Source organism: Cornus florida, unplaced genomic scaffold (assembly GCF_030987335.1).
Source record: "Cornus florida cultivar Cherokee Brave unplaced genomic scaffold, ASM3098733v1 CherokeeBrave_3.0.0_Hap2_Chr11, whole genome shotgun sequence".
Taxonomy (NCBI): Eukaryota; Viridiplantae; Streptophyta; class Magnoliopsida; order Cornales; family Cornaceae; genus Cornus; species Cornus florida.
In genome coordinates, this window is record NW_026775581.1 from 106,573,938 (window position 1) to 106,646,026 (window position 72,089).

Consider the following 72,089-nt stretch of genomic DNA (forward strand, 5'->3'; position numbering starts at 1 on the left):
TATTTTAACTAATCCGTCCCTAATATGCCACCGTCCCATACCGGTGCGTACAACCCTCCAAATAGCATAGTTTACAAATAACACAATGTATTCAACAACCATTCTCCAAAATATGCATCATTATAATCTAAATACATATATATCAATATTAGGCATTCATTATAAAGCCTAACTATAACATTCCAATAATGTAAACTGCCAAAGTAATCTAAGCATTCACATTCCTCAACTTGTACATAAATCGATGCAGTTCCATAGCAGGGTGTATATAAATTTGGTCCAACATAAATATAGTTAAACATGGGTGTAACTAAGTCATGCCTCCACTGAAAGACTTAGAACCCAAGGTTCAATCCATTAAATTGATATAACAGGTTTATGCAACTTCCTTCTCCAAACAGTACTATAATTGTGCATATATGTACTGAATTAAGCATCAGACTATTCCAAACACACATACACATAATTGAATAATAACCTGCTTATAACAGAGCTGCCAACCATGCTTCAAAACCTAAGAACATGTAAAGAAATCAAATCTCTTCCAGACAGTGTTGTAGCAAATGAGATATATAATAGATTTAAGCTATCAGTCAATCCCAACCAAGCATACATGTATTTAAATAACATAATGTTCATAACTCAACTACAGATCATAATTCAAAACTTAAGACCATGCAAAGAAAACAAATTGCACATCAGTCTGCAACACAAGCCAGTTGCTCCCTTAACCACATTTAGACGTTTGATCAAACTAATGTTAATTCTGTCCTAGATTAAGAATGTAAGCTTGGTTCTTAATTATTTTATACATCATAAGCAGTGTATTACCTCACTCAACAGCCTTTAATCCATTCCAGAAACCCAGACTCAACCAAACAAAACATAATATTTCAGTTTTACGCACCTTTAAGAGAAAGAGAAGGCTCTAAGTTTCACAGAGCCTTCTCCACTTTAGGAGAGCCGGCTCCCCTTCCTTGGGAGCCGGCTCTAGATGGGTGGGAGCCGGCTCTCACCCCTAGAGAGCCGGCTCTAGTGTTTTGGGAGCAGGCTCCCTCTATTTTTGGAGCCTGCTCTCACCCCTAAGAGCCCTGGCTTGTTCTGCATCTGTCATCTTCGACTCCGGCGGTTACAGTCTTTAAAAATAGTTTTATTACAGATTTTAAAGTCCTATCCTCATCCTAGATAAATCACCAGACAGAGTTATACCCCTTTTAGTTGAATAACAGATCAAAGTTTGAAACAACGGCAACCATACAAAAGACTGAACTTGTAGTCGACTGAGAAACAGATCCAATTCCATCATGCTAGAAACTTATTTAACATGTTTAATTTCAGTTTTTAAGATCCCACTCACATCCCAGAGTAACCACAAGACAGAGTTATACAAACAAGAACGGAACTAAACATCAATTTGTAAAGCGTTGACAATAAGATTTTAAGCTGAACGTGTAAAACTATGAAAACAGCTTATATTCAATGATGTTTAATACTGTTACAACATGTATAAACGATGTCATTAAGTCTTACTTTAATTCCTGGAGTGTAACTAAGCATGCACAGAACACAAATTCCTGGGAAAGAGAATATCAGAAACTTGCCTTTGAATTTCAGATTTGAAATTCTAATTCACCGTCTCTGTAATATGTTTGGTTCCTAAACTGCAAGTCTGCTCCTCCAGTGCCTTGGTTCAACCCAAAAACACCTCTCCTTCCTCCTTCTTGGTCCAAACTTAATCCAGACCAAAACCTAGACCTCCTCTCTTTATCTTCCTCTGTGTCTCTCAATATCTCACTGTATCTTTGTTCTACAGAAAACCTACGTTTTGTTTTTGTATTGTTTTAAACCCTAATCCACTGTAATATACATATATATAGGTTTAGACATTAAACCCTAATCCATTTATAACCCGGCCCATATGTAAACCTAGGTTACAAATCAATGACGGCTGCCTATGAAAATCATAAACCCAATGAAAAGCTATATAACAGTCACGTTGAGAACATACTAAATCAACTATCACAAAATTAATCCAATTAAAATAATTAAATAAAACAATTAACTCAAACAAATTATTCAAGTAAATAATTAAAATAAATTTAAGTAAATCATTTATTTAAAAATAAATACACACTTAATCAATTAAACAACCAAAACATATAGCTCGCATATTAAAAATGCAATAAAACTCAAAATTATCAAAATTAAATTCACATTCTATCCTTTTGGAAACTAGGGGTATTACACAGAACATACTTATTTTGTGACCTGGTGGTAGGTAATGGGCCAACCACATCCATCCGCCATTGCGCGAAAGGCCATGGTTTGGCAATTACGTGCAAGTCCTCTAGTGGTTAGTGGATCAGGGGTCCGTATCGTTGGCACTTATCGCATCTTCTCGAAAATTCCTCCGCGCCCTGTGACATGTTCGGCCAAAAGTACCCTTGTGTCATTGCTTTGTGTGCTAGGGATCTCCCCCCTGAATGATTGCCATACACACCTTCATGAATGGTCCGCAATATTTGCTGAGCTTCTGATGGGGTTACACACTTTAGATAAGGTCCTAAATAAGACCTCATGTAAAACTGATCGTGTACCACGGCATATTTCGCAGCATTCGATCTGATCCTCCTTGCTTGGTCCCTTCGTTCAGGCAAAACACCATCTCGTATATATGCCATAATTGGATCTATCCAGCTTGGCTCATATGGTATGACGTTTACCTGCCATGAGTCCGAGCTTGACGACTCTTCCGAGATAGATGGCTGGCATAGCACACCAACTGGAATCACCCTTGCCAATGTCTCACCAAATGGTCGGCATCTTCATTGTGCTCCTGCGGCACTTGAGTGAACTTGATCTGATCGAAATTACTGGCCTCATGCATAACGGCTGAATGGTATACTTCCATAGTTTCATCTTTAGTACCATACTCCTCAGTCACTTGTCGAATGATCAGCTGTGAGTCACTGAAGGCGACTAAGTTTTTGACTTTTAGTTCCATGGCCAACCTTTAACCAGCCAATAGCGCTTCATACTCTGTTTTATTGTTAGTTGCCCTAAACTCAAGCTTGATTGCTTGGCTCAGTGTAGTGCCCTCTGGTGTTTGCAGTTTGACCCCGATTCCTACCCCCATTTGATTTGAGGAGCCATCAACGAAGAGCTTCCATGAAGATTCTTCCAAACATGCATCTGCTCTTCCACATCACACTCCAGTAAAAAATCAGCCACCGCTTGCCCTTTAATGGCCGTTAAGGGTTCATACGTGATAGCAAAAGAGCTTAACTCTATCGCCCACTTCATCATTCGTTCGGATAGATCGAGCTTATGCAGAATCACCCTTATGGGGAATGTGGTCAGAACGACTATTGGATGGGATTCAAAATAGTGCCTGAGCTTCCTTTTTGCGTTCACTAAGGACAAGATCACTCGTTCGGCCTTTGAATATCTTCTTTCTGGCTCGGCCAATGTTTTGCTTACATAAAAGACTGGGAACTGCTTACCCTCAGCACACCGGATCAGAACACCGCTGGTTGCAACGCTAGACATTCTGAAGTATAAGAAAAGTTTTTCACCTGGCTCTAGGGCATTCAAGATTGGTGGGTTCCGCATATATTCTTTCAGATTGGTCAGTGCCTGCCTCTGTTCATTCCTCCAGGACTGCTTTCCGTGACCTCTGATTATATCAAAGAATGGTTTACACCGATCAGATAACTTGGAAATAAATCGACTCAATGCCGCTATGCGTCCGGTAAGAGCCTGAACTTCCATAATAGTGCACGGTTCTGTATTTTTAAGCAGAGCTTCCGCTTAAGTTGGGCTGACCTCAATCCCTCTGTTGTTAACCACGTGGCCAAGGAACTGCCCTGATCCCACGCCGAACGAGCACTTTGTCGGATTTAATCTTATTCCATACCTTCTTAATACATTGAACACTTCTCGTAAATGCTTCAAATGTTGTCCCTTCTGCTTGCTCTTTATCACTATATCGTCGATGTAAGCCTCCACTGTTTTGCCCATTTGATCCTTAAAAATTTTGCTAACCAACCTTTGGTACTTAGCTTCAGCATTTTTCAATCCGAATGGCATGACCTTGTAACAATAGATCCCTCGTTCGGTGATAAAAGAAGTCTTTTCTTCATCGTTCGGATCCATAGGAATTTGATTATAGCCTGAATAAGCATCAAGAAAAGTTAACCGCTCATACCCTGTTGTAGCGCCCACCATTTGATCAATCTTCGGAAGTAGAAAGCTATCATTCGGGCAGGCCTTATTCAGATTGGTGAAGTCAATACAAACTTTCCATTTTCCATTCTTCTTCTGTACTACAACCACATTTGATAACCAGCTCGGGTATTGTACTTCTCGAATGAACCCAGCTTCTAACAATCGGTTTACCTCCCCAGCAATGATCTGGTTGCGTTCCGGGGTGAACCTCCTCTGTTTTTGCCTCACAAGCCTGACGTTCGGATCAACATTAAGGGAGTGACAAGAGACAGAAGGGTCGATCCCTGGCATGTCCGAATGGCTCCAAGCGAACACATCTTCATTTTGAGAAAGGAAATCAATTAATTGGGGTTTTTCCTCATCTGAAAGTCGCGATCCTACTTTTGTGGTTCGGTCTGGCCTCAAATGATCAATTTGAACTTCATCCAGAGGCTTTTCGGTCAGCATCGTGGGCTCCTCCTCCCTGCTCATGCCGAGGGGAGGTTCCTGTAATTGTTATTGCGCATCAACAGATCGGATGGGAGCATTTCTCTTCCCTGTGGCCTTCAGAGTCACTGAATAACATTCATTTACTGCAACTTGATCCCCATAGATATCAATCACCTTGCTTCCGTCTGGGCTTAGGCACCTCATCACTTGGTATAGGGTTGAGGGGACTCCCTGTACCCTATGGATCCATCCTCTCCTCATCAACAAATTGTAGGAGGATATATCTCCACCACCGCAAAACTTTTGACTAAGTCCCTCTCAGCTGCTCGGACCAGCAATTCCACTATGCCGATCAGTTCGACTTGTTTGCCATCAAACCCAAACAACGGATTTCCAGTAGATTTGAGCTCATCTGGCTTAATTTTAAGCCGATCAAAAGTGACTCTAGGCATGATATTCGCACTGCTACCCAGATCGATAAGCACTCTTGGTACCAAGCATTCTGCCACTGTCAAACTGACAACCAAGGGATCCTCATGCGGAATCTGAACTCGCATCAGGTCTGTCTTATCGAACCATATCTACAAGGCCGAGCTCTGTTGGTGCAGGGTGTTGACACTGCCTACTCGCCCCTTCATTTGTGCTTGGCGAAGGCGTGTTCGAAGCAATTCCTCAGATTCTGCGGTCTGCTCGGGTCGGTCATGGATAGCGTTGATAATCCGTACGGGCTGAGCGTTATGGTGGTTTGATTTTTGGTTTCTCTTGACCTGCTCAGCTGGACGATTTTGCTCTTGCGCCGGCCCTTGAACATACCCTGCAAACTCTCCCCTAGTGATCAACATCTCCACTTGTTTCCTTAAGTTCCTGCATTTATTAGTCTGATGACCAAAATCACTATGAAAAGCACAATGTTTGGATTGATCCCGTTGTTCAAGAGGTTGTCTAATTGGCAAGGAAGGGCGAAACTTATCTTTGTTCTCTTGGTATTGCCTTGCCAATGTAACTTTGAGTGGAGTAATCAGGTTATCTTCCCTAGGCCTCTTCTCTGTCTTCCAGGAGGTCTGACGTTGCGTAGGAACTTGCTTCTGCCATATTTTTGCTTTGGATTTCTCTTCCGTGGAGATGATAAATGTCTTCCTAGCATTAGCTGTTTCTTCCTCTTCCAAGCATACGAAACCATCAGCTCTCTCATTCAGCTCGTCCATTGTCCTTGGCGTGTTTACCACCAGACTGGTATGGAACGGTGTCCCTCGGGTCATAGCTAACTTGAACGCCTGAACTGCTGTGGAAGGATGGCACTCTATCACCATGTTCTTGGTTAGATTAAACCTAGTAAGGAAAGCTTGGAGACGCTCATCGTCATGCTGTTTCATGGTGAACAAGCTGGAGATATCTTTTGCCAGGCGCTAATTCCCATAGTATTGGCTTATGAACCGATCACACAAGCTACGGAAGCTATCCACTGAGCCCCTCGGCAGGTTCTTAAACCAATTGAGTGCCGGTCCAGCTAAGCTTGTAGGAAAACATTTGCACATCAAAGGATCATTCTCTGTGGTCAGTGCCATTTTCAACTGAATGTGATAGACATGATCAATCGGATCGGTCGTTCCGTCGAACAAAATGAAAACAGGCATGGAAAACTTCCTCGGGCTCAGAGCATTCAGGATCTCATCAGTGTACGGCGAATCAACCGTCCGTGCTGCTGAACGGAGGGCCTCATTCTCTCTTTCAAACCTTGTGACAACTCTTTGATCTGTAGATCTTCTTTCCGAACTCCTGTAATCATATATGGCCAGTGAAGGCCGATAAGGTGGATCGAACGACCTTTCCTCAGTGAACCACGGCGAATTAACCTTGTGACAATCAAACTCCATATCTTGTTCGCGATTGTGCCTTTCCTGATGCTGATTGAAAGCTGTATTTCCATCCCGCCTGATATACTCACGATGAGGATCGGGATGTACAGATCCTTCTCGATCCTCAGCTCAACGAGCGTTTGGCGGTAAATTCTCCATCCTAACCTCCTCACGGTGGAGATTGACGTGGTTATCTCCTTCTTGCTCACCTTGATGTGCGTCATCAGGTCGCACGCCTCTTTCACCCACCGGAGGCGGTTGCGGCACAACCAGAACCTCTCGACGTTCCATTCCAGCTCTCAACTCTGCATTTTCTTTTCTCAGTGCCTCGATCATGTTCATCAGTTCATCAAGCTTCATCTGTTGGTTACTCTCCACTGGATTCGAACTCTTTTCTCCGATCATCATTCTGGATCGTAGCAAAGTCATCAACCGCAAATTTCTGATCAGATCTGCGTTCTGCCAATGCTGACGCTCTAGATCTGGATTTTAGTGCAGCTTAATTCTGATCGTGATTAACACGATCTGAATTGCTCCGGCAACGAACTTGCCAAATTCTGCAATTTTAGCGACTCTTGACCGCACAATTCTCTAAAACAAGCACAAATCAGAACTGCGTAGATCGAACTCCAATTTCTCCGGTCACAATTTCACCAATCTTAATTCTGCCTTCAACGATCAGGCTTCGTCTTCAAGCGCTATATCACCAGATCAAATCAATCTAAGTGAATCATCAATGAATTCTCATCGTTTCCCACAGACGGCGCCATTAAAAATGCATGAATTTTCTCTCTCTAAATTAACAGAATTTCATTACACTTTAAAAATTTCCATCGTTCATTTCTCCTTTCTCCTTTCTATTTATAGACCATTTGCATTACTCTAGAACTAGGATCTTGGAAAAAGGAGTATTTTGGTTTTAGTAAAGTTTCCTTTATCAAGATGTAATTATAGTTAATGATACCCATAGAACTATGATAACTCACGATTGACGATATTAACCAATAAAATTGAGGGGCAGAGAAGGGACGCTCTGGCGAGGCAGGGAGTCGTGATCTTTTTGTACAGTTTCTAGTATTTGATTGATGTTTAATTTTTTTTACCACGTTAAATGGACTCCAAAATAGTCCATCTTCAAGTTGGTTTGTTTTCATTAATTAGAAAAGCTTACAAGAGGATATCAATATCATGCATTCTTGTCATTCCATGGGTAAGTAAAATTTTTTTTTCCCATTGGCAAGTCTTTTTTCTCACACTCGGGCTCCAACTTTTTTTATTTTTATTTTTTATTGAATGGGAGCACTTAAGGCCTCATTCTTTACTATTTCGGCAACACTGCCAGTGTTGCCTCATCTAAGGATAGAGAAGTTATACCATTGAGCTACGTACTTTTTAAAGATTGTGGTTTGCTGATTCTTCTAACTGAGTGTCTATGTAATTGTAGAACTTCGGCACTTCTTTTTACTAAAAGCAGACGTTAAATTTACAGATACTTGCCAATATGTTATTGCTATTGTTTTACCACCAAGGGCTGAAGAAAATAGGATTTGATACACATGTTGTGAACAAACTAATCATAGAGACTCGCACAACACTTTTTCCCATCGATCAAACACTTCTCCTGGATTAAGGCACGACAAACCTCAGGCTCTAAGACCCCTTTGCAATTCAAGTCTGGACACTAAGGAATTTGAGGACTGAGAGTAGGAGCTATATATGCTACATTACAAAGTACACCCAATCTCCGAAAAACTTATCTTCTAAAATTAAATGAATGCCCTTGCCTCCTACACCGTAATCTGGCCAGCTACAGACTCTGTCACAAACCCATACATTGGCTTTAAACAAACATGTCTGCCATAGACTGTAAAATTACAGTTCCAAGTGTTCTCTAGTGCATACCACTAGAGTATTTCAGAATGTTCAAAAGCGTCAGAATTCAAAACTACTAATATTTTGGCTTCATATTTTCTTTGTCTAATAAGAATATGACATTGAATCCTAAGATTTGACTTTCTTCAAAAAAATTAGCAAAGATTGTTCTGATTATGTAGATGATAGAAATAATTGATTGAAGTTGATCAAATTTTGAAAATTAAATGCGCGCACAAGCCATTGTAACATATGCTGAGTACAGTAAATATAAGCAAGAAGAGAAAGAACCATCACTTATAATCTCCAAATTGTATATATGATTCACAACATCGACTTTGAACAGAATCCATTAATAAACTGATCCCAAAATCTGATCTTTAACAGCAATTAAATGAGTGAAAAGGTAAAGATAGGAAACACACATACACACACACATTATATCATAGGATAAATTTACTTCTCTCTCTAGGCTGTTCTACATATGTGAGTTTCAGTCCATTTTGATCCATAACTGTAGCAAAATTGATATTTACACCTGTCAAAACCAATAAATTAAAGAATTACAATAATTTTTGCATTCGTAGTAATTTGTACATAAATTTAACATGGTCTATTTTAATGAACATGTCCAGTTTCAACATAGCAAAAACTAACCTGCAGGTAATGTGTAAACAACCATCAATCTTTTCGACATAGGACTTGCATTTGGGACATCTCCTCCATTTATGTTCCTTGGCAAGCTCCTTCAACACATTGTCTCCGTCCCTTTCTCTCTTACCCTTTTTCAACCTCTGGAACTCCCTGCACTCCATCCCGGCATGCCACGAAACCTTGCATTGCGCAGAACAGCCTCCTGCAATTCGGGCACTCAGATACAGTCACAACATCCCTGCCATCATCAACCAACATAGCTGAACAATCCTTGAAAGGACAGTAAAATTTTTGTGCCACGAGAATCATAGACTCGCACAGCGCATTTTCCCATCTATCAAACACTTCTCCCGTAACAATGGAACGACAAACCTGAGGGTCTAAAACCCCTTTGCAATTCAAGTGTGAACACTTGACCATACTAATATTTTCCTTTATCTTTGAAGCTATTTATTTGCGTATGCAGTCTGCACAAAATATATGTACACAAGTGTTGTTTCTGAACATCTCTCCTGCTGGTTTTGTATCCATGCAAATCAAACAGAAGCTTTGAGAATATTCACCAGTTTCACTTCTCTTTGATACCTTTTCCTTCTCCTTTTCCATCCAATTATTTTCCATTTCTGATTTCTCCCACTTCCTGGTTGAAATGATAGCTGAGGACATGAGAGCCTCTTCAAGCTGCAATTCCTCTGCATATGTTTCGTCCGAAATTGGGAAGATTTCTTCTTGTTGATAGACAGCTGAGGAGAAGTGGAAATCATCAAATTCGTCCTCTATCATGTCATAATGTAATTCTTCTGTATATAATTCATCCAAAATGGTGAAGAATTCTTGTTGGTGGTCATAGTCAGCTAAGTAAGGATCGTCAACGTAGGATATTAAAGCTTGATGATCCATCATCCATTTTTTTTCTTTTTTCTTTTTTTCTTGTTTTCTGGACTTACAGATTAAAAATCTGTAACAATGTCCTATGAGCTTTGCTAACCACATCACTTATCCTATTAGTCTAGGAAACAATTCTCATTTCTGATTTGTCTAAGAATCAAGAATTAGTTATCATTTGTGACTTATCTAGGTATAGAAACCTACCACCACATAACTTCTTTTACTTTTTAGAGATAATTATACTGACCTCCCCTCTTATTTGTCAAATAAGACTGACCTCCTGAAAGTTTATATACTGATAATACAAACCTCCCTTACTGTTAAACAACTAACAGTTTATGCTTAAGTTCGTTAGAAAAAACCAGTACAAAAACAATTTTACCCTTCTAATACCTGAAATGAAATTTTTAACCTCAATAATCACTTCAAATTTACAATACTATCCTTGACTTATAAACTCAAAAGGACAATGGTGCCCTCACATCAATAAACCCAGAACACCCAATGGGTCTAAACTGCAACCACGAAATTTATCGGTGAGACCAACGGCGGCTGGTTTACTGGCGAGAAAATTAGAGCAAGGAAAGATGGGTTTGAGTTGGCGAGTCAAAGTTCATGTACATTTCAGTTCGGAGCTTCGCTGGTAGGTTCGTTGACACTTGATGGTCTGAGTTGTCACCGGACCGAACTGGGTTGCTAAAACTCGGTGCAGAAGCTGTTGGCTGGGCTATCACTGGAGAAGCATGTACGTGAAACCCACTTCTAATCACTCAATAATAAAACAAAAAATGAGGAAAGAAATACGGAGAAAGTGAGTATTGCTTGTAGAAAGAGAAAAAAGAGAAAGAGAGCCGCAAAAAAGGAAAACTCAATATAAAAAAAATGCAAACCCAGTTTTAAAGTGGCCATTGTTCCCGCCAGCCTCGCCGTAGTCCTCGTTGTTCCGTTTCACTGCCAAGAACACCTTGCTCAGATGACCGAGAAGATGCAACTGCAGCAGGTGGTGCTAGCAGTCAGCTGCCGTCGGCCGTTGCTCCAGGTTGTATTCCAGACACATGTTCTGCAACTCTCTGAGAAAATTGGGCACACCCCACATGTCTTCACAAGCTAACCCACACCTCACATATCTACCTTCACCCCATGCAAACCCCTCCCCATCTCCGGCGTGTGCCTCCCACTCTTGCTGCCACCGCGGCCACCCCACCGCCACCTCCGTGTGGGTACAACTGTGGCGCATTCACCGCCTCATCAAACCCAGTCATGAACCACTTGTTTTCTCTCTCACTACTCATCATCACCTTGTCCCACCCCAAGGCCCTGTGCATGAACGAATGGTCATGCAATGCAACCAATGCCTTTGTCACGTGCCTCAGAGCCTCCACTAGTTGGTCACAATTAGTCAGCTTGAATTTGCACCCTCTAGGCTTGAACACCAATGCCAAATCGGTCTCTGATGACCGGACAATCACTTCTGCTTGTGGGATTCTACAGTCAAGAAGAAGAAAAAAAAAAAATCAAGCATGGTCGCCGGGGAGCTGTTGGGGACAGAAGAGAGAGAGAGAGAGTGGGCTTGTCCGCAGTGGCAAGGCCATGGGAAAGGAGAAGGAAACAAAAAATCTTAAAAAGGGTACTATTGGTATTTTATATTCATGATATTTTATATTTTTATAATAAATTAATAAGTAAGGGTAAATTAGTAATTTTACTCTTTCCATTAACACCATTCATTTACCGGGGGAGGTCAGTGTAATTTGGCAAACAAAAAGGAAAATCTGTGTAGGTTAACGAAACCTTATGGGAGGTCAGTGTAATTTACCCTACTTTTTATTCTACCGGCAAGTCACATGGTTTATTGGCCACGTGTTTGTTTACCTATCCTCTTGACTTAATATGATTTTATTTAACAGGAAAATATGACCCCAAAATCAAACAATACAATACAACCTTGGTGAACAAAATATATATATATATATATATATATATATATATATATATATAAAATAACTAACTAACAATAATTAAGCTAAGAGGATAAGTAAATAAGCACGTGGCCAATAAACCACGTGAGTACTTACCAGTAGGATAAAAAGTAAAAGAAGTTTTGTGGCGGTAGGTTTCTACACCTAGATAAGTCACAAATAATAACTAATTTCTGATTTCTAAACAAATCACAAATGAGAACCGATTCATAAACTAATAGAACAAATGTAAAGCCACAGTAGTTAACAAAGCCCATGTCGTTTTTATACACACACTAATTGTCGTGCTATTTAGAGGGTCGGTCCTTGTGTTTTTGAACTTTGAAAGGCCGGGCACAACTTACCACCAGCTTATTTGTAACACATGCATATTCCCTATGATCGAGCCTTTAATTAATGGGAAAATTACAGAAAAGTGAACTTTTGGAGTCTATTTACCTAGAGAATGATTCAAAATCAACACCTTTCAAAGTCAAGGACTTTGAACAAAGTTTGAAGTGGATATGAATTTGCACTGTTAATTTTCTTAAATGCCCCTCTTATTGTTCAATTAAAATTCCTTAACTACCCCTCCTTTTACAAGAGGGGTATTCATGTGTAGAAAACGTGATACCCAGTTGTACAAAAGTACTAATTGTTTGTACAAATGTAGTACTATATATTTCAACAGCCCGTTATCAAAAGGTTGTCAAAAGGGTGAGTAAATTTTTATCACCGGTTGTCATAGTACGACTCCTCCTAACTTTTACAATATATTACTTCCATTCCTTATTAATTGTCCATTTTTTATTTTATAACTTTTTGAAGGAACTTTGACTTTTTATAGAAGACAATTAATTTGGAACATGTAAAAATAAAAAAATAGACTACTAATAAGGGACGAAGGGAATAACAAGTTATCAAAATATTAGTTCTCTTATTGGTCACTGGTAGTAAAAATATTGTGCACAAAGTATGGTTCCAACGCATAAAAAAAAAATGGTATCAAGTTACACAAAAGTGATACATACGTGCGCAAATGTCATACCTCAACACATGGTCAGTGACAATGGATTATGACTTCTTCATGAGATACAACACCCATGTAACATAGTATATGATAGTTACTCTACAACACTATTAAATGCATAAATAAAAAATAAAATAAAAATATACAACACTATTAAATGTAGAAATAAAAATTGTTTCGTACAAAATTGGTACTCACATGTACTAAATTTGTACAAAAGGTACTTAGTGACACAAAAATAAGACTTCGTAGTGCAAATATGGTACCTTAAAAAATAAAGTTATAAGGAGGGATAGTTATAGAATTTTAGTTAAAAACTAAGAGACATTTAAGGAAATGAACAATGAAAATTCATATACTTAATTAATTACCAAAAGTCCATCTCTAAATAGATTCCCAAAAGTCCATTTTTTTGCAATTTCTCCTTAATTAATTACCCAAAACTGAATGGTTTCCTCCCTCGGGAAAAATGATAGACTCATCGTTATATGTTACGAATTGACTGTTGTGTCAATCTATTATTGGGCCATTTGTCCCAGCCTTTCCAGATTTTGGCTCTCTAAAAATGCCACATCAACTTTTTCAAGAGTCACGTCAGCAATTTCAAGAGTCACGTCAGTAACTTTTGCTCTCCAGAAACATGCATTCCATCAGGCTCTCCGAATTTTCGCTCTCCAAAAAAAATGATAATAATAAATTTAATTTAAAATTTTTTTCTAAACTTTTCCTAAACGGCTATATTCGTAACAGCTATATTTTTAACGGCTATATTTTCTCAACGGCAATATTTTTCAATCAAACAATATTTTTGCAAATTATTAAAAAATCTACAATTGATATTAAAACTTGAAACAATACATTATCCATTATGGATTATTAAAAAAAAACAAATTAAGCAAAATAATTAAAAATAACTTAAACAATACAATATCCTAAATTGGAATAAGAAAATAAATAGACCAAGGATTACAAAATCCTATGGGAACTTTGGGGCGGACCGTGAATTCAATGATACCAATATCTCATTTTGTCATGCAACAATTCAAGCTTTCCCTGCGTCTGTTAGTGCCGAATTTGGATTTGTTAACATGAGCTCCTTCTCTTCAAGTCTCTGTTTCTCTAGAATCTCTAGCTGTGTAGTCTTCTCTTTCGCCATTTTTCTTACCTCTCGTGCCACTTGGCCATCCTGCATTTTCTCCTAATGACTCTCAAAATAATTGGTGATATTATTAAATTTCGAAACAAATGAAGTTTACAATTCATTCGCTGAATTAATTTTTGCTCAACGCTGTTTCGCCGCTTTTATTCCTGCTGGTCTTTGTAGTTGTTGATATTATTCCACACCGGGTGAATCATTTTCCCCTATGTGTGGTGATTTTTTAGTTGAAGCTCCATCTGTCGTGGTTGCATGACTTGACGGAGTAGATGGTAAGAATTGCCCAACAGACTCATTAATGTCAAAGTCAAATCCAGTCCTCTTCTTCGGCTCCTTTTTATTTTTTCTTTTTCCTACTTGTTCGGCATAATGTGAATGCCATTTATTGTTATGCTTCAAGATTTTTCAGCAACTTTCTAACTTAAATTCACCACCTATTTGGATACGAAACAAGTTTTTAGCTACTATCATCTATACGAAACAATTAACAAAAAATTAAAAACCGACTATTTAAAATATTTATGAGTTATATTTAAATAATAAATAACTCACCATATCATCACTGCTGAAACCGCTGGGACGATTCATTTCCATGGTAGTCATGCAGCCAAAAAATTTGCTGATTTTTTGTTGGATCACCGACCAACGATTCATTAAACCTCCATCATTTCGCTCAGTTGGAACACCAATATGTTGTTTATATTGTTCCAGAATTCGCTCCCATAACTTCTTCTTACTTTGGTCTGCCCCCGTAATCGCATCAGAAGTAATGGACATCCACGTCCAACATAAAGCCTTATCTTTAGCCTTGGTCTAATTATTAGGTCAGATAGCCAGTTGTTTTGGCGAGGGTTTTGAGTTATTTGATTGTGGACCACTAGTACCACAATCATGATGAGAAGTTTGGGATGGTTGATGAGAAGAAAATTGAGAATCTCCTCCATAATAATTGATATTGTCTTCGAAAAATGGCAAAAACTCATCGTTTGATGGATTGAATTAGGTGTTATAATAAAATGAATGTCGATGATTCAGGGAATCGAAATGATTTTGAAAATAATAGTTAAGATTGAGAAAATTGAATAAGAAATAAGTTGAATGGTAGATAATAGATATGTGTTAGATGTGATGAGTGATGGTAGGAATTGGGATATTTATAAAGATTTTAAAATTTTTAATTATTATTATTTTTTTTGAATAAAGTTAAAAAATTTTGAAATTTTAAAATTATAGCCGTTAAGGCACTGTTTGTGTTAGCCAAACAGTGCCTTAACGGCCAAATACACTATTTGTAGTACACATTTAAAATTTAAAGCAAAAAAAATTATAAAAAAAAATCACCAAATTTTAAGGGGAAAAAAAAAAGTTTTTTAATTTATTTTTGGCCCAAAATTTTTTTTTTTTTGGACAAACAATGCCTAAACAATATTTTTTTTATTTAATGAATTTTATTTTATTTTTTCTCAAAAAAAAGAGCTCTAAATAACTTATTTTTAGGTTTTTTCTAAAAAAAAAAAATTCTGGAAGGCACTGTTCAATAACTGTGTACAACCGTTGAAGAATAAAACAAAAAAGGCCTAATATTTTGCATTAGGAAAAAAATAAATAATTAATTAATTACAGCGATGTCTTTGACTCTTGAAATTAACGCCTAGAGGAGAGATTCTATTAGCAAAAATCCTAGAACTCTATCCATTAGAGTCGGCAAAAAAACGAGCGAAGCATTTCCGCTTGAAAGATTGTGAAATAAAGATTGCAAGTGGTCCAGCCCCATTTGGCATAATCTTTGGCTGTTTCCTTCTTTCCAAATAATAATTCCATTACAATTCACGGACTAATTTTATTTGTTACAAAGGTGCAAGAAAATTATAAATGTGACAACACCCTATAATTAAGTATCTTACTTAACTCTAGATTCTCTCACAATTATGATAATGAAATTAACAGTTCCGTGAGACACCCAATTAATTTGGTGTTTGCACATATAACATTATTCACAATATAAAAATCCAATCAGCTTCGAAAATGGAACACATAAGTCTAGGGATGGCAAATGGGGCGGGGATCCCATTCCCCATCCCCATCCCCATCCCCGCTGAATATTTCAATCCCCATTCCCACTTAAAATTTCACCACCACCTCCATATCCGTCCCCACCCCCGACCTCTTATCCCCATCCCCAGGCCCGATTAACATATATTATTTTTTTTAAAAAGCATAATTTTTCTTATTTTCATATATATAATAAATCTAATTTAGAAATAAAATATTAAATGTAAGGGCATATTAGTAATTTAATACTTAATCAGGGTGGGTTTATCCCTGTCCCCGCCCCGAACGGGTTTTCAAACTTTACCCCCATCCTCATCCCTGTTTACATAAGAAGGTCGCCATCCCCGCTATAAACAGGGTGGGGCGGGGACCCGGCGGGGATGGGGAATTTGCCATCCCTACATAAGTCGACTTGGTTTGTACAACATAATACCACAAATAAAAAGCAAATCAACTATTGTTTAACAAAAAACCAAAAACATTCCGTGAGTAAAACAATTCACAAACCCTAGTGACGACTACGGCTGCAAGTTGGGCAGGTTCAATCTTGCCCACTTTCAATTCGAAGTTGGGTTGGATTAGATTGGCCCGATGTCAAAAAAGTTGAGCTCTGACAATAATTCAAACCTAAATGTATTCACGTCGGATAAGCTGACCCGTTCAACCTGTTATTTTTTTTATTTTTTTTTTCGTTTTCATTTTTTTCCCTTACTAACAAATATGCAAATTACATTTCTTTCTTTTTCGGGTTTGAACCATCAATTTTTACATAAATTTTTAATTCATTAATATATATATTTTTAATCTGATCAAACTATTAGTATTGTGACTGAAATATTCAATTATTAATTTTTGTGTCTTTTCAACTCTAATTTTATTTTTATTAATACAAAAAACTAAAACTTACCTTATTTTATTTTAAAAATAAAAATAAAAAACTTATTTTTATTTATTATTAAATAAATTTTTATTTTTAAATTATTCGACAATTCCTTGATACCTGGGTTTTATCTCTCTGCAATCACACACACAATGACCAATTAGGAAAGCTTGCTGAAAATGAGGTAGAAGCTCGACCACCACCATTTACCTGGAAGGTTGGACCCCTTATGGTGGTTGGAATGTCAAATTGGTGAGCAAAGTCATATCAGATACATATGTATCAAAGATTTGAAAGTTTGAAAAAAAAAAAAATTATATATATATATATATATATATATATATCAAGCTTCATGCGACCCAAAATAACGAACTTTTCAACTGATCAAAAGTCAATTACAAAAAATTACACTTTATTACTTTATCAGACTTAACTATAGTTAATTTACCATAATTAGCCACTATCTCTCTCCTTAATCTCTTCCATCGTCCCTGCAATCTCAATGGCTCAATCTTTTTTACACTTTGATTTTTTTATTTTTTTGCTCTCTTTATTCATTTTTCCCTTCATGGCCGCTCTCTTATTTATTTTTTATTTTTTTCGTCGACCTATTATTCCACACTTTGTGAATAAACTCTTCGTTTTTTTTTTTTTTTTGTTCAATGGCTACCAATTTTTTAAGATTCATGAATAAGCACAACCTCCAATAATGGAATCTCAAACAAAAAGCATATATTGCTTAATCCTGCCAAGAAAACAATTAAAGGTTTCTAAATTTGGATTTTCTAAAACTCCATAGCTCAATACTGAAACAGAAATAAAAAAAATTAATCTCCAAATTCTGGCAATTTATTAGCTCTAGATATAGAAGTACATGCATTTAATAGTTGTGACCTGGATCTGATTTTGGAGAATGAATATGGTAGTCATTTTATGACTGTAGTGATGAAGATGGTGGTTGTGATGATGTAGTAGATATGACGATAATGATTGAAATTACAAGGACGTTGGAAGAGATTAAGGAAAGAGAGATTGAATAAAGGTAAATTAACTATGATTAAGTCTGATAAGGTAATAAAGTGTAATTTTCCTAATCAACTTTTGATTTATTATTTTGAACCGCATGAATTCCTTCCTATATATATATATATATATATATATATATATAGTTTTTAAAAATTTTGGATTTTGATTTGAGTTTGGGTCAAGTCCAAACCCAATCCTAACATATTGGGGCTTTAAAAAAGTCCAACTCAATTTGAACCTAATTTGTGAATTTAAAAACTTGATGTACACACAAATTTTGTAAGCCTGCAATAGAAACAAAATATTGAGCAAATAATATAATTTTATTAATTTGAGAAATTGAGGTACAATTCTCTATAATATTCTTTACAAAAGAAAGAACTGGTCCTCGGATTAAATCTCCTTTTTTTGTTGGTTGGTTGGATCCAAGGGCTGTATGAACTTAATCTTGAATCACCGTGGAATTTGGATGACGAACGGCACGACTTTGGATGTGCTTATTGTTGATCACCGTGGAATTTGATGAAGACCGGCACGATTTGATGTGCTTGGTGTTCTTCGCTTTTGGGTTTGGTTGTTGGAGATGAGAGCTTTTGTATTTTTTTCTGAAATTCTGGATTTTTGAATTCTGAATTTGTGTACACCTTCTCCCTTTCTCCAGATCTCTATTTATAGGCTTCTTGGATTGATAGGATGATGACACGTGTCATCTCCTGATAAGAATAAAATTATAATTGAGCCGGGCCGGTTATATTATAATAATTATTCTTAAAAATAATTATTCTAAATATATTTTATTATAAATAATTATCTATTTATTTAACCATCTGGACTGGACTAATTAAATAATTTAAGTGGATCAAGTTTGGGCCATTTAAATAACTTAATTAAACATTAAGCCCATATTTAATGAGTCCATTTATCAAAACTAAAGCCTACTAAAATTTTAATGTCTACACTTGAGTCTCAAAAAAATTTAGACTGAATTTGGATTAGGTTGGCCTGCCCTGCCCAAATTAACCCCCTAGTGACGACAACGACAAGAATAGAAGACTCAGTGATTTATTGGCAGTCTATTACAAATAATGTGCACAAGTTATAATATTTTAAACTAAAATATCACTAATAAATTTATGTTCAATTACTAATCTATGCCCGCATGTTGTGCATCGGTCAATAAATTGAAAGATTAGTTTTGTTTTAAATTTTTTTATGTTTTTCATGTTTCTTGAAAATAGTAAATGACTGTTCCTAACACTACTCTTGTTTCATTCTGTCAAACGTTGCTTCCTGATTGGTTCTGTTGCGTGCATAAAGAGTAGTGCCTTCCTGTAGAAAAAATTTATTCTCCCTTGCACAAAAAGTGATAAAACAAAGCTCCTCTTGATAAGAGTGATTTATTCATTTAAGTAATAAATTAAAAATATTTATTAATGTATATAATGTTATAGATCATTGTACAAATATTGATCAGTGCTCATCAAAAATATGTCAAAGGGTATAAAAAAAACAGCACATCACCATCTTGATTGGATTTAAGTAGTGTATAGCATAAAAATAATAACAATAATAAAAAATAAAAAAAAAAAGATTTTGATCATTCCATAAATGTTGGGAGAGATAAATGTTACCCATCATTAAACAAATCTCACAATCTCCTCAGTTAACATCCTCAATAAGGATAGCATAATCTTCTCTTATCTTGGTTGACATCCCCCATGGTTTGAACTCCATTGTGATCCACACCCATAACAAAAGCACCAAACAAATTAAATTAAATTAAATTAAACAAGTAAGAATTATTATTGTGCACCAAAAAATAATAATAATAATAATAATTGACAAAACTAACCTGCAGGTAATGTGTAAACAGCCATCAACCTTTTCAACATAGAACATGCATTTGGGACATCTCCTCCATTTCTGTTTCTTGGCAAGCTCCATCAACACATTGTCTCCTTCCCTTTCTCTCTTCTCCTTTTTCAACCTCTGGAACTCCCTGCACTCCGTCTCGGCATGCCACGAAACCTTGCATTGCGCGCAGAACAGTCTCCTGCAATTCGGGCACTCAGATGCAGTCACAACCTCCCCACCATTATCAACCAACATAGCTGAACAATCCTTGAAAGGGCAGTAAAATTTATGTGCCGCGAGAATCATAGACTCGCACAATGCATCTCCCCATCTATCAAACACTTCAGCTGGAACCAAGGACCGGCAAAGCTCGGGCTCTAACACCCCTTTGCATTTCAAGCCTGGACACAAAACCATACTAATATTTTCCTGTATCTTTGATGCTTCGTGCTTGCCAATACAGTCTGTGCAAAAAGAATGGCGGCAACTTCTGTTTTCAAACATTTCTTTTGAATGTTTCGTATCCATGAAAATGGAACAGAAGCTATGTTGAGAAGATTCACCAGTTTCTGATCTTGTGGCAGTTTGCTTTTCTTTTTTGGTTGATTGATTTTGTGTTTCAAGTGTGTTGATTTTTGGTCTGTGAGAGATTGCTGATGACATTAGAACCTCTTGTAATGCCAATTCTTCTGCATATTTTTCATCTGAAATTGGGAAGATCTCTTCTTCGTCACACAGAACTGAAAAGTAAACATCATCAACATAGTGATTTTTTGATGATCCTTCCTCCATTTTCTGTTTCTCGATCAATAACCCATGGCCTACTACAATTATGAATTACGCTACTGTCCTATTGTACATGTTTGGCTGGTGGTGGTATTCAAAGGGTCGCTACTGTGGAGAAGGCAGAATTGAATCATATCCCTATAATCATGGGAAATCTCAAATTCATGAATTTTAGGGTTTTTGCTAGAATCCAACAAGGACTCTTGTTCCCAAAATCGTGAATTTGGTCAAAATAAATAAATAATTTTTAATAAATAGTGGATTAATAAATGGAATGGTCCAATTTACCATTTTCATTTATGATAAAGCAACTAAATCTTACCACCAAATAAAACCCGAATCTGATGTGGCCAAACCACATCGCTCACTCAATCCTTAGTTGGAAACTCCGATTATATTCATGTTGGTAATTGTAACTCATTAATTTTAGGCAACTGTTCATATTTGTTGTTCATTGTAACTTCTACTGTATATTTGGGGGCTCTTATTTAAAGAGCATACATGAGTGACAAATAAACTGTGTCTGCCTAATACATTTTAACAATTAAATACTCTATCATGCTACCACCGACTATATTTTTTATAGTTTTAAAGAGCATGTGTTTTATTGATTTTTTTTATTATTATTATATTTTTTATAGTTTTAGTGTTGAATATTTTTTATGGCACGTAGGGTTCTTTTGAATTCATAAAGGGCAGGTACCGACCTAGCAAAGTTCATTGAGGACGACTATCCCCATTTATTTATTAGTTTTTACATTATAACATATCATTTTTATTAAAATTTTAAAAAAATCTTCACTAAATTTTGAAAAGACGGCACTATGTATATTCTTGTCACACTGATATTTTTGAATTTTTCAAAAAAGTAGAGTAATATGTCCCTCTCTATTTCTCACTCTCTACGCTCAATAATTTGTACCGGATTGAATTTGTCTGTACATTTTGTTGATTGATTTGTTTGGTTTCGTGTATCATGATAAGTTGGACATATACTTCACAATAGTCCAAACAACAGGCTAAATCTTTACTTTTTCTTTTTATTTTTATTTTTTGTTGATGTGATCTTCTTTACATGCGGTTTATGGAATCAGTTATAATTGAGTAATTAGATGCTGGTTGTGGTTGAATTTTCTCTCATCGAACAAGTTACGTTTTAAAGATTGTGATTTGCTGATTATTCTATTTTTAAGCGTACGTTTAATTGCTGAACATGCACAAGTACAACAACACTCTGTACTCAAAGAAGATGTTTAATTTACATGCACTTTAGCCAATATGTCAACACTCTTGTTTTGATCTATCTACTCATTTTTTTCGTACCATTAAATATTTCTTTCTTTAAAAATGTAGCAATAACAATGAGCTTTAGACCCATCACGGTGGTTCCCACAGTGCTCTATTGAATGACAGAAAAGGCGTGTCAAAAAACATCTCAATTAATTATCTTTGATCACTATAGGGTCTGATATTTAGACCCATCACAGTGGTTCCCACAGTGCTCTATTGAATGGAGGATGTGTCAATTTTGAGTACTCAATAATTTCAGCAAATCTAATATATTTATTGCAGCGGGTACCATATCATATTCTATCTATTCTGGCTTTAATGGTGTAACAAATCAAAATTTTATTACATGCCATAAAGCCTATGATCCTAAAATAAAAAATAAAAATACATTGGGTTAAAATTTATCTTTATATCATGAGTAATTATATGTGTAACACAATTCCACATTTAGATCTCCAAAAACTCATTTGAAAAAAAATAATAATAATGAAAAATACAAAGATGGTATTAGCTATATGAGAATATTGCTGGATTGTTCTCACGAGAGAGTGGGTTGCGCCGCTGCCGAAATTCCTCCAGGAGGTCGAGAGTCTCACACCGGCCAGTTGTGTGCTGACCATGTCTAAAAGATTTCACAATTTTGTTGGTTGAAATTTCAATTTCTCTCATTTCATCCAGATAAATCTGCCTGTTCCTGCACTCTATGGTACAAAAACCTTGATCACCCCTGTATCCAAAAAAAGAAAAGGAAAATTAAATTTTAATTTCCCAAGAATTTTAAACCAAGAAAAAGAAATACAAATGTTTCAATTTTTCACTAGATAAATTTTCTGAATTGGCAACCAAACTTTCTTCAATATAGAGCATCATACTCAATGAAGCCTACATGTTTTGGCAGTACTATAATTAATTAGAGTAAATAGAAGTGTGTGTGTGTGTGTGTGTGTGTGTGTGTGTGTATGAAGAGATTACCTGTACATGTAGACATCTTTATCTGGGCTGAGACTCTTTCTGCATAGATGACATGATTTTAGAAAGCAAGAATATTGATCAAGAGAGTTGGGTGGGATTTGATTCAATTGAAAAGTGGGTTTGTTCAATTTTAAACTTGGTTTAATCACAACATTGTTGGATTTGTCCTGTGAGATCTGTATAAGAATTCTCAACCCATCAGCCACTGAGCTCTTGTATGAGCTTGCATGCCCTACACACTTGCTCACTGGAAGTACCATTGTTATGTTCTAGAGAGAGAGAGAGAGAAAGAGAGATAGATAGAGTTTGATAAAGAGATGAGGGTCGTGAAGTAAAGGAGTGATGGGTATTTAAAAGAGCTTGGTCCACTGTCCACGTTAGTGAGGTAACCATGGCAAGCATGGAAGAAGACATAATATTATAATGTATATGTATATATGTATACGACTATATGTATGTATATATAAATGCATGTTTGCCATTTGTTATTTTTTTATCCTGCACGTGCTCTGTTGTACTTTATTATATTTAATCCTCACCGTGTTTTCTTGTGAGGACTGACGGAGGAGCGACAATTGATCCGACAACCGCATTGAAACCCTTTTGAAACTTTATGTTATTGAGTGGGCCGTTAATGAGAAAAGCACAGTGATTTTTATTCACAACAATAGAAAACGTGAAAATTATGCCGACGTTGAATCCCAAAAAAGGAATTATGATGGACATTTGAAACTTCTACAAAACCCTCATGAATTACTGTTTTTTTTAATGTTAAGAGGAGTTTTTTTATTTATTTATTTTTTTTTTTAATTTCCGTTGACAAGGTGGGCCTCACTAACCCCCAAAACATTTTTTTAAATGGACGTGGTGGAGCGTGCTTCCATTGTTAGGCTTCGCGTCCGCTATTTTTTCCTCTTTTCATTGTGTGGTTTAAAATTTGTAACTTTCACGTTCGTGCTGTTGTATTTACTTTCACTTTTACTCTTATTTGATGTCTCTTAGAATAAAATTATTTTTTGTATTTGTAAAAATAAATAACACGTTATATTTAATTTTTCAACAAATTTATTTTGAAGTTTAACAATTGTTTTATAAGTTAGAATCACGAACACATGTACTGGAATACCAAATGTGTTAAAAAAAAATTTACATATTGTCATATTACAAAAAAGATCCAACCTCCTTTAGTGAGGTACAACATGGTATTATTATTGTTACACCATATTAACTCAACATTTTTTTCACCTTTTCAAAAGCAAAAGGAAACAATATAATAGTTAGCTTGATTTGTTACTTAAAAAATAATTTTTAAAAATAAAAAATTATTTTTTTATAAATTATAAACAATAAAATAAAAAATAGTTCTCTGGTAATAGAGACCCATCTTTAAGTGAATTTTCAAAAAATGGTACTGTCAACCAACCTAAAGATTTTGTACAATTTTTTACTTTTCCGATCCTAAAAAATACAAAAAACGGTATTTAGAAAACTAAACTAACCAAGCGGGCCATTGTATTTACCTCTGTATATACGCAGGGAATTTCAAATTTGTCATTGAATAAAATAATCTATTTCAAACAAAATATAAAATTAATAATGTTTTTTTGGCCTTTTCAACCAAACATGTTACCTTCTCATTGTGTGTTATTTTGTTTTTTTTTTACTTTTCAACCAAACCTATTGTTTAAACATTTAATGGTGGTCGAATTGAATATTTAAATAATAAATAATAAAAGGCTAAAAAAAACTTAATTAGATAGAGCTGTGCCACATCATCTCTTGATTTTCTCCAGCTGAGTACTTCCTATTTTAATTGTCATATTTCTCTCACATTTGCATTTCTAACGTTTTCGTAGGATGACAAATTTTGGTCCCTTAATCAATAAGATATTATCGAGATATTTTTTGTTGTTTTGGTAAGTTGATATTTTCGGGATATTTTATTTGTTCATTTTTTTGTTATGATAAGTGGATATTTTCGAGATATTTTATTTGTTCGATTCTCTTTTTCTTTGCTCTTCCAACCTGTTTATACGCAACTAGTTTGGTGTCACAGAGATCTCATTGAGTCGTTATATATGCTTAAAAAATAAAGATTAAAAAAAAAACCATTTTATTAACAATAGACTTTTAGTACGTTATGACAACAATACCAATAAAGAGAGATGGTTCATCTTTACAAAATTCAATTCCTTGTTTAGAATTCAAATCAACTAAAAAAAAAATATGACTTTAATCATATTATTTGGATTCCTTTTTCTTTTTTAATTTTAATTTTCTCTCTCTATTAACATTCAAAAAAAAATTTGGCTTCTTCCAAATATCACTAGGTTGGCTAATTGGTGTCATATGATTTAGTATTTATTAATTTTTGGCATGACATGTTATGGGAATAACCACCGTCTAAATTAAAGTGTCTATCACGTTTATGTGACGGTTACACAATAACAGCTAGTTCGTCGTTTGTTGGATGAATTAATTTTTATAAAATGTCTCATTCATCACGAATTAAGATTTAACTAGGTCCAATGCATTCTCGGAACAATGGGTTATCCTATCTATTCGGATGAATCTGACTTTGATAATAAGTGTAACGGGTTAGGTGTTTTGCGATCCAACTCAAAAACTTAAGCTGTTACGTGGAGATAATACCTAAACAGTTAACTCATTATATTTTTCATTCGGATCTAACATGGGATAAGATTTCTCTTATAACAATTATGCAACTTGCCAAAATTTATATTATATATTTATTTTTTATTTAAACACTTAAAAAAGAAATAAAAGTTGCATGGGATTTAAACCAAAGCCGGATATAAATTTTTTAATAGTTAAAGATAACAGCGTGATATGATTAAAGAAAACCAATGTGAAGATAAGGAGGAAGAGGGAAACTTCATTCCTTCGGCAAAGTGAACACCAAGAGAAGGGATAATAAGTTTGAGAATCTATAATCCCTCCAATTTTGAACGAAAGAGATGCTGGAAATCAAGTGTCACTTTTATACAAGTTTTATATTATAATATTATCCTTCATAAATTAAAATACTATAAATATTAACGGTATAATATTAAAAATAATTTAAAAAAATTTCCCCTCCTCTCATGGCAAATATAATAAGGTGTTGTTTGATAATTCAATTCAACATTTAATTCTAAACGAATTCAATACTTATTCAATTAAATGCATTTGATAACGCCATTTGAATATCATTGAAGGCGGTAAAGTTTTAAGTGATAGAGATATCACTTATCATTGAATCACGGAAAATTTTAAAAATATCTTTAAAAATATTAATTTTTTAATTATCACTTAAAAAATTTAGCATTTAAATACTTGATTTTTAATTTTATCAAACAGTACTTAAATTGTCAACTTATTCTCTTATCTTTTATTCAATCGAATAAAAAAGAAAAATTGACGCAATCTCTTATTTAGAATGTCTCATCCATCCATAGAAAGAAGCATAAAGTATACGAGAAAACCAACCGAATAAATCTTTCATTCCAGAAAGGGATGTATCTAATAATATGCTGATAAAACTTAATACCGACCTACAAGGGCCAGTGGGGGCATCCACCCCACTGGATTTATTTAACTATACTATTTTTTTTTTTTTTTGAATTTTGTTAAAATTTTAAAAATGTCCACTCTCTCTCTCGTTTTTTTTTCATTCATTTTCAAAAATACCTCATTATATATTCTTGTCCCCAATGATTTTTATAGGTCTAAAAAAAAGTAAAGTAATAAGCTCGCTCTCATTTCTTCACTTTCGAGAGTCCCACATTGACTCTATCTCTATCACTCACTCATTTTTTCAAGTATTTAAAGCCTGTCCACCAAACCACCCCCTATATTTTTGTAAATGTAATAAACGAAAATATTATTTATTTTAAGAATTATCTTTAATTTCTTTATTTTTTTAAATCTTCAACGAAGCCTCCCCTTAACAAAAAAAAAACTTGGTGCATCACTGTTTTTAGTCTAATAGTCTTGCATACTTAATTCAAAGCTTATAGAAGTCTCATCCAAATATGAATTTGAGTATTTTTATAGTTTCTTTCTTTCCAAATCATATAAAACACAACATGCCAAACAGCCAAAGTAATCTTGCAACAAGTTTATTGTTTTATTCATATGAACCATTTGTTCCAAAAGCAAATACTATAATTATGTGAGGTTTTCACGTACATTTTACATGCCCACATACATACATATATATATATATATATATATATATATATATATATATATATCACCACTGGATCACCACATACATGATACATGTGAGATTAATAGAGCTGAAATTGTTTAAGGTAGTCCACCACATAATGTTCCGCTTTCTTACAACCTCTTTGTTATTGGTTCCATGTCATGTGGCTTACCACGGCAGCGTGCGATTACGAGACAACCTCTATGATACGGGTTTGCTGGCTGAGGCATACATCCATGGGGATGCGATCTTCTGTCACACGGAACGTCATTCCTTTCGATGGCACCATAACCAATTTGTTCCCCACAGATCAAGAAATTAGATGACATCAGAATTAGCGATTCCAGGCCAAAAATTATCATCCACCCTTTGAATGTAGCCATCAATACAATCAATCAATAAATGGTCAAATTAATTTATGTGATAAAAAAGAATAATATATATTTTTTATATATATATTTGCAAAAATTAATTAATATATGTAAATATATATTGTAAGCTTCTTTCTTTAATTTGGTAAGGGTGGGTAGATGTTGTAATATATTTATAGGGAGAGTTTCTTCCTATAATTAAGACGTGCTTTTTCAACGTGAGGTTAGAATTAATTTACTTGTAGTTGGCATTTTAAGTTTAAGTTAAAATGAGATAGGTTGGAGAAACCAAAATCGTTTCAGTTGTTCTCCAAGTTATTGTTTAACTGTTTGTAAAGTCAAAATTTTCCTTAATTAATGAAACAAATAACTAATAATTAAGAAACAAAAAAAGTAGTTATTATTGCAATAGCTAACAAAATAATAATATTTATTTATTTGTTATAGTTTGATTCACACTATTGCACATATTCTTTAATAATATGCTAAGTTCTATATTTTCAAAGTGAAAAAGCAAATGGAGTAATTAATTGGGTGCATTTGGCCCTCTCCAAACTCTGTAATGAAAAGAATCTTGTACATTGAGTTACTCTTATTATTTTGGTTCATTAATATGTACAATATATATTTATATATATATATATATCACACGATTTGTGGGAGTGCCTCTATCAACTACGCTATTATCAATTACGCTATTGTAACGGGTCGGGTTCTACACTATTCGGCCCAACAACTTAAGTAATTGTTAGGTGAGACTAACATCCAATCAATATATACTCATTTCGATCACTTCCCATCGGGACTCACCCCAACTTTATTGTTCATTTATTTCATATTTGGGTAAAGTACAGTCACACCCCCTGAGATTTAACAAAAGGACACTCAGACACCCCTTTATATGAAAAATTGACCAAATTACCCTTTGACAATTTAGAAGACTTTTTAACTTTACAATTTAATAAATTTAACCAATTTACCCTCATGAATAATTTATACATAAAAATAAATAAATAAATAAAACTTTATATTTTTCACATTTTTTTTTTATTTACTTTATAAATGTCCCAACTTCTTAAAAATGTAAGCGTCTAAAATGATTTTTTGATTCAATACATATATTTTAAATAAATTATATTTTGTTATTACTTTTTTTCTTTTTCTTTTTTATTTTTAAATTAAGATGTTTAATTCTTTCATCTAAAAAAATTAAACCAATCTCTATTCCTTAAAAATAAAAAATATGGTGCCAGTATAACTTTATGCATCTTAAATTATATATCAAATATTATGCATTTCCTAATATAAAATAAAATAGGTACGAGTATAACTTTATACACCTTAACTTTATACATGCCTTTGTTTTTTTTTTCCCCTTTGTTTTATTATTTTTCTCCCTTTGTTTTATTATTATTTTTTTTCCCTTTTATGTTGGTAAATGCATAATATTTGATATATAATTTAAGATACATAAAGTTATACTACTACCATATTTTTTATTTTTAAGGAAAAGAGATTGGTTTAATGTTTTTAGCTTAAAGAATTAAGCATTTTAATTTAAAAAGAAAAAAGAAAAAGAAAAGATGTAATAACAAAATATAATTTATTTGAAATATATGTATTGGATCAAAAAATTATTTTAGACGTCTACATTTTTAAGAAGTTGGGATATTTATAAAATAAATAACCAAAAATATATATATATAAAAAAGTGAACAATATAAAGTTTTTTTTTTTTATGCATAAATTGTTCATGAAGGTAGATTGGTCCCATTTATTAAATTGTAAAGTTAAAAAAGTCTACTAAACGGTCAAAGGGTAATTTGGTCAATTTTTCATGTAAATGAGTATCTTTGTCCATTTTTGAACCTTCAGGGGGTGTTTTTGTCCAAAAAATAGGTAAGTTTCATTTGAGTGTCCTTTTGTCAAACCTCAAGAGGTGTGGCTGTACTTTACCCTTCATATTTTTATTTGAACACATGAGGTTTGACTAAATAAATTAATTACTCCAATAAATAAAAGAAAAAGAAGAAAAGTTACATTACATCTAAACCAAAACCAGATATAATTTTTTTACTAATTAAAGGTTATAATGTGATCATGATGATTAAAAAAGACTAGACTATCTACACCAGTCTTGTAATACCCCTAATTTCAAAAGGGATAAAAATGAAATTTAAATTTTATTTTTGTGCATTTTAAATTGATTTTGTATCTATATGCTTATGTGTCCAATTGTTTGTTTATTTTAATTCATTGTGTTATTTTTTAATCGTTTGTTTATTTTAATTAAGGGTGTAATTCTTTATTTGTTTGTTTATTTTAATTAATTGTGTTATTCTTTATTTAGTTTAATTAAAATTAAGTTAGTTTATTTAAGTTCAATTATAGTTTTGATAGCAATTCAAGTATAGGTGGGTGAGTATTGTAACCTAGGTTGCTCTATGGGCCGACTAGGATTTAATTAGGGTTTTACTCTAATTATATATGGACGGGGTTCTGTTCTAGCATATATATAGAGAATAGAGTGGTCTGTTAGGGTTAGCAAAACTCTTTGCACGTACCTATAAGTTAGAGAGAAAAACAGAAAGTTTAAAGAGAAGGGGATGAAGGTTTTGGCACAAGGGATTTGGGCTGGACCAAGGATGATGGTTGAGGGCTATTCGAGGGTTAGAACCGGAGTAGGAGAGTCCTTGACGGTAGTCGAGATCGCCGGAAAAAAACTTAGAAAGATGGCGACATGGTTTCATCCAAAATTGTAAAGGCGAGTTCTTTTCTTCCTCTTTCCCATGACCTGTGTTCTGTGCACCTAGATGTTCTCTGGGGTTTAATTCATCGTTAACTGAGAATACATGTTTATTATATCATATTTTGATAATCTATATGTGTTAAAATAACTCTGTTACAGTAATTGCAAATCTAGGTTCAGTGTTGGTTCTGTATGCCTATTAAAACTATTGAAAGTCCAATCTCTGTAATTGATTCCCACGAACTGTAAACAAACCATTGAGATGCTATTGGGTGTTATTAAGACTATTAGGATTTGTTTTAAAGCCAAATAGAAAGGCTGGTAGAGGTGGAAAGTGACCGGAAGCAAAGCAGAGAGTCGCAGGAATTGCAGAGGTTGGAGACGGCTCTTAGAAGGGGAGAGAGCCGGCTCCATGGAATGAGGGAGCCGGCTCCCTCATCTTTTCTAGGTAAAGAGCCGGCTCCATGAAGTAATGGAGCCGGCTCAAGGCTCTAAAAGAGCCTGCTCTTTCCATAATTTGAGCAGGCTCTCTTGGAATTTCATTTTTGATTTTTTTTTTTATTACGAATTACTTATTACTGTTGGAGGGTTGTGAGTCTGGGACTGAGTTGGAAGTAAACTGAGGTGTTTAACATGTCACTTGGGTGTTCTTAATGGTTCCCAGTGCGTGGTTTATACAGGTAGACAAGTAGAATGCATAATACGGAATTAAACCTATTTGCATGCGATTAACGGATGGAAAAGATTTAAATTACCTAATTCTAAATTAGTGATTTAATTAGTATAACATGAATTTAAAACTTGTTTTAAATGCATATTAGGGTCTTCTAGTGAACAGAGTTGGTCCTATGCATGTTTCAGATTTTGGTTGCTAAACTACTCTGTTATAAATCTGTAGTTTGCATTGTTTTGAACGGAATGGTATTGTAGGTTTAATTGGGGTAATATACACACGGTTAAGCAATTAACTGGATTTTGGCTTGGAGTTGGATTATGGTTTTGGAGGTGGTTGTTGGAATATTAAACTTTACATGGATTAACGCTTGGTTTTACGTTGCTGAAATACTAAATACTATTCTGCAATTATATGGATGGTTGGTTTTGGACTATAAATTACGTGCTTATTATTTATGCCTTGTAATTTACCTGGAATTATGTATTGGAACATAATTGCTGAATTCTTATACTTAATTCGGTCAATTATTTGGAATCATATATTGGATTATAATTGCTGAATTCTTATATTAAATTTGGCCAATTATTTGGAATTATGTATTGGATTTTAATTGCTGAATTCTCACATTAAAATTCTGTCAATTATCTGGGTTTGGTTTTGCATTGTAAATTACTTGCTTATCATTTGAATGTTGTAATTTACATGAATATGGAGAATTGTATGCACCGGTATGGGACGGTGGCATACTAGGTATGGTTTAGCTCAAAATGTTAATTCCTACCTTATGGATTTTAATTGGTGAACAGTTTTGTCTGTTCTATCAATTATATGGATTTTGTGGATTGTATGTACCGATATGGGACGGTGACATACTAGAGACAGACTGATTCAAAATACTCAGTCCTACCTATTTTGGGAAGAAGGGTACGAATTATAAAAATATAATTCTCCTTATATTTAAGTCTGTGCAGTTGAATAAACTGAACGACTTACTGGATCTCTTATATAAGTCTGTGCACTTAAAAAAAATTTAAGATACATAAAGTTATGTTAGTACCATATTTTTTATTTTTAAGGAAAAGAGATTGGTTTAATTTTTTTAGATTAAAAAATTAAGCATCTTAATTTAAAAATAAAAAAGAAAAAGAAAAGATGTAATAACAAAATATAATTTATTTGAAATATATGTATTGGATTAAAAAATTATTTTAGACGTCTACATTTTTAAGAAGTTGGGACATTTATAAAGTAAATAACCAAAAATATATATATATATATATATAAAAGTGAACAATATAAAGTTTTTTTTTTATGCATAAATTGTTCATAAGGGTAGATTGGTCCAATTTATTAAATTGTAAAGTTAAAAAAGTTTCATAAACGGTCAAATGGTAATTTGGTCAATTTTTCATATAAAGGGGTGTCTTTGTCCATTTTTGAACCTTCAGGGGGTATCTTTGTTCAAAAAATAGGTAAGTTTCATCTGAGTGTCCTTTTGTCAAACCTCAGGGGGTATGGCTGTACTTTACCCTTCATATTTTTATTTAAACACATGAAAAATAAATAAATTAATTACTCCAATAAATAAAAGAAAAAGAAGAAAAGTTACGTTACATCTAAACCAAAACCACATATAAATTTTTACTAATTAAAGGTTATAATGTGATCATGATGATTAAAAAAGACTAGACTATCTACATCAGTCTTTCCTGATTTTGGCTCTTTAAAAATGTCACTTTAGTTTTTTCAAGGATCACGTCAGCAATTTCAAGAGCCACGTCAACAGCTTTTACAATCTAAAAACATACACTCCATCAGCCTCTTCGAATTTTCGCTCTCCAAAAAATTAAAATTAAATTTTTTTTTTTTTAACTTTTCCTAAACGGCTATATTTCTAACAGCTATATTCCTGACGACTATATTTTTAACGGTTATATTTTTCATCTTATATAATGAATACTCATTTGCTCATCTGAAAAAAAATAGTGCCTAAACAATAATTAAAAAAGAAAAAAAACGTTTTTTAATTTATTTTTGGCCCAAATATTTTTTTTTTTGACAAAGAGTGCCTAAACAATATATTTTTTATTTAATGCATTTTATTTATAAAAAAAAAAAAAATGAGCTCAAAATAACCTATTTTTGGGTTTTTTCAGAAAACAAATAAATAAAATAAAAACAAGCTCTCAGAACGGTACCGTTTTGCAAAAGAAAAAAACCAAAAAAAAAATATCACAATCGCGGGCCGGCTAGTGGTATTCCTCGAGCCGGCCCTCGAGGCAAACTGGGCTCCACATTTTTAAGCTAGTCCGCTGCACTGCCAAAAGGCCTCTCTCGCCAAAATTGGGCTTTAACTAGTCCACTGCACATGGCCTTACGTCTTTTATGCTAATTCCATATAATATTAAAGTGTATAAATATGTAAAAACGTAACTTTATTTCTATAGATGTAATGTTTTCCTTAAGGGTCCGTTTGGTTAGACAGAAATGTATGATAGAAAGTGAAAGTGAAAGAAAGTGAAGTGAAAGAAAGGAAAATTAAGTTTCCAGCATGCATTTGGTTAGCAGGAAAAATTTTCATGAAAGTTGTGGGAAAATATTATTTTGCTAGTTTGGAAAGCATGAAAGAGAAAAGAAAATGATTTACTTACCAAAACTACCCTCATGATTTCAAATACTTAAAAATAAATTAATTTTGTGTTAGATGAATCATCTTTATACTTAATTATTTATATTAATTTTTAACAAATAAATAGTAAAATGATGGATTATTAATTATTATTATTATTATTTATATTCATATTTAAATTAGAACAAACTAAGGAGGACAGATTTTAGTTATTAAATTCTTTTTATTTTATGTTTTAAATAATAATTATTTATATTCATATGTAGAATGTAGTTCATTTATCATAACATACTCGTGTATTTTATTGAAATATTAAATATATCCTTTTTGCAAGCCTCTCGAAGAAACACTAAATGACAATACTCTAGAATAAAAATAGTCATGCAAAAGTAACATTTTATAATTAATGCATAATAATTTTTTGGTTCATGCACAATTTATCGGTCCACTCCCATATTTTATGACTATGAACCATGCAAATTTTTTTATACAAAAATCACATATGATTCGAGTATAAAACTCTATTAAGTTTCAAAACTGTATAGATAATAAAAAATAAATATTATTTTAATTTCATGTGAGATGGTTATCTCATATAAATAATATGATGACTCTAATTCATGTCTTATCATATATCTATTGAGATATTGGTAAAAATTAAAAGTAATATAATTTTACTATTCAATTCTTAATTTATTTTTTAAAAAATTAGGTAACGACGGTATTAGATGTATTAGATATGATGAATCCAAATATGTGTAGTAAATAGATGGCATAACTAAATAACCTCTGTGAAAAAAATTGGAGAAACAATTCAATTGGGGCATAATAGGAAATTTAGAAATTAAACTTTCATGCGGGAAAATATTTTAAAAAAATTTATCCGATACAGGAATCCAAAAAAAAATTTCGTTTCTTTTCCTTTCTACCTACTTCACGCTAACCAAACAAACCCAAAGTAAATTTTTTTTTGGATTCCTGTATCGGATAAATTTTTTTAAAATATTTCCCCGCTACCTACTTCACGCTAACCAAACAAACCCAAAGTAAATTTGAAGACTACTTTAAAATGAGATATAGCAAGTGGGTGGGGATTCAAATTAAAAGAAAGGTTTGAAAATAAAATCCTAAAAATTTTATGAGATGAGGTAGAAACCCAGTTATTCAGGAAAGAGAGAGAAAAAGGAAAAGCGAAATTACGTATAACAAGGACTCCTCAACAGTTCCAAGTGTTTACATACGTTAGTTACATCTAAGCCAATAAATACCCCCTACTATCTTTACATTATTTTAGTGTGAATCAAAACAAAACCCTAAACATCTCTATCTCCCTCTATATATATATATATATATAGTTATACACACACACATACATATATGCATATCTCTTCATCTCTATATCATGGCCAAGTTTCTCATTAACGCTACTTTCCTTCTCAGGTTACTACTTGTTTATCATCAATCTTCTATTCTTACAATTTTTTTTTTTTCTTTTTTTTTGTTATCGATTAAATCATTTAGTTTAGGATTTACTTAGGGCTACTTAATTTTTCTTTTCCATCTGCTGCTTGTTGACAATGTCTATTATTATTTTATCGGTAGGCCATAAGTGAATAAGTCACTTTGTTCATCCATCTCTACATTTTTTTTAGTATAAAATATTAAGCATTTTTTTTTTCTTTCTTGACGAATAACTTTTAACTTGAGCCATTTTTACATATATATATATATGTATATATTATGGACAAGTTCATAACATGGTTCGCCCGTATTCGCGTCCGAGTCCGGTGTATGGGGACAAATACACGACTGTGAATTAAGTTCATATTAATAGTTTTTTGGTTTGTTTTGCAGCCGACGAGCATACACAGTTGCTGCAGAGACGGTACCGGGGTCATCGGTGATAAGGAAGGTAAAGGATTCAAGCAGTGTGAGGAAAGGAGTTCCGGCAAAGGAGGAAGAAATCTTTTGGATGAGAGATCCAAAGACCGGTAACTGGATTCCGGAGAGTCACTTTGATGACATTGATGTTGCAGAACTTAGAGAGAAGGTTCTCCCCAAGAAAATCAAATTTTGAAATAACTTGAATAGCATTTTTAAAGCTTAATTTCCATGTGCCTAAGATTTGAGTGTTCAAACCTAAGGTTCAAAACTCCATTAATGAATGTGTTTCTGGCTTTATATTCCTTTGTTATCAACTTCTCCGCGCTTAGATGTTTTGTATTGCCTAAGGTAAATATCGATAATATAAATTGCCTTAAATTTCCATTATATAATTATATTAATATTGTTTTGGAATTTATAAATCATTTAAGAAAACAATATTAAAAGTTTACTTAGACTTTAACCCCTCCCTTCTTCCTTAAAATACCATAAGACTAATGTCCCATAAAATTCAAATTTAAGTAATTCTTCCATAAAATATGGGTTAAGTGCAGATTACAACCTGTAATATAGGTTTGCGCACAATGCACTCCTTCCAAACTTGACCACCGAAAGTCTCTAATTTTTATGAATTTCAGTCCCTGTTTTTCAAAAAAGGTGCAAATAACTCCCGATTTTGCCTTTTTCTTAATTTACATTTTACCCTTCTCACTTTATAATAAAAAATAATACTAAAACATAGTACTTACCCACAATGCTACTGCCACCACCCTTCCTTCATCTTTTCCTTTTTATATATGTACAAATGATATTCTACCAAACCGACATTGAGCTTCATCAAACACACTGGCGTCGGAGATGAAACAGTTGAAATGCTGAAATGCAACAAAATGAACCCAACTAATTGTTTGCATAATTTTCGGCTCTTGAGATGTGCGGGCATGCCAGAGTCCTTGACCCGAACTCAGGTATGAGCCAAACCATATTCCCCATGTTAGATTGGTCCCGAAAATTGGTTAGGCGACTGTGAGAAGGCGGGAAAAACACCTCCTACTGAGTTAGCATTGCCTTGGTAATAAGGACTTAAATTTTTCTCAAATGGTTGATGAAGATGATGCGGAGAGTAAAATGAAGGAGAAAATAATGGTGGCAAATTGAATGGAATACATCTTCTTGTTAAAACAAAGTGATATTTCATTAGTAGCTAATGAAAATACAAAGTACAAGCTAGAATGTAACAGAAACTAGAGCATGGGAAATAGAAGTGTTTCCTGATAAACTAAATAGAAGATGAGTTATAAAACTACACTACGAACTATTGCTAGGAGAACATAAAAATGGCCAGTGGCCTAAAGGAGATAAGCATAATGTTGGTTTCGGAGTCTTCTTGCTTATAGCCTTGGTTGGATATTTATAGTGAATTTCTCTCCAAAGCACCAACCATGTTACCATTGCTTGATGTGTGCCACGTCATCACCTTGCTCATTCCTCACCCTTAGATGAGGAAACTATAAAAGTGTGTTGCCCAAGATTTTGGACTTTCCTTACATTGCAAACTAAAAGCTCATTTTTCAACTTTACCCAATTCTTGTAATATCATCATTTGATAGCTATGTAACATATGCATGTTTGATGATAAGGAGTTTCACCAAAATAGAACTAAAAGGTCACCCTTTCATTGTTGTTGGCCAAAAAATGCAAAAAATAATATGTATATGAATGTGGGTTAAATTTGGGTGTTAACTCTAATTCATAGCTCACCGAAGTTGGAACATAAATGACTAATTCACAACTCACCGAAGTTGGAACATAAGTGTTGGGTATCGCGAGAACTATGACACTTCAATGGACTGAAGTACACGGGAACTGCTCATTGTAGCTTTGAGGCTCGCCACACCGAAATGGGGCAAGGTCACTTGCAGCGTCACCTTTAAATGTGAGCTTCTTGGTTAGGTCGCTAGTGAAAGCTCGTGCAAGACTTTTAAGTTCATTGGAAGGGATATTGTTGTTGCTTGGGGGCTCGCCAAACTATGTAAGCTTCACCAGTAGTTATGTTAACTTCATCGATCGAGCTTGGGTCTGTGAGCTTCAGTTAGTACGTCTGAACTTCTATACCTTTTGTCGGAAATGTCACCTTTTGAACCTCTCGCCCGAACTACTTTGAACTTGGTAACTGGGTTCGCTGAAAATAGATGAAACGGAAAGCTCACCAGACTGAACTTGAGTCTTAAGGCTTCTCACTACACAGTGAGTGGAAGAGTAACCTCCATGCAAGGACGGATTTAGAAATTCTAATGGGGGGATTTATATAAAGAGATTTTTCATAATTTCAGTGGGGGCCAATTTCAAAATTTTATGGGTATAAATACAAAAAAGTACAAATATAGTGGTATAAAATGCAATAACAAAAAATTTCAGTGGGGGTACATTAGTGCCTGTCTCCGTGGACGACGTCAGGACGATGAATGGTCGCCGTCCTCCCTTTACCATTGGATCATTGTTAGCAACCCAACACATCACCAAAGTGACCATTAGGTCGTTGTCCTCTCCACGGCGGTAACCAAGTGGACGACGACGACCTGGCTTCTAATACTATGGCAACCCAATGGTCACCGTCATGAAATTGACGTGGGCCACCAGGTTATTTAAGAAAGATTACTAGGATGAGTCGCCCTAGCTTCACTTATCAATCTCAACAACAATTCTCACTACTTGGAGTGTGGACGTGATCTGTGCAGCCATGGATTATTGTCACACACAGATGAATATTCCTTGCAGTAAAATGTTAAATTCAAAGACATAGGAGTATTTTTTTAAGGGTATATTTGTCACAAAAATGTTAGCTTTGTGGGTGAATTTGAGAATTGTCTAAAATGATTATTTCAGATTACCTGATTTTTTTAATATTATTTTATTTTGCTGACAAGGGGATATTATAATCTTTTTATGAAAAAAAAAATTGCACCAAATATAAGTCAGTCTAGTATAAGAGAGTTTATACCCCCACACACTCTTTTTCACTAGAGTTGATATACAAGACTAGGCCCAGACTATTAGTATTGGAAAGCGGATCAAAGATGCCTCAAATTTTCCATGCCATGGAATTGAATGCATCTTCTAAACGTTATATAGAATAAATTAAACAGAATTGCAATTTTTATTTTTTCTGGGATAAGTTCTGTAGGATATAAAATACATCGAAGAATCCAATTAAAATCAACCCTACCTATGTGCAAAATGCACAAGACCACACAATAAGTACCTTTAAACTACATACAAGTACATACTGGAAACAGGTACAAGTTACTCAAAAATAACCCAAGCTGCAATTTGGCTGGGACATAAAATCAACAATACAGGAAAAAGAAAACTAGTCTACTCACTATTTGCTGTTTATTCTAGTCATAGTATCAACCAAAACAAGATTTAAACCATGGCTACAGGTATAGCTGGATAAGCTCGTCACTGACTGCTGATGGTGTCAGAACACCGAGATCGGTAAAGAGTAGCGTAAGATATTGAGGAGGTGTATAATCCCGGGCAGATGTTTCAACCTCAACCTTTGATGGAATGGGTACCCCAAAATCAATTGGACGCAAGGCAGGGACCATGTCTTTTTGGTCCAACGGGTAAAGACGAGCAAACTGCAAACCCAAATATCAATTTATAATGATTTTTTCGGTGGAAATAAAGTGTTAAAATCCAAAAATAATAAGAATGTTAGAAGTTATATATATAATAGTGGGTCGTTATGTAATTATGTTTAGTTAATAGGCTGTTTGTGTTATTATGTAAACCCAGTACATATATAAGCCTACATAGGCTTATTAGGTTTTGTAAGTGTTTTGATATACAAAGTGAATACGATTTTGCTCTCTCTGTTTCTCTCTTGATCAAGAACATGGTATCAGAGCACAATGATCATGGGTGTGAGAGTTAGTAGGTGGGTTGGTGGTGAATCACGATTCCAATCGTGATTCAAATCGTGATTCAGATCGAATGTGGTTTTGATGTAACTATCGGCAATTTCTTGTTCACTGTAATCAGATCTGAAGTGTGTTCGTCGTTTCTGCCTTCTTCATCGTCACCGGCAGCTCCTCTTTGGTGGTCGTCGTCTCTGGTTTCTTCGTCGTCGCCGGCAGAAGCTTCTTCGTCTCGATTTGCAGAGGTGAGATTGGTTTTCAGCCGGAAGTTGATTCGGCCGCTGCTCGTGGTTGGGTTGCCGTCGCCTCCGCCATATTGTTTACCGGAGTTTGTGACAGAGTGAAGAAGAAGACCCGTGTTTGGCAACACGGTTGTGCTATTCCAATCCCCGTTTACTAAACCAGGGATAGTCCAGATTCGGTCCGGTTCCAAGATCCGACCCGCACCAGGTTCCGACCCATACCAGGACCCGACCCGCACCAGGATCCGACCCGGTTTCAGAATCCAACCCATTACAGACCTGCTTCCAGGTTCGGCCAGAATACAGAATTTTTGTTTTCTCTCCTTTTTCTTCTCTGTTTTGCTGGATTCAACATGGCCTCAAGTTCAAGTTCAAGTTCAGATTTGCTTTCACCCACGAACAGTCTTAATTCTCCCATGACTTCAGTTAAGCTCAATGGGAAGAATTACATATTGTGGGCCAAATCTGTTGCCATTTTTCCAAAGGCAGAGGTCTTGGTTCTCATTTGACTAAAGAGAAACTCAAGGCAACTGATACTTCCTTTGATGCATGGGAAAAGGAAGATGCTCAGATCATCTCTGTGATGATAAACAGTATTGAACCCCAAATTAGTTTAACGTTAATTTATTTGGATACAGCCAAGGAGATATGGGATAGATTGCAGCAGTTATATTCTGGGACAAGTAATATCACCCGTGTTTATAAGCTATGTAAACAGTACTTCAATCTTGAACAAGGTACTCAAAGTATAGAAGAGTATTATTCCTAAGTTATGGGAGTCTGTGAAGAGCTGAATATGTATCAGCCCATCACTGTTGATGTTCGCAGTATACAACAACAGCGTGCGGACTTTAATGTTGTCCGTTTTCTTACTGGTTTATCATCAGCATATGAGCCTTTTCGTGCACAGATTATGAGTAGTCCAACACTTCCATCTCTTGCTGAGGTGTTTTCTCGACTTCAGCGTGCTACACTAGCAAGTGATACCTCAAATTTGAATACTGGACAGAGTGGTGAGCGTTCAGCATTGGTAGTTTCAACGGGTGAACATAATACTTACCGTGGAGGTCGTGGGGGACGCTCCGCCCGCGGTGGTCGTGATTCACGTGGAGGACGTGGCCGTGGCAGGAAATTAAGAAAGTGTACTCATTGTGGTCTTTCTAATCATACTGTGAACTTTTGTTGGGACCTTCATGGGAAACCATCTAGTTATGCAAATCAAGTTTCCTCTTCTCCGAATGATGTCGCTTCTGGATCGCACAATGTAGCTGAATCAGATAAAATTCATGTTCCACGGGATGAGTATACTCAGTTTTTGTCTTATAAGCAAGCATCTAATTCATCTTCCACGGCGACCTTTGCGCAGTCAGGTACTGCACCACATGTCTATTGTCTTCCACTCGCAGTCCTTGGATCATAGACACTGGAGCATCTGATCATATGACCGGATGTTCTTCTCTTCTATCTGATTTTCATTCTGCACCTACTTCTCAAAGTGTTACTCTTGCTAATGGTTCATCCATTCAGGTTTCAGGTTTGGGGACAACTCAACTTAGTGATTCATTGTCTCTCTCGTCTGTTTTACATGTTCCGCAGTTTCCTTTTAACTTAATGTCTATCAGTAAGCTTACTAAATCTCTCCAGTGCTCTGTTATATTTGATCCTACTTCTTGTGTATTTTAGGATCTCAAGACGAAGAAGACGATTGGTACGGGACATGAAGCCGGTGGCTTATATTATTTTGATTTCGAACCTTCTCCTGTGACTCTTCAGTCTTCTCTATCTCCATTCCAGTGGCACTGTCACCTTGGTCACCCGTCACTTCAAGTTTTGAAGCGTCAAGTTCCTAGTCTTAGTTATTTGAAATTCTTGTCATGTGAAGTTTGTCAACTTAGTAAGCACCATCGCGTGTCTTTCAAGTCCAGGGTTAATAATCGTGTTTCTAGTCCTTTTCATTTGGTTCATTCAGATGTATGGGGTCCAATAAAACATTCTTCAATCAATAAATTTCATTATTTTGTGACATTTGTGGATGACTATTCTCGCCTGACTTGGTTGTTTCTAATGAAAGATCGTTCTGAGTCATTTTTAATTTTTCAAAAATTTCGCAAAGAAATCAAAACTCAATTTGGATGTCCAATTCGTATTCTACGTTCTGATAATGCTATATTCTTCAACTCCCTTTAATACATATCTTAGTGATAAAGGAATTATTCATCAAAATTCATGTGTTTATACTCCACAACAAAATGGAGTTGCAGAACGTAAGAATCGACATCTCTTAGAAGTAACTCGTGCTCTTTTGTTTCATATGCGTATGCCTAAACGGTTTTGGGGTGATGCTGTTCTTACAGCTTGTCATCTTATTAACCGTATGCCGTCATCTGTATTAAATGGCAAATCTCCAAATTCTATTTTATTTCTTGATTCTCCCTTGTTTTCTCTTTCTCCTAGGGTTTTTGGATGTGTATGTTATGTCCACAATCTTGGTCCTGGTTTTGATAAACTAGACCCACGTGCCACAAAATGTGTATTTCTTGGCTACTCTCGCTCTCATAAAGGTTATCGCTGCTATAGTCCTGTTTCTCAACGGTACTTTATTAGCGCGGATGTCACATTTTCTGAGTCCATCCCGTATTTTCAGATACTGATTCACTTCTTGATATCAATCTTGAGTCGCCTCCTTCTGCAGTTCCTCTTCCCTCACCTTCTCTTCAATCTCAATCTCTAGTTCCTTCATCTGCCCCGTTACAGGTGTACAAACGAAGACCAAAGCCATCAGCTGTCGTGCCTCCTCCATCATCTTCAGAGTCTTTGGATCCGACAAATTCCACTATGTCTGATTCCTTGCCGATTGCACTTCGTAAAGCTCCTCGCTCGTGTGCTACTAAACATCCCATTGCTCATTATGTTTCTTATAATTCCTTATCACCATCATTCTCATGTTTTTCCTCTCAGTTGTCTACTACATTTATTCCTAAGACTGTGCAGGATGCTTTGTCTGATTCGAGTTGGAGGAAAGCAATGCAGGATGAAATGGATGCTTTGCATACGAATGGCACGTGGACTCTTGTTCCATTACCTCCAGATGTCAAACCTGTTGGTTGTCACTGAGTATATACTGTGAAGTATCTTCCGGATGGGTCCGTTGAGCGTTTAACAGCACGTCTTGTTGCCAAAGGTTATACCCAAACTTATGGTATTGATTATGATGAGATGTTTGCACCTGTTGCTAAGATTTCCTCTATTCGTGTTTTGATTTCTCTTGCTGCTAATAGGCATTGGCCTCTGTTTCAGTTAGACGTTAAAAATGCCTTTTTGCATGGTGACTTAGCAGAAGAGGTTTATATGGAGCAACCACCTGGGTTTGTTGCTTAGGGGGAGTATCTTCACACTATTTGTTGCCTTAAAAAGGCTCTATATGGCTTGAAACAATCTCCACGGGCTTGGTTTGGAAAATTCTCTGAGGCGGCATTAAAGTTTGGTCTTCTGAGGTGTCAGATTGACCATTCGGTATTTCACCAGCTCACTAAAGCTGGTTTCATAATTCTTGTGGTGTATGTTGATGATATTGTGATCACAGGTGATGATTCTGAAGGCATTGCTAAGTTGAAGTTATTTCTGCAATATCGATTCCACACTAAAGACTTGGGTAAACTTAGGTATTTCTTGGGTATTGAAGTAACTAGATCCAAGACAGGTATAAGTTTATCCCAACGAAAGTATGTGTTGGACTTATTAGAAGAAACAAGTATGTTAGGTGGTCGTTCGGTTGATACTCCTATGGATTCAAATACAAAACTTGTAGCTGATGTGGGTGATCTATTTAGTGACCAGGGCAGATTTCGTCGCCTTGTTGGGAAATTAATTTATCTCACTATCACTCGACTTGATATTTCATATGCTATTAGTGTTGTAAGTCAGTTCATGGGAGCTCCTAGAATGCCACACTGGATTGTTGTTCTTCGGATTCTCCGATATCTCAAGCAAGCTCCAGGTTTTGGGTTACTATATAAACCAAATGGTCATCTCAGGGTGGAAGGTTTTACAGATGCCGACTAGGCCGATTCTCCTTCAGTTAGGAGATCTACTACCGGCTACTGCACATTTGTAGGAGGAAATCTAGTTACATGGCGAAGTAAAAAGCAAACGGTGGTAACTCGATCTAGTGCTGAAGCTGAGTATAGGGCAATGGCCCATACCACTAGTGAGTTGACATGGATACAACATTTTCTAAAAGAACTTGGGTTGACAGTTGAAACTCATACTCCATTGTTCTATGATAATCAAGCAGCAGTTCACATTGCATCAAATCCTGTGTTTCATGAGAGGACCAAACATATTGAAGTTGACTGTCACTTTATTCGAGAAAAAATATTACGTGGGAGCATCTCTACTCCATTCGTGAAGTCTGAAGATCAATTAGCCGATATGTTTACCAAAGCATTGGGTCATAATCGATTAAGAACTATCTGTTCCAAGCTGGGATTATTTGATATATATTCTCCAGCTTGAGGGGGAGTGTTAGAAGTTATATATATAATAGTGGGTCGTTATGTAATTATGTTTAGTTAATAGGCTGTTTGTGTTATTATGTAAACCTTGTAACATATATAAACCTACATAGGCTTATTAAGTTTTGTAAGTGTTTTGATATACAAAGTGAGTACGATTTTGCTATCTCTGTTTCTCTCTTGATCAAGAACAAAGAATAATAATAATTTAAAAATAAAAATAAATTTTTTTTTGTAAACAACCCCTTGAACTATTTTTCCTGCAATACACCCCCTAAAACTTACTCAAAAACATTGTAATTTCCCCCTTGCTGTTTGAAAATAACATATAACAGTTACATGCTACTACTAACAGCTCCATAAAAATTTATACATCAACCAGAAAAACAACCGAATTCCATTAAACCATCATCATCTTAACCTCAATTACCTTCATCCAAACTCAATCCACAACCTTCACTGCAAATACAACCAACAGCAAACCAATCCACATAACCTCCACCTCAATTTGTTGACACTTAGGCTATGAAGTATGGACACGGACACAGAACACGGGTACAACACAACACGGATACGGCGACACGGCAAATTTCAAAAAAAATAGGACACGGACACGGCGGGGATGCGCCTATAAAATAATATATATATATATATATATATTCAAAATCCACAATACCATAAATCTAACCTCCTAAAAAAATACTGCAATAAAAGAAATATTTCAATTAATTATGAACAAAGCAAATTTATCAACAACTTTACAGTTTACATTTTACACACATCCACAAATATAATTGTTCTAATTTCTCTCTGTTTTTCTGGCCACGGTCTAAAAGTTTATTTAATTCCAGTACTGAGATGAATGAATCAAATAAAAAAATAAACATAATGGAATCATAACTTTTCATAAAAGTAGAAGTTCAGAATCTCAGACAAAAGAGTCAAAAGAGTTAAACTTCTAAAATTACATTAGGTACCCCATTTTTCTTAAAAAAAATTACAAAATATACCCCGCCGTGTCCGGTACGCGTCCCCCGCGTGTCCCAGCCGTGTCCACCCTGTGTCCAATAAAAAATAATTTCTGGACACTTCAGAGAAGTGTCGGACACGTGTCCGACACTGGAACAGGACCCCTGAGAGGGTGTCCGTGCTTCATAGTACTTGGGTGATGGAGTCCGGCCATTGGAAAGGAGAGTCAAATGGTGAGATGGGACTTTGACATTGTACTTTTCGAGCTCAACCCATTATTACTAAAGAAAGAAATAATGTACTCTCTACATTTTCTATTTGTAACTCTTCGTACTACAAATCTACCGTTCACCCTCTGCTCTTTCCATGTTATCCACTTTTTTCACCGGCAACAAATCATCCACAAATGAAGCTCCGCGTTCATCCTATGCTCACTCTGATGGTATGCCACTGATTGCAATTATGGGTAATGGGTTGATTTAGAGAGAGAAATGGAGGAGAACGGAGATTGCACAATTTTGGTGATGTGGCATGTGTTTGTGTGTTAATATGATATGTGGGTTTAATTTGGAGGAAATAGCAGACTGGAAAGACAAAGAGGCGCTCGTTTCAGGATCTGCATATATGTTACATCTACATAGAGTATATTAGGGTTTTATGAAAAATAAGAGGAAGAAAAGATGGAGAATGAATCATTTGGAGGGTATTTTTTACAATGGACAGGTCATGGATGGAAATTTATAATTTAAAAGAAATTTGGAAATGTGTCGCAATCTTATTGGATTACAAATTTGGAAGGAAAAAAATGACAAAATCACGTTATTTGACTTTTAGATATTTCAGTAATTTCATATAAATACTAAAGGTGACCAAACACCATGTACCGATTTGCAAAGTTTTTTAAGTTTAGGGGGTTTCTTGAAATGCTAGGTACAATAGTACAAGGGTTTTTGAATTTTGAATAATAGTTTGAATTTTTTCCATAGTAGTAAAGTTTTTATCTAAAAATATGTGCAGGTAAAAACAATCTCAATTTATATCATAAAAACAGAGAATGTGCTGGAAAAAAAAAAAAAAAGTAGTCAAGGCAATATTAATCTAGGTATTTTATCTCCTAGAATGTTTCAAATCAACAATAAGGAAACGCATATTTTTTTCCAGGCATACCTTGTAGCTTTCAGCAGCCACATAAACCGGTTTATTCATGCTATTGGCCACCAATGCAATTTGGTATGTTCCCATCATGTTAATTATGCCTCCACTTTCGACCACTCCGTCCGCCCCAAAAAATACCATGTCAACTTCATCCATGCTATATGCTGCAGCAGAGTCTATCAGGAGCTTCACAGGAACATCAAGCTTTGCTAGCTCATTGGATAACCGTAATCCTGTCCTGTCGGGCCTTCCTTCTGCATTTTAAAGCATGTAATCTTGAAGTGATAGACATTTGCACGTCGAACTAATTGTAAGCCAAAAAATACATCATACAAACAGACAGCTTGTGCATGCATGAGCTTCAGACAATACCTATTGTTCCTGAAGAGAACAATAATGTCAAGAGAGATTATGCTGATAAAAGGATTAGATACACCACAAGATGAGTTTGATACCAGAGTCGGGCACCATATTTAGTGGATGATCATGATCCATAACAAGTAACAATAGCCCAGTGCTTTGATTGCCATGAAGCCAACATATAGTAGACCTCAGTATATTGATCTTTAAAATAAAATAACCTCTAATCTAATAATTTGACAAGGGACTAATTTGTCCCCAGGTTTTTCTTTTTTCGGTGAATAATCCGTTCCCGTGTTACAACTAACATATTATAAGATTCACTTCTTGATAGGCTAAAGAAATTGACTCTACCTTTACTGGACAAAAAGATGTTCATTTACATATAAACAATTTTTTATATTGTATGTGAATTGCTTATTTAAACATCTTTTGTCACAATTATTAAATACCAATTCAAGAAGTTCACCTTTTTATTGAAAAAAACGGAAAACAATTTTACTTTTAAGTATGGGAACTACATTTTTACTCAACCAGCATGACAAGTATTGGCTTGCCAACATAAACCTACTCAAGAGAATATATATTAACAAATGGAATACTAGTCTGCCCTCTGTCTGATTTTGAATTTTATCTCTGAAACCAAATATATAAATTGGTTTTATAACTTTCTGAGTTATTCAATTAAAAGTGCCTTTTACTTTGGAGGATGATATTATGATGTATTAAGTATTAAGAATGATGGAATATAATCAGATTGATTTCTAAAACGTGGCGAAATTTATTAGTTTTTAAGATGTTGAGTGCCCTAGTATATTTAGAATGTGCATATGAAATCCTATCTTTCAAACCTTTCTTTTAGTATAAGAAGTGTTTAGTGCTGTTATCCATGAAAGAAGAACATAGGCTAGTTTGGGGGCTTAACAAAAAAAATTAATACAAAACAGCTCATTCTTTATCTTAGTAATGAACAAAATTTGATTTAGTCCAGCGGCACACAATCAGAGGCAGTTCTGAAAACAAACCTGTGCAAAAAACACGAAACAGTTTCCTATTTTGTGCTGCTGTCTTCAAGACTTCCAACACCACTCTGGAGAAACCATGTACCAAAATGGTACAACCATCAAAGATGAAATCTTGACTGAGCATTGCAATGATTCTGCGTGCCTACAAGATGACAACTTAGTGAAAATTCTTTTTGGGGCTAATGTTAATATGATTGTGTGGACTACAACTGCAGATTAACACAGTAGAGAACTGTTTGCTCCTAAAGCCATAATTAGTTTGCTCACCTTATAAGATATCTCACCAAACTTCTCTGCACGCTCAATAAGGCGAGACTTAGCTGAATCAAAGTCTTCATACTCCAAAGCTGAAGTTCTTGTAACATAGCGCATGAACAGATCACAGCCAGCCGTCAAAGAGATGGAGGTGGTGTCCCATGACTGGAATAAACACACAGATATTGGTAAAAAGACAAATTTTCTTCTTCAGTCTACTTTTAAATTATTTAAGTTTAATGTCAGTTGATGCCAATCACTACCCCATTATAAATGATAAATGCCATAAAGAGACAATGCTTATCAAATCGCATCAGTTTTATTTTTTTTTTTTTCCCTGGAAGTTGAAGCACACGCATACCGACAACATGGGCCTAATGGGACTCAAGATCTGAACCTCCCCTTTGGAGAGGAGAGATCATAATATACAGACTAGAGGCCCGGTGGTAAAGAGTATCAGATTACGTTCTTCAAATGTGTATTCTGTTTCTTTTTTGTCTTGTACTAAATGACAAATCCATATTTAATGACATCCATTTACAAATTACAATTATACATAAATTCATTTGAATGTCATTTTCAATGCACATTAGCTTGAGAAAATTATTGTAGTTAGTAGAACATCCAAGAAAAATGTCATGTCATGAAATGACTAATACTAAAATAATACAAAAACAAGAAAATGCAGGCAATAAGTTTGAATGTAACATCAATTCAAGCTAACTAATGATTCAAGCCAAACTAGCTAGCATGCCTGCCAAGGCTTTGTGTGGCTCCCCACATGCTAGTGCTTAAAATTCCTCAGATTGCCAGAAACTCATCATTAAGTTTAGATATGGTTTCCATGATCCATTGGATGCCTAAACATTTTCCTATTTTCCACCTTTCTATGTCATTGCACAATACACGGTAGTCATAAGGCAACAAATATTCCATAACCAGCTAAGGATGAGAGTTATTCCTTTTCTGATGGAAATATAATTCAAGTGTTCAAAACCATGTCATAATATTTTCATTATAGAATGGGATCAACAGCATGAATTCCCTTTTTAGATTCTTTTCTATTACATGTCTCCAATATATTTAATTTATTTAAATCCTTGGTAATTAATTTGTCCAATGTTAGTTTCTATTGGCCTCTTTGCCTCTTATTTTTAGCAAACAAACCTTTCTTTTCTTACTGGTGTGTCTATGGATTTACATTTTATATGTTCACACCACCTACACTCATTTTCTCTTATTTTATCACTAATACGTGTCACTCCTAGTTTTTCCATCACAGATTGATATTAAGTTATAAACCTTATATTCTTTTAATCACTCCTATCATACATCTCAACTTTCTTATTCCAGCTACATGAATACGTTGTTCTTGTTTCTTTTTTAACACCTAACATTTTGTTTTACATAATATAGCTGGGCTGATAATCATACTATAAAATATTTCTTTTAATTTATCTGAGATTCGTTCATCACATACAACACCAGTAGCCTGTATCTATTTTGCCCAACCTACTCTGGTCCTACTGGATCATCATCCATCTCTCCGTCCTTTCTTATTATTGATCCAAAATATCAAAACATGTTACTTTGAGTAATATTTGGTCTTGAATTGGTATAGTTATATTGCAATTCACTAAAACCATACTAAATTTACATTCAGTATATTTTGTTTTAGCATTACAAATTTTAAGCCCTTTCCTTCTAATGTATTTCTCCATAATTCTAATTTCAAAAATTACTAGAACTTCCTTAGAGCTCATAATTGACGCCCCATTCCACTCCGAGCTCATTGAGAGCCGGAGAAGACAAATCTCCAGAAATCAGTGATAATGCTGAAAGGAACAATGGCTCCAAAACGCTGATGCCGAAAAGCTCAATCAAAAACATCATTAGGAGGAGCTGGAAGCTGATGACAAACAAAGCTCCCATGAACCACATCTTCTATGAGAGGAACAGGAAGCGGCTGAAGAAAAAACAACTACCAAGGCAGCCCAAAAAACACCTGACTAGAGCAAGGCTGAGAGCGAGAAAGCAAAGCAATCTGATGCGCCAGCGAATTTGCAGCACGACAAACATGCTCAACCCGAGCAACATCAAGAGCGTGCAAAAGATGCCGAATGTCAAAAACAAGAGGCAAGATAGATGCAGGGCATGGGCGAATGCCATTCACAGCCTCACATAAGATAAGAGAATCATTCTGCAAACATAAACTGTGAAAACCAAAAAGACGAGCCCAAAGCAAAGCATCCCTCACGACAAAAGCCTCAGCCGAGAGAGCTGAAAATGCAAAGAAAGACTTAAGGACAACAACTCGCAAGACAACTCCCAAATGACAGTTTGAATATGCATATTTTTACTACTTCTAGAGTAGAAAATTCGTTCCACAATGTCATATCCTCTTTCTTAATTTTGTTCGTTTATCTTCTAGATATCTTAAAAAATCACAATTAGCGTCAATTTAAAAGTATCCTAAATTAGATATAAATATACTGATTAAATGTATGCACATGGGCAGTTTATAGGTTATCCAGAAAAAAAAAAAAATTTGAATTGTTCGGTATTATTGATGGGGATTGGATCGATATTTGCCCGTGATGAGCCAATCTAAAGCCTTCAAAGTTCACCGTTCCGACCATGGGCCATCTAGGATCCATTGACACTTACTACCAAAAAGAGTAAGAAATGCATTCGTATGTTAACGCCGCAGGTTTAGGATGGGCACCCCTTTCTCAAATTCATTCAGTAATAAAAATATTTTTCTAAACTCGATTCGAAACGATGGGCATCGATATACATATTTTTTTAAAAAAAATAATTTAAATTTAAATAAATTTAAGATAAATTTTATAAATATTTGATAGTATAGTAAAATATTTAACAATCATAATAACATAAATATTGTTAAAATTTAAAATTATCATAACAAATAAAGGAAAAATTAAAATTAAAATTAGTAAAAGAATATTTATTTATACATTAATTATTAATAAGGGCTCTCTTTTCAAATCCGTCCCTTACACCATTAGGATGTTTCCAAACCTATCCTATTAGAAGCGGGTCGGGACAGGTTAAATTGATATCTCTAGATCTTTTTTAACACAATGTTCATAATTTAAAATAAAATTCAATTATTTTGGACACTTCGTAAAGATCGCCTCTTAAAATTTTCTCTTATAGAAAAAAATTGGCATAGTCACATGACATATAATGATACTTTTATTCGAATGAAATAAAAATATAATTTAATAACAAAGTAATGGAATAGTAACACATACATGATATAACCATCGTTACAATAATTACGTAACTTTAATTTTCTAATTACGTCTACAGAATTGAGAAAGGAAATAAAATTTTATAATAATCTTACTTAATAAATGTGTATGTATAAATAAAAAAATTTATTTTATATATATATAGTTGTATCATAACGTATTTATATATATTTTTTTATCATTTGTAAATTTAATGTGTTCAAATATAATGTGAATGGCACATTTTGTTGTGTCTATACAAATAAAAAAAGGTTAGACCAATGCATAAAACTCCGGATTAGTTCTTGATCTCATTTAATTGAAAGGGAGACGACAGAGTTAGGTTTTGACTCTTAGTTGAAGGCTGATGTATGAACTTATAGACATAACAGTTTTAATTGTTTTTTCTTTTTTTTTTCGGAAAGTAAAGCAACTAGATTAGTTTAATATTGATCACAGCTATAGAACAATGGTTAAGTGCTAATTAACATGATATTTGAAGATAAAGATGCAGAGTTAGGTATTTGATTCTTAATTATTATTATTATTATTATTATTATTATTATTATTACATATCCATGTGTGTTTATATATCAACTTGTTTGTCTGTACACTATTGTGGACATGGTCTAGCCACGTCACCAAGGGCCAAATCAAACAGTCAACACTTTGACAAAGTCCACCTCAGCAAGGCATGTGATAGTCGATCATTGGGCCTCAATCTTAGCCCTACATTCGGTCGATGGGCCTCGAATCTAATAGTCACAAATCATCGATCATAACCTTGATCCGAGTCAAATTGTCGATCGACGGGCCTTGAACCTCAATCTGACCTTTTGACAATCTGTCGGTCGATGGGCCTTGAACCTCGATCTGTTAATCACAAATCATCGATCAATGGGCCTTGAACCTTGATCCTAGGGATGGCAACGGGGCTGAGTTGGGGTGGAGTTGGCTAAACCCTACTCCGCCCCCTTAAAAAATCCGTCATACTAACTCCGCTCCAACTCCAGGACGGGTTTATAATTGGTATACCATCCCCGCCCCTACTCCTGTAGACAAAATACCAACTCCATCCCGCATACTCCGTTTAATTGCGGTAAAGTTGAAACTGTTGAATTAATTCTTGGACTTGGGATAGAATATTAAGGTCTTGAATCCTTGATTGATTCTTGTGAATCACGTGCACAATTGTGGAATTTTAGTAAGTAGTGATTCCAACGAATATTTAATCAAAATATATTAATGGACACTTAACTTAAATATTATATATATATATATATATATAATCGGGGTCGGGGCAGGGGTGGGGTGGGGGCATCACTAAATCCGCCCCCACCCCAAACCCGCTTCGGGTTTTCAATTCTTTTATCATATCCGCCCCAAACCCATTTATGGAGCTACCAAATCAACCCCATTAGGAGCGGAGCGGGGCGGAAACCCAGCGGGTTGGAGGAAATTGCCATCCCTACTTAGAGGTATCTACTTGGTCATCGACAAATAACATGCACCATTTAATGCTTACTTGTATATTCTTTGTTTTTTCATCTAAAACAATTGTAAGTAAATAAGGGCTTAACATTGATCCTTAGTGCAATACTATTTTTTATAAATAAAATAAAATAAAAATAGTCTCTCCACATATAATAGTACCAACTCTAGTCTTTGTCTCACAATACATATTCTTCACTCTACTTTTATATTCCCTCATGTATTGGTTAGATCTGATTGTTTCCAAAAAAAAATAAAGTATTAATACAAAAAATTGGAATAGTCTTGAGTTTTAACCCCTCACCCATATCAGTATATCACCATGCCAAACTGAAAGAAGATTCATGATACCTTCTTTTCTGATCAAGTTTCACTACTTTGTAACGTAGAGTAGGCATATCAATAATGGCTAAACCCACTCCTTTTGGACATAGATGGACCACTAGTGCGGTCTCCCAAATCATGACATGAGAGCTATTCACCGATGCCAAAGCAATCACCTAAAAGATTTATTTGACATCAGTGACCATCCCAAGATTTAGTATCTTCATGAGGTATTATTACGTGAAGAATTTTAACTCACCCAAATCATAATTATCATGAAATATAATTAAGGGGAAAAAAGAAAGCCTCAAGTTTCAACCACTTGGAGCCAAGTTGTTCTGATCTTCCTTTGGCAGTCAGCTATATCTAGGACCATATATCCAGTTAGATCATTAAATATCAGGTCTAGTTACCACTTCAACTCAATCTTTTAAATTTCGTCATTGTCCTTGTGACACAATTTCATATAGTACTCTCCGTCAATGCATCCGTTGGTCTTTTTGCAATACATGGAACAGCATGAGAATGTGATTATTGTCCTTTTGGGCAACACATGCTCTGTTCTATATTGTATAATCACTTCAAGGTATCCAAAAAACCCTTGTCAGACACAACAAAAACTTCAAGATGTCCAAACAACCCTTGTTAGGCACAACAAAAAATTAAGGATATGAATTCACCAACAATAAGCACATACCCAATATGTGTCTCAAAGAAAAAGAATATACGCCAGCAACCCTCTTGGCTGGATGTTTTCAAGTGCATGTTTTAATTTCTTCATATATGTTATGCTACATTAACCAGTCCATACCATACTTTAGTGGAGCAACAGTATCCCTAAAATTTCCAACCAAATACAAATGATGAAGACATTTACCTGTGTAAATCATTAGGACAGAACTAGGAAGCAATGAAATACACAAGCTGTAGGTTTGGGAGTAAAATTATTTTGCTTCAGCCAATCCATAAACTAATCTAGTTGTAACACCCTGTATATTGAATGTGATATCATGAGGAAAGATGTCCGGAAAGGTATTGGTATTCTAAAATCTGAAATGATATGGTACATATCAAAATACTTCTAACTTTCCAATTGAAGAATGGAAGTCAGAAATAGGGTATTATATCAAACATGATCCCAAGCTATAGTCAAGCGTTGAAAGTTCAAAAGATTTTTATTCAAACACTTTAAAATAAACCGTCCTTGTGACTTTAACCAAAACTCCCCAACAAGGGAGGCATTCTTGTGACTCCAACCCCTTTATGTACTTTCAGTTCAACACTTTTAACCCTTTATGTACGACTGCAAACCATTCCCAATTAAATGTATAAAATTGCTTCCATGTAAATGGCACTTTTGACATAACAAAAATAGAGAATCAGTCAGTCACTAGCGAGAGAGTGAATTTAAATTTAACTGGCGGGCATACAATTCATAAAAGAAACGAATTAGTTCAAACTTCAAACCAATAAGAAATGCATCGGATTTATGTAATGCATAAGAAATGAACAGAAGTAACTAAATTAATTAATTGATAATAGTTCAAAAATCATATATTGAACCCTGGATATATATATAGAGAGAGAGAAGCACATACTTTGAGAGAATCCGAAGCCTTTTTGAGCTCAATCTCGAGCTCCATCATCGTTGTTGCCTCACTGGAACGAATGACAGCAGCCAAAGCCCTAATCGCGGCCACCGCCTCTGCAAGGTCGGGCTGCTTCCGCCAGCTATTGAACTCGTCAATCACGCTGAACGGCTTGTCGGAGTCGTCGGATTTCGAGGAATTATCCGCCGGCCGGTCGTCGGGGTGGCGGCCGACGGCAGCCTGAGCCTGGGCGAGCCAGTCGCTGGTGACAACGCCATGGTGAGCCGCCCTGGTCTGATAATACGCGGAGATATTAGGGTTAGGGTTAGGGTTTTGGAGGGTCTCGGCCATGGACGAATTAGGCGTGAATGGAGAGAGAAGACGACTCTCGGGCTTGGCGACGTCGTTGTTTTGCCGTTGGTCGAGGATGAAGGAAGCTGATCTCCGCCACATTTATCTATCTATTTATACACTCGCATATGTGTATATGTTGTAAGTAAAGGCAGTTTGATTAAAACGGCCGAAAGCGAAATCTCCGAAACGTTTTGCCAGATTCCGGCGGCTTTGGGCGATTTGTTGTTAAAGTGCTTTCTCGATTAGTGATTAGTTTATATACAAAATTAAATTTATGGGCCTTGTAGCTTTGTTTAGGTTAAGTTATTTGGAGCATTAGCATAAATTGGACCAATGGGAAAGGAGCGCAAATCCTCTGTAGTCTGTTTTTCCTGCGGTCCCTTACAGTTTACATTGTTGAGGCCTTGGCAACGTATTTTGCTTTTATAATGGGTGTGTTTGGCTTTGCATAATAAAAATAAGTCAACTAACAACGTAAACTAAACGCTAAAAGGTGCCAATTATAAACTAAAAACAAAAACATTGCGAAGTTCAACAAATAGGCACACGAATCACCTTCATCATCAAAACTAGGTATTAACACTATGCTGAATAACTAATATTATACGTAAATTTATGAATTTTTAATTCTTTCATTTGTCAGTGTGCCTATTTTTGTATTAAATGTATGCGGCAATTACACATTCTAGAGGTTATTATTTGATATTTATGAGAGAAAAAACATTGTGAAGTTTAATAAATAGGCACATTGATCACTTCACCATCCAAATTAGGTTTTGACACAGTGCTTAATAACTAATGTCACACATAAATTTATGAATTTTTAATTCTTTCATTTGTCATCTGTTAGTCTAAATTATGATCTTTTTTAGTTGAAATTGACATTGGTTATGCATTTTAGGGTATCTGAAATCTTAGATAATTGTAGGGTTTTCTTTTATAATCTTCAATAAGCATTGTAGTGAACTTCACCATCAAAACTAGGTATTGACACAGTGCTCATTAACTAATGTCACACATAAATTTATGAATTTTTAATTCTTTTATTTGTCATCTGTTAGTCTAAATTTTGATCTTTTTTAGTTGAAATTGACATTGGTTATGCATTGTAGGGTATCTGAAATCTTGGATAATTGTAGGGTTTTCTTCTATAATCTTCAATAAGCATTGTAGTGAATGTAAAATCTTGCAAAATTGATTGTTTGAACTGAGTTGGCTTCATTAGGTACCAATGTGTTATCCAAAAATTTTGGTATTAGATGTATGCGGCAATTACATATTCCAGAGGTTATTATTTGATATTTATGAGAGAAAAAACATTGTGAAATTTAATAAATACTAAATAGGCACACTGATCACCTTCACTATCTAAATTAGGTATTATGAATTTTTAATTCTTTCATTTGCCATCTGTTAGTCTAAATTATGATCTTTTTTACTTGAAATTGACATTGGTTAGGCTTTCTAGTTTATCTGAAATCTTGGATAATTATAGGGTTTTCTTCTATAATCTTCAATAAGCATTGTAATGAATGTAAAATCTTGTATAAATTTTTAATTTTTTTTAACTGAGTTGGCTTCATTAAGTACCAATGTGTTATCCAAAAATTTTGGTATTAAATGTATGTGGCAATTACACATTTCAGAGGTTATTATTTGATATTTATGATAAAAAAAACATTGTGAAATTTAATAAATAAGCACACTGATCACCTTCACCATCAAAATTAAGTATTGACACAGTGCTGAATAACTAATGGCACTAATAAATTTAAGAATTTGTATTGGTCAACTTTTATTTTTAAAGTATTTGTTTTTTTTTATGTAATAAATTATAATATAAGTTAACGGAGGCGAGTGTTAACGGAATAATGCGTTTTGCTTCATTTTAGTGGCCACGTACATGTTATAAATGGGATCAGACGTGGCCAAACCAAGGCCTTTCATCAGCTAATAACAGGGGACCGCAGGGTTATTGACTACAGAGGATTTGAGCCCATGGGAAAGAGGTGTACCACACGACAACGTTTCGGGTTTTGATTCAACTTGGTACAATTGTCCGAATTCAAACTCCCCACCTTTTAAAAAATAAATAAATAATTTTTTTCGATTAAAATAGTGTCCGTCTTCTTAAAGTATTCAATAATTAGACACATTTCTTTCATCTCACACATATGCTATAAAAACAAATAAATATCAACCCCGATTTTACTAAATGGTTGGTCTTGAAAAAGCATTTTTCAAAAGAATAAAGGTCGAGAGGCCTGTGATGCAAGCAATTGATTCTGGGAAGTAATAGCGCAGGTTGAATTTGAAGAAATGGATGCCGACCCGAAATCTGACCCTATCTTATCAACCAAAGAGTCAAGTTCCAACTACAGGATGAATCTACCAAGACGAAGTGTGACTCGCTTGTTTCCTTTAGGACTGCACACCATTAGCAACCGACTTTCCGCCTCTGTATTTGCTTTCGCACCCATTTTCTATTTCTGAGCTAGTCGAAGGACCTAAAGTGGAAGAGATTTTGGTAAAAAGATCATAGTAGGATCACCGACAACTAAGATTAATTATTAGGTTATCCTCAGACCAATTTATTCATATAAGATTAAATAACGAGGTATTCACGCTAATAGGTTGGAAGTGGGCTAATTATATTTGGATTACATGTGTCGATTATTATAATATAGATTGGTTTCTTTAGTTTTTTTGTATGTCTAAGTTTAATTTGATAGCCAGCTTAGTGTTTTGGACAGTATAGTGTAGTAAATCAAAACACGGAATTTTTTGGGTAAGGTTGGGAGTAATTTGAATGGTATTAAAATTTCTTTGAAAAAGAGGTCAAAATTAAAAAATTAAAATAAAAATAACTCCTATTTTGATGAAGTTTTCAATTATAATTTTTATTTTTTTAAATGGTAAATAGCTACTAAGTCTAATAAATAAAATAAATAGTTACTAAGTCTGATAAATAAAATAAATTTGTGATAATGTCCAAACCGTCGATGATACGAAAGAATGAAGATGAACGATCTCTGATCTAGACGCATAACTTCGTCGATGATATGGAATAGTGAAGATGAACGATCTCTGATCTGCACGCACAACTTTAAGACTGATACTATCGAGGACCTGAAAAATAAATAGTGAATCAGACTCACAAACAAGTTCACTCTACTACGACCCACTCAGAGAACCGACAATCAATACATCCCTAACTAAACTCATGCAATATTTACATAGTCGATACATACATATATGCACACTAAAACTCTCACTGAACAATATGACAGTCTCAACCGGATAGTGGGCATCTAATAAAAATTCGCACACGAGGTGGTTAAGAGTTCCATTTTCTACCAGGGTACACACATCTCATATATCCAGCTATTCATCTAAACCGGCAATATACACCTCAATCCTAACCACTGATCCCGAAACCTCAAGGTCGTATCATGGCTCACACACACACACACACACACACACACACACACACACATATATATATAATACATCATCAATAAAGTCATATATAAATAATGGCACAATGTAGCGTGTCTAAACTTATTAGTCAGCCCATCTACTGATCGATCCAACAAAATCATATGTAACAATGGTATAAAATATCGAGGAGCCTAACTTATTAGCTATTTCAATTGTCTCATCAAATACAGGGATAAATCTCATAATAGTCATGTCTAACAATGGCACAACAACTACAAACAGTCACAAATCAAATATAGGATCACATACACGCGATAAAAGGATAATTAAAATCATAATTCTTATTTACTCATATTTAAGAATGGTAAAACATATCACTACAACCATGTATCATACTTGTAAATCATACGTATGTCAGTAACAATGATTATATTCATGAATAAGATTAATACATTGAGTTACACAATTTAAAAGCCATAAAGATCAATTTATAATCTATTAGTTAATTTAATATTTCCCACCAAATAACAAATCACAAGAGTCTTATACAATTTATATATTTTAAACTCGTATCACTATTCTTAACACTTATAATCATGTTCGGGATCATTTATACTCGAATTGGGTCATTTCGAAACACTTTTGAAGTAAACAAGTTCTAGAGCTCGAGCACAAACCCTAACATTCGAGCACTGGGGGTCAGAACAGTGTTATGCTCGAACATAAAGTCACAGCAGTAGTTTTGCAGATCCGTTTTAGGCCTGAAAATCCGTCGTTTGGGTCCTAAGAACATGGTTTATAAGTTTCATATAATTACCAACGGTTTATATGATGAACATAAACAAGACCCATTAATTAAAAACAAGTTCCATGCATTAAATCAAAGAACCCATCAATTTGAAGAACAAACATATATACACATAAAAACAATTGATTCAGTTCATGCATATCAATTAATTGTCCAATTAATTGTTTGATTTAATTAAATCCTAAAACCTAGCGTGTGATAGAGAGACTATAGATCCAAAAGGGAATAGATAGATAAAGAACTTGCCTTGTAATTTTCAAATTGAAAACCAAACCTCAAGTTCTGTACAATCACTCCGGTCTTCTTCTCCAACTCCGGCAACCCTTGTCACATTCGTTGTCTTTCTCCGGTTACATTTTTTTTCATCGTCTTTTTTTAGGGGTGCATACGGTCTAGTTTGGTCCAGTTTTGAGGATTTTTGGAACCAAACCACTCCCTATGGTTCCAGAAAATCTGAAACTGACCAGACCATTTGAGCCATTGAACCAAACCAGCATAAACCGTGAAAAAATGGTTTGGTTCGATTCCACGGTTCTAGTTGAATTTTATTTTCTTTTTTTCCCTCCTAAATTGTATATACAACAAAAATATCAATAAAAGCATTCACATTCCCAAATCCAAGACTAAAATAGAGAGAGAAAAAGAGGGAGAAAGTGTGAAATAGACCCAAAAGCTAAACCCTGGAAATTAAAATAAGGTTGAATATTGCTGAACCTGAAAAGGATGATAAATATGTGGTTGAAAACTAAGAAACTTGATTTGTTGTCGTTGTTGGTTGTGTTTGAGGCGCAAACTGTAACACCCCTAATTTTAAAAGGATAGTTTCGGTATTTATTTATTTATTTTTATTGTATTTTTTTAATTGTTTAGTTGATTATTTGACTAATTGTTTATGTGTTTAATTGAATTAAGTGTTACTTGATTAATTGGCTACTTATCTATGTGTTATTTGTATTTTGTCTAGGTGTTATTTGTATTATTTGTTTAATTAGATTGTGTGCTTAAATGATGTATTTGATTAATTGTAATTAATTGTAAATTAAATGATTAAATGTTTTATTTTATTTTATTTTATGGTTATGGTTAGTGGTAATGGGCTAATTAATTGGGTTCCATGAACTACTTGGATAGGAGGTTGGATGGGTATGGATTACCCATGGATAGTTGTATATGTATATATATAGATATATATGTATATACATATATATAAAAAGGAAAGTAATTTATTAATATTATAGTAACTTTAGTATTAATAAATAATTTGATGTATATATTTTATATATTTATATAATAAGGATATACATATATTTTATACGTAACATGTTTTAAGTTACCTTTTTAATATTATGGTAACTTTAGTATAAATAAATAATCTGATGTATATATTTTATTTATTTAATGAGGATACAGATAGATTATATACGTAACATGTTTTAAGTTACCTTTTTAATATTATGGTAACTTTAGTATAAATAAATAATCTGATGTATATATTTTATTTATTTAATGAGGATACAGATAGATTATATATGTAACATGTTTTAAGTTACTTTTTAATATTATGGTAACTTTAGTATTAATAAATAATCTAATGTATATATTTTATTTAATTAATAAGGATATACATAGATTATATAAGTAACATATTTTAAGTTACCTTTTTAATATTTTCATTTTTTTTATTTTTCTTTATTAAGTTGACTTGGATTGGAAAAGGGAATATGATTATTATTTAGCCTATAAATACACAACTATAGGTTGAAAAAGGAGTGAAAAAATATCACGTAATATATTCTAGAGAGAGAGAGTTAGAGAGAGAAGGAGAAAGAGGAAGGAATGAGGAGAAAACCCTTTAGAGAGAAGATCAAGGAAGAAGAAGTTTAACTTTCAGTCCGAAAGTTTAAGGCAAGTTCTTCTTCTATCTCTTTCCCTTTGATTCGTGTTTCTATACATGCCTAGGAAATTTCAGGATTTATTAAACACATAAAATTAAATAATTATGCATGTTTAATTGGATTAGAACATAGGTTTTATGAATTTGGTTCATATCTGTTCTTGTGTTATGAATTGATAAATGTATGATTTTGATTTGATTTTTGGTGTGAATTTTTACATGTTTAAATTATGTATATTTCATATCTGTGGAATGATGGAACGTAGAACCATACCTAGGATTCCTGAACATTAAATAGGAACTAGGTTTGGGTTTAAATAAATTTACATAGACTCAATCATAACGATGCTTGCTATTTGAATGTTTTAAACAAACGAATGAATTTAATCTTTTAATATGTTTTAACAATTGAGATTAAATGTGTAGGATGAATTGGATATAGAGAATGTTTATTTGACGGTATAATAAAATATCATCATATGTATAAAATTCAGTTTATGTAGGACATATGATATAGGAAACTTAAATAAATAATAAGTCATTCCTATTTTGTGATAACTTGATATCATATTATCATAGTTATTTCTGGATTGTTTGATGTATTTCCTTAATCGTTACATCAATTGTTGAATTGTGTGATTTAATGCACCGGTATGGGATGGTGGCATTCTAGGAACGGATTAATTTATCAGTTAAGTCCTACCTATTTTATATAAGGGAATGGATTAACTAAAATGTTAAGTCCTACTTATATTCAAGTCAAGTCAGGTCAGCTGAACAAGTTAAATGACTTATGAATGATTAATTTAATATATAAGGGAATGGATTAACTAAAATGTTAAGTCCTACTTATATTCAAGTCAGGTCAGCTGAACAAGTTGAATGACTTATGGAGAATTAATTTATACCGGATAGGATGGTTACTAGATTATATATATATAAGTATGGTGCCATGATATGAGCTTGAGTCTCAAGATCAGTGGTTAGGGTGCGTATATCGCCAGGGATGTGTAACTAGATATAGTGTAGTTGTGTACCCTGGTAGGTCTAGGTATTCATGCCCACTATATGTACGTTTTGCATGTTGCCTACTATTCAGGTTGAGACAACCCTATAGTCTAGTGAGGTTCCTTTAGTGTGTATATATATATATATATATATATATATATACGGACTACTAGTTACTGTTGGATTGACTAGGATGTATACGTGTATCGGATCTCTGCTTGGACTGTAGTAGAGTAGAACTTGTTTGTGGGCCTGACCTACCATTATTTTTCAGGTGTTCGTCAGGAGTAGAGGTTGTTCGTGCTGAGCAGGGATCAGTCTACTTCGTTCTTCCGATGCTACATAGGAGTTCCTTTATGATTCAGTTTCCTGATTTAGACAGTTATTGCTGTCATTTGTTTAGTTTGGATTTTCTAGGGGTCCACACAGTATGGATTCCCGAGTTGTATTTTGGAGGATTAATTGTATCAGAAGAGTTTATTAATTAATGGAAATATATTCTGAGGTTTATTATTAGATTATCATTTTAGTTTCTTGTCAGCATTTTATTTATTCTTCTTTATTCTTTTGTACTCTGTGTTCGTTTATTATCAATTTGTTTTGATATCCTCGGGTATTCGGGCGTGGGCCTGGCCAACCCGCATTCGGAAATCCGGGGGGTATCACACAAACACACCGCAAGATTTAGGGATATGTGAACTGGAAGTGAGAGAGAATGGGAGAGAGTGTGAGAAAGAGATATCACTGATGGTAGCGATAAAAAATCGATGGCGATAATCGAACTTCGAAGGTTACTAGAGAGAGATTGATCAATAAGTAGATCCCGCGGCGATGAGAACTAAGAAGTGAATGAGACAGGGTAAGCAAAGAAAAACAATGAGATAGTGGAGGAATATTGACATGCACCCAAAAATCAAAACATTTGGAGAAGTAAAAACAAATAAAAAATATCAGATACTGATGAATGTTAGCTCCCGTTTGATCGTTGTGTCGAAATTGTTGGGATTATATGCCCTACAAGCCAATTAATTATTATTAATTCGATATTTTATTAATTAATATGATATTCATGCATTGGGCTTTACATATATTTATATGAGATGCATTATAGTCCTCAAGTTGCATTATAGGTGACTTAAGTGTGTAAATGAGATTTACACGCAGGAGATTTGGGCTCACTGGTTTCTTGCACCTTGGCATTGTTCGCAGTCAGTGATAAAAGTTGGGCACTTTTATTTGTAAGACTGTAACACACTTGACCTCTATAAGATAGGATGGTTTGTCTCAATCATTAGGGTAGTTGACTCTAAGGTAGCGTGTTAGTGTGCTTGGAGTACATTGAACTGGATCACCATAAGATCACACCATACAATGTACTGTCATTATTTTGGTGTGTTTCTTATCTACTAAATTCATATGCTCTAAATCCTGAAAGATTTAGTTAACTCAAGTTTCAGTACTAGTCACTTTGACTTACCAATGTGTGAGATCTTTTAAAGGTCAATACCGCGGTATCTTGGGTGGCTAATGTTGGAGCTCTGGGAACACTAATGCTCAACATGGAATCCACACTCTTTATAAGAGTTAGAATATACCCTTGATGCAATTTAATAAGTTTGATCACCGGAACCTAGTCAGGGCATTTTAGTAAAATGTTTACTAAATTATTTATTTAGAAAAATATTTATTTTGAAAACTCTTTTATAAAAGAAATTCAGTGATCATAAGGATTAAATTGGTTACTCAAGAAATATAAGAAGTAAGCATGCCTTAGGTGGGACAGTATTTATTTTTCTTGGGGCTACTTATGGATATTCGGTAGTGGAGGGACTTAGTTATAGTTATTTAGTATGAAAAAGCCTTTATTGTAATTTCTGAATCCTAGAGTACAATTACAATATTATTGTGGTGCTTATTGTAATTAATTAGATAGGATAAAGTTATGGGATAACTCTATCTCTATCTAAATGGAGCTAGGATAAGAATTCCTTTTTTATTCTCATCTCTAGCCCTATCTATATACACGATATATCTCTCAAGTTGATATTCTGTAATTAACACACAATCTTACAGAATACAGAATAACGAGAGTGAGAGATATAGGGTTTCACAAACTTGTGTATTCTAGGGATATAGAGGTGAAGGTTTACTGGTGTTCAAGGCCAAATGAGGACCAATTTAATTCACTATTATTCTCGGAGTGTTGACGATTAATCAATCGTCCAAAAGTATGAAATCCCTTTTCAGTATTTCTTGATTTGATGAAATATCATGTGGATATGATCTTAAAAAAAAATTAAATCGCTTCCGTTGTGCCTTCAAAAATCCCTTCCAAAGTTAAGAGTAGTATATAGGGGTGTGTGTGCATATATATATATAATTAATATATATTTGTATACCAATTATGATGATTTTGTTTGGGCTGGTTCGGTCCTGTAAGACCCTAATCCAAGACCAAACCAAAAATTCACAGTTCTATTATTTTAAAACCGTGACTGGACCGAACCGCTATGGAACCGGCCCAAACCACCCGATTCGGTACGGTCCGGTTTGGTTTTTTGGGGTTGACAGTTTTTTTGCACACCCATATCTCTTTCTCTCTATGTATCTGTGACGGCCCTGGTTTTTCAAGCCAGTACGTCCTGTGATGAACCGTAGTTTGACCCGATGACGGATCCGAAATGCAAAAGCGAAAACATAAACAAGGTCTCTAGGGATATATAACATTCTTAGGACGCCAAAGTGACCTTCCATGAGACCACGGAACTCAAAGAAAATTAACACGGAAGAAGAAGATCAGAAAAAGACCAAATAAGCTGTGACGACCCGAACCCGGAGGTCCGGACCATTAGCCGAGTCCTTATTCAAACCCGAGGTCATCTACGTCAAACCTATCATTTCAAGCGTCAAAACATGGTCCTGAGGATTAACACAAGACTCTCACAAGGTCTCTAAACGAATTCTAAGAGTCAAGAGCAGGTTAACATGAAAAGAGGAGCAGAGAGTACCAAACAGGTGCACTTCGGTCGGCCAAAGCAGACTTTCAAGAACCGATCGACCGAAATAACCCTTCGGTCGACCGAAGGTGAGATACTGAGAGCATGTGAATGGTTCGGTCGACCGAAACAGAAGATCCTGAGAGCATGCAGGAGAATCGGTGGACCGATGCACCATTTCGGTCGATCGAAATGGCTCTGCTGAGCCTGGAACCAGGTGCTGAGAAGCTGCACTTATGGGACTGAAAAGAAACTGAAACGGGGACTTGCAATTGATCTCAACTTGTCCAAACGTCGAGAAAATGAGCTGTTCTACAAATCAAAGACGAAAACACCGCTACATGATCTCATTATAATATCATTAGATACTAATACATGAAGTGTATACATAGTCCTTGCAATTATTATAATTTACAACAAAATGAAGTTACAACAAGATTTACACGCCAAATGAACTTAGTACATTTCATATCATGTTGCTACACAAAATAAGTGCAAATCTTTACAAAATGCTCTCAAAATGCCGTCAAGTTTCCTTAAGCTTGTGGTGGATCATCATCCGCCAACTCCTTACTATGTCCTGAAAAATGTTAAATATATTGGGGTGAGCGAATCGCTCAGTAAGTGGCACTTAAGACACGCCTCATGTGTCCCCGTGAATCCATACAAAGAACAGAGTAATGGGAATGGGGATCATACAATGTCGGGACAATATTACATAACAATCAATCTCAAGCATTCACAACATGATGCAATGGGAGTGCAATGCATGTCGATGTCGCTCCCCATTTTCACATTCAAAATTATCGCTTTCAAACTGTTAATATAACCCGCCCTTTGGTAACCCCGCAGCGACACGAGAGAAGGATTGGCTATTGTCCCTAACCCTTGGTACCCCCGCGGTATCATTATGGGGCTCATTTAGCACAACCACGTTAGGGCAATCTCCCTAATTCCCTCTAGGCTATATTAACCTTCCGGCCCTTTGGTAGCTGTAATACCCCTAGTTTTGAAAGGGATATAATCGAAATTCTATTATTTATTTTTATTGTTTTCAGTATTTATTTTATTATTTTTGAGTGCTTATGTGGCTATGTGTGGCATTTGAATGACGGGTTGTTTGAATTGATTTGTGGATTTAAATAGATTGTTTTCTTTACTTGTATTTTTAATTGATTTAATTGATAAATTGTTATTTAATTGACTTCTTTGATTATTTCTTTGTATGTTTGTTTTCTTTAATTAAATTAAATAGTTTTTAATTGTGTAAATATTTTATTGGTTTTTGAATGGAATTAATTTGATTAATGGAATATTCCTAGTTGTAATGAAAAATAGGGTTTAGTCTCTTACTATCTCACGCCGACTAAACTGGGCCTCAATTAGGTTTTCTATGGTGGATTAAGATTAGGCTTAGGGTTTTGATTAGTGCCTATATATATATACGGTAGTATGTCTTCAAAAAGGGTTGAGAACCCTATATACGTACAGTGTTGATAGAGAGAAAAACAGAGAGAGTAACAGAGAGTTACAGGGAGAATTACAGATAGAGATAAAGGGAGAAAGTCTAGGGTTTTGCCTTAGGCTAGGGCTGAACCAAGGAGGAGGAGGAGCAGAGGTTGGCTTGTGGGTAAAACCAAGAGCAACAGAGGTGGAACGGTCGTCGGAGATTTCATCGAAAAATTCAGAGACGGTTAAGGCAAGTTTTATTCTCTCTCTATCCCTTTGTCCTGTGTTCTGTGCATACCTAGATGTGTCTAGGATTTTAACTGAATTTTAATCTAATCTGGCATACAAAATATATGTCAAGTTGATTATCAGTATATATATGGTTGTTTAAAACAATTCTTGAATGACTTGTGTGTTTGGTTTATTTTAAGCTTACAGATTGGTTCTGTTTTAATGAATGATTTAATTTGTATTATTATAAACAAGGGATTAGGATGTCAAGGAATATATATAGGATGGTTAAGATCAGTTTTGATTATCTGTATATGTTCTAGTATTACCTGTAGTTATGTCTGTAAATCGAAGATCAAGTTGTATGTTAACGCATAAGGAATCGATAGAGGTTTTAAATCACTGTAATAAATTTCAATTGTCGAACCAAACCATTGGGATGCTATTTGGCATTAATAAGACCCTTAGGATTAGTTTTAGAAACCAACTGAAGAGTAAAAAAGTGGCCGGGGTCGAAGCACATCATCGAAAACGAAGAAGGAAGCGGAACAGTGGGCTCCCCCTTTTTTAGAGGCGGCTCCAAAATGTTTTGGAGGCGGCTCCGAACACTTTGAGCCTGCTACAAAAGTTTTTGGAGCCGGCTCAATGTTGGTTTGAGCCTGCTCTATTTTTTTAGAGCAGGCTCTTTCAATTTTAATGCGTACTGTAAGTTTTCAGAAACTGTTTAGGCTCTTGGGGTTTCTGAACAGTTTTAAAACTTTAATTGGGGTTTCAATAATTAATTTAGGATGTAATTAAGGTCTTGTATTGCATAAAATACCCTCTTTGTATTAATGGATTTAACAGTGCCTATTTAACAACTTGTGCGCGATTAACTGCTGGAAGGAAGTTAAATTGTCTAATTTTAATTTGACAATTTAGGGTGCTATAATATGATTCTAAATTAAATTTTAGATGTATGAGGGAGTCTTTTAATTAAAAAATTGGACTTGTAGCATAGTTTATGGCTCGGTGCTAAAACAATAAAACCGTATGCAAAGATGCAACCTAGCATGCTATTGATGGGAAAAAGGAACTGAATTGTTAAAATTAATTTTAGCAATTTCTTGGACAATATTATGATTTTAAAACTTACTTATATACATGATAGAGTTATTGTTTTATTAAAACTGATCTATTCATGCTCTGGATGTTAGTCGTTGAACTGTTAAACAATACATGGTTTAACTCTTGGATTTAAATTGTTGAACCTTTAAACATCTTTCTGCAATTATTTGGGTTATAGTTTGGATTTAGATTGCTGAACTAATACTTAGGTTCTGTTAATCTAATTGGATGTTGGCCTAGAATTAATTATATATATATTTTCTGTCAATTACTTGGATGGATGCTGGATAATTAACTTGATAAACTATTAAATCTTGTTTTGTTAGTTACATGGATGGATTCTGGATTATAGATGATGAACTATTTAAATTCTGTTTATTATCTATTTGGATTATATGGATGTGTTTGATGAACTGCATAAAATGTTGCATCATTTACGGATCATATGCATGGTATGTACCGGTATGGGACGGTGACATACGGAGGGATGGATTAGATCAAAACACTAATTCCAACCCATTCATACATACGGAATGGATTAACTAAAACAGTTAAATCCTACATGGTTTCATGTCCTGTCAACTAAAATAGTTGAACGACATATTGGATGGTTGTTTATATTTTCTGTTAATAGGAAGGATAGGGATTTAATTAAAATATTTAAATCCTAGTTATATGTTGTGTTTTGGCAATGAATAGTTGACCGGCTCAACATTGTATTCGGAAGGAACTTATATATATAATTGGAGTAGGGATTTAATTAAAACACTTAAATCCTAATTTTATGTCGTGTCATGGCAACGAATCAGTTGAGCGGCACTACATTGGTTTGGATGGGAATTTATATATATAATTTATGGTACCGCAATCTGAGCTTGAGTCTCATAGTCGACGGTTAGGGTGCGTATATGCAGTAGGATGCGTAGCTAGCTATGTTGGTTGAGGTATACCCTGTTAGGCTTAGGTAGTCATGCCCACTCAGGTGCGTATTGCATGTTACCTCCTATTCAGGTTGAGACCCTCAGCATAGTTAGTGAGAGTCCTATAGTGTGGATATATATTTATCTATTACGGACTATATAGATATGATTGAGACGTATAGGATGTATCTGCGTATCGGGTCTCTGTTTGGATTGTAGTTAGGATAGAACTTGTTCGTGGGCCTGACCCACTATTATTTTTCAGGTAATGGACGGTTCCAGGTCTTAGAGCTTGTTCGTGCTGAGCAGAGACGACTACTCATTCTACCGACGATGTAGGGGGTTCTTCATGGTTTAGCAGTGGACTTCTTTTTAGTTGTTCGTTTTCCAGTATTGGCTTTTGATTAGGGGTCCACCAGATGGATTCCCGAGTTGTATTATAATTGGAGAAGTTGGATGTAACAAACTAGTTCTTATTTATAAGATTTATTCTAAAGTTTTTAATAAAGGATTTTCATTTAGTTTCTTTTCAGTAAAATTTTATTCATTCCTGTTTTCTATATTGTATTCTGTGTTCGTTGATTGCTAATTGGTTTGATATCCCCGGGTAATCGGGCGTGGGCCTGGCCAACCCGCATCCGGAAATCTGGGGGTATGACAGTTGGTATCAGAGCACTCCAGGTTCTAGTGTCCTTAGGAGTGTTTTTCGTTATAGGACTTCCGCGTTGCGTCTCTTAAAACTTAGAGCCATATTAGGATTTGTTGTACTCACTTTACTTTTCGGTAGGAGGAGCTGATGTCAATTCTATCCATAGTTATGGAATGGTTGACACTAGGAGGAAGATGGGGTTCAAGGCGAAAGCGATATAGACCCAAAGGCGTAAAGGAATACGTTGTCGAGTTCTTTGCCAGAAGCAGAACTTGGGATCGAAGGTAGTTTCGAGGTTGGCATTACTTAGGAAGTATACGCCAAGAACGGATTAAGGTGTAGGTGTTAGGTCACCGCATATCGGGGCCAACACAACTTCGAGTGATCTCTAAAAGGAGGCAAGCGAAGAGTAGGATTCTGAAGAGGATCCTAAGGGAGAAGATATCAGCGTCTCCAAGAAAGGGGATATTGAAGCTTGAAGATAAAGGATCGCACGAGGGTGCTCACATTCACCAGTAGTATAGTGAATAGTACTAGTGAAGTTGGTGTGAACCAATCTACATATAGTTAAAGTTTCGTAGCATCTCTCCTGGAGTTAATTGCGAAGTACTCTTTAGGAGTTTGGGAACCGGATGGAGTTCTTACCAGAACAACGACGTGATTTTATATCACATTCCGGAGAGTATGGGGATTAGGTTGTGACATTCTAAGTTGGTTTGTAAAGCCACGATAGACGGTTTGCATTCCGCATATTAGGAGGATGAGGGATAAGCCTTCGGATATTTATTTAAGCAAACGATTGTGCGGTTAAGCTACGGTTAATGGATAAGTTTCAAGGTTGGATAATTACCAACGAAACTATGGAATGAACTTTTGGGAACTTGAGTTCAAAGGAGGTTTTCTTCTCTGGAATGGAATATGTCTTAAGTGGAATTTTATTTTGGTTGTTTTGTGTATTGTGTGTACTACGTGTTTCATCTTTGATTGTTATGTGTTTCAATTTTGTTATTACGTGTTTCATTTTTGTTAATTAGTCCGGATTGGGAGTATGGATTAGTTGGGAACACAAGTATGTGATCAACCAACTATTGTGTTGATGACACGGATAATAGCGCTATGTATGCTAGGATTTGTGAAAGTATGGTCATAGGATTGAGCAGAAATACAAACTTCTAGCCAATCTAATGGATCTGGATATGCATCAATATGGTATGCTAGTTAGGATGTGATAGTTAAACTATCAAAATGAGTCAAATAATCAAAAACAGATTAGTTTGAAATGCTCAATGCTAAGTGGGGATTCGTTTTTACAACACTATAATAATGGTGGTTGTTAGTATCTTAGTTATTCGTGAGGTTGTGGTAGGTAAAGATCACTGTAATGCCACTATGGTTCAGACGGAGGATTTTGTATTGGTAGGTACTTATTAGAATGACGCTGAGAGAGGATAGTGGGCTGATAAAATTTTTAGCAGTCGATTCGTAATCAAGACATTATTTTACGAGGGTGTCATTTGGAGGAGTTGCTGGCGTTACACTTGGAGGAGGAACCAAAGTTTCTACACTGAAAAAAAGTGGAATTTTTTTTTTAGGGTTATCTTTCGCAACAATTAGCTGTTGCTCCGACATTGATGACTATATGGAGGATGCGAAAGGTTTCAAATTCAATTGAAACGAGATAAGGAGTTAACTTGACACTTACCCATAATAGAGAAGTATGGTGTGTTAAGGATAGGAAGGTGAGACTGAACACCTATATAAGGAAGCGGTGCCCGGTGTGCGTGAAAAAGTCATGATGAGTGGACCTTCGATAAATGGAATTACCGGTTAATTTTATTATCGGTAAGTTTATCACTAACTGGTGATGCATAGATACAGTTTCTGGGTTAACTTTTGACAATGCTTCGATGTAAGCAATGGGTGCATACGAAAGCTTGTGGTACCAGACTAATGGTACTTTTAGTAGCCAGATTGAGAGGAGGATGTAATGACTGAAGTTTACAACACTTAGTTCATTCTGCATTCTGGTGGAAGCATGATGCTTCACGATGTGGAGCAGATTTTTTGGAGGATCAGGAGGAGGGACAAACTGACTTTGCCTTCAATGATTTAGTTGAGGGATTGCTGATTTTACCAAGGGATCCGGATTCTGGATGGGATACCAGTTGATTTTTAATGAAATCAACTTCAGTTTTAGTTTAATTTGAACTAGTAGAACATTAGTTCATATGGATAGAGTGGATTATGGGATGACTTCGATGCATCAAAGAGGTGATTCACACTTTAAATTAAGTTCTGTTTGGTGGAAGGGAATATAGATGTAGACGCTTTCAACAACTAATAAGATATTAATATCTTTCGGTTCGTTGTTGAGTTCACAGTTGGAGTTTTAGCCTGTATAATAATGACACTGGCTGTTAACGAGGAAATTAAGGAAGTCAACTTCAAATATTGGGGTTGATCTTAGTGGAGGTGTTACCTTATTCAGATAGAACTTAAGGTACTGGAGGATTAATTTCTATTAAGGTTGTCGGAGTAAGTGTGATGTAAATTTTCGTCACTTATTCTAATATACTAGGATGATTAAGGTATATTGAGACCTCAAATAATTGGTTAGGTAAACCGGTTGATGTAAGGACATGTTAATTGGTATATCTGGATAGGTGGGTTTTAAAC

At 34.8% G+C, this 72,089-nt stretch overlaps 5 protein-coding genes across 6 annotated transcripts; all 5 read right to left on the bottom strand.

Moving 5' to 3' along the window:
• Positions 1 to 4,916: 4,916 nt before the first annotated feature.
• LOC132281790 (uncharacterized) lies at positions 4,917 to 6,029 on the bottom strand. Its single transcript, XM_059783458.1, has 3 exons — positions 5,564 to 6,029; positions 5,283 to 5,470; positions 4,917 to 5,201 (listed from the first exon to the last, which is right to left on the bottom strand). The coding sequence occupies exons 1-3, from the start codon at positions 6,027 to 6,029 to the stop codon at positions 4,917 to 4,919; spliced, it is 939 nt and encodes a 312-aa protein (XP_059639441.1).
• Positions 6,030 to 9,161: 3,132 nt separating this feature from the next.
• LOC132281791 (uncharacterized) lies at positions 9,162 to 9,938 on the bottom strand. The gene is made up of 2 exons (XM_059783459.1): positions 9,525 to 9,938; positions 9,162 to 9,410 (listed from the first exon to the last, which is right to left on the bottom strand). The coding sequence occupies exons 1-2, from the start codon at positions 9,936 to 9,938 to the stop codon at positions 9,162 to 9,164; spliced, it is 663 nt and encodes a 220-aa protein (XP_059639442.1).
• Positions 9,939 to 19,472: 9,534 nt separating this feature from the next.
• Positions 19,473 to 20,674, bottom strand: LOC132281792 (E3 ubiquitin-protein ligase RSL1-like). The gene is made up of 2 exons (XM_059783460.1): positions 19,882 to 20,674; positions 19,473 to 19,790 (listed from the first exon to the last, which is right to left on the bottom strand). The coding sequence occupies exons 1-2, from the start codon at positions 20,672 to 20,674 to the stop codon at positions 19,726 to 19,728; spliced, it is 858 nt and encodes a 285-aa protein (XP_059639443.1). The 3' UTR covers positions 19,473 to 19,725.
• A 1,673-nt stretch (positions 20,675 to 22,347) lies between these two features.
• Positions 22,348 to 23,261, bottom strand: LOC132285654 (FCS-Like Zinc finger 17-like). The gene is made up of 2 exons (XM_059787849.1): positions 22,931 to 23,261; positions 22,348 to 22,685 (listed from the first exon to the last, which is right to left on the bottom strand). The coding sequence occupies exons 1-2, from the start codon at positions 23,188 to 23,190 to the stop codon at positions 22,466 to 22,468; spliced, it is 480 nt and encodes a 159-aa protein (XP_059643832.1). The 5' UTR covers positions 23,191 to 23,261; the 3' UTR covers positions 22,348 to 22,465.
• Positions 23,262 to 38,590: 15,329 nt separating this feature from the next.
• LOC132283375 (uncharacterized) lies at positions 38,591 to 55,183 on the bottom strand. Of its 2 annotated transcripts, none has more exons than XM_059785313.1 (5): positions 54,566 to 55,175; positions 47,908 to 48,060; positions 47,641 to 47,782; positions 46,268 to 46,509; positions 38,591 to 39,096 (listed from the first exon to the last, which is right to left on the bottom strand). In XM_059785313.1, exons 1-5 carry the CDS (start codon positions 55,007 to 55,009, stop codon positions 38,890 to 38,892), a joined length of 1,188 nt encoding a protein of 395 aa, XP_059641296.1. In that variant the 5' UTR covers positions 55,010 to 55,175; the 3' UTR covers positions 38,591 to 38,889. The 2 variants fall into 2 exon arrangements, with proteins under 2 accessions (XP_059641296.1, XP_059641297.1); XM_059785314.1 differs by lacking the exon at positions 38,591 to 39,096 and adding an exon at positions 45,012 to 45,550 and having other exon boundaries at positions 54,566 to 55,183.
• Between the last annotated feature and the right edge of the window lie 16,906 nt (positions 55,184 to 72,089).

Bases quoted from the DNA above. Each gene is read 5' to 3' on its own strand.
- LOC132283375 (XM_059785313.1), bottom strand. From the start codon at position 55,009: ATGTGGCGGAGATCAGCTTCCTTCATCCTCGACCAACGGCAAAACAAC. The intron at 48,061-54,565 runs GTATGTGCTTCT...TGTTTATTCCAG, and splicing joins AGGCTTCGGATTCTCTCAAA to TCATGGGACACCACCTCCAT. The intron at 46,510-47,640 runs GTTTGTTTTCAG...TTTAAAATGCAG, and splicing joins GTTTCGTGTTTTTTGCACAG to AAGGAAGGCCCGACAGGACA.
- LOC132281792 (XM_059783460.1), bottom strand. From the start codon at position 20,674: ATGGAGGAAGGATCATCAAAAAATCACTATGTTGATGATGTTTACTTT. The intron at 19,791-19,881 runs GGTTAGTTTTGT...TTTAATTTGTTT, and splicing joins CTGTTTACACATTACCTGCA to GGTGCTTTTGTTATGGGTGT.
- LOC132281791 (XM_059783459.1), bottom strand. From the start codon at position 9,938: ATGGATCATCAAGCTTTAATATCCTACGTTGACGATCCTTACTTAGCT. The intron at 9,411-9,524 runs GTACATATATTT...TTAGACCCTCAG, and splicing joins TGTTCAGAAACAACACTTGT to GTTTGTCGTTCCATTGTTAC.
- LOC132281790 (XM_059783458.1), bottom strand. From the start codon at position 6,029: ATGAAACAGCATGACGATGAGCGTCTCCAAGCTTTCCTTACTAGGTTT. The intron at 5,471-5,563 runs GTGCTTTTCATA...GAGAGTTTGCAG, and splicing joins ACGGGATCAATCCAAACATT to GGTATGTTCAAGGGCCGGCG. The intron at 5,202-5,282 runs GTAGGCAGTGTC...ATGCGAGTTCAG, and splicing joins AAGCACAAATGAAGGGGCGA to ATTCCGCATGAGGATCCCTT.
- LOC132285654 (XM_059787849.1), bottom strand. From the start codon at position 23,190: ATGGTACTTCCAGTGAGCAAGTGTGTAGGGCATGCAAGCTCATACAAG. The intron at 22,686-22,930 runs GTAATCTCTTCA...TTTTGGATACAG, and splicing joins AAAGATGTCTACATGTACAG to GGGTGATCAAGGTTTTTGTA.